The sequence below is a fragment of the Hibiscus syriacus genome, unplaced genomic scaffold (assembly GCF_006381635.1).
Source record: "Hibiscus syriacus cultivar Baekdansim isolate YM2019G1 unplaced genomic scaffold, ASM638163v2 tig00000477_pilon, whole genome shotgun sequence".
NCBI classification, from domain to species: Eukaryota; Viridiplantae; Streptophyta; class Magnoliopsida; order Malvales; family Malvaceae; genus Hibiscus; species Hibiscus syriacus.
Window position 1 is genome coordinate 4,828,334 of NW_024061790.1, and position 72,089 is coordinate 4,900,422.

A 72,089-nucleotide genomic window follows, 5' to 3' on the forward strand; every position below is an offset into this window, starting at 1 on the left:
AGAGTCCTAAGCAGAAGAGACTATCCTCATATTTCATTCTGCCTCATTAATTTTTTATTTGCAAAAGGTTTTTTAAAATCTTTAATGCATGATAGGATAAAAGGGGTTCAAGACATAAAATTTTGAATGATGTCTTGAAGCCAAAGGATGATTCGATTTGAAAACCTAAAAGGGTGACTTGAATATTAAATTGAGAAACTACGACATGAAAGGCAATATTAAAAATCTCTTGATAAAGCACCCCACATCCCAAATGTTCTCTTAAGAGTTTGGAACCAGTGAGTACCTCTAGAATATGAACATAACAACCACTTCCTTAAGTCAGTAGACACCAAAGAAACATATATGTTATAATAAAAATGCCAACCTAAGAGACCTTACCTTTCTAGAATCAACCTATTCCTCAAATTTTTCATTAATAATGACATTTGTCAAAGGGATATAATTCTTGGAGAATCAAAAGAGTAATTAATTTTTTTAATACTCAATGAACTCTTGTTTTATAACTTGTTTCAATTGTGAGCTCGTTGCATGGGGCGCCAATTTTCAAAAATCTTCATCAAACGTTTTCACATTTTGAAAAATTGAAAGATGAAGAAAAAAATTTTCAAACAGGATAATCTTTCAAAAATAAAGAAGGTCCTTGAAGATGATGAGACTTGTTCTGCCTCAAATAAAGAAATGAGAGAAAAGAATAAGAGGCAAAGAAAGAATAATAAACCCCATAGGAGAAATAAAAACATTCTTCATTTTCTTTCGAAGCAATGAAGTTTGAAAGATCAAAATACTCAAGAACAAAACTTATCATACTTTGTTGTGAAATTATCAACATCAGTAATAGATCATGAAGCAGACAATCACCTTAATAAGAATGGCATGTGTTTTTTCACAAATGATACAAGAGTGGGACCAGTCAAGGATGAAATTTTGGCACCCAAATAGAGATGGGTCGTGAAAGTACCCGCATTGGTGCATGACCAAAGACCCATATCATGTTGAGATAACAAGGTTCAGACCAAAAAATACATTGAGAATAAGCCTTGCAACTTGGAGTGTCAGGGTCAAAAATGAAAAAAAAATAGCTTACCTTAAAAACATACCATTCATGCTTTAGTTGGAAGACAGGCCATATACCGGATCATAACAAGAATTCGAGAGAGAAAGCATTTCCTCCGAAATGAAGATAGAAAATAAAGACCACAAGATGATCAGTCTAATCCTCAGAAAATTGCAAACCTGAGATGGCAAGTTGATACATCGATATTGAGGTAGGTTCCATGCAAAAATGATAAAGTGAAGGAAAATTGAGGTCACCACTTTGATGCGAGAAGAAGAATAATCAACATTTTTACATACAATAAAGTCATACATTACACTTATAGACATTTAAGTGCGTTCATATTTCAATACATATATACATAATTCTTAATAATTTTTCAATAAAATAAGAGAGAAAAAAGTCAGAATTCAAGCCTCGAATGGAGGTAATTACATTCAGAGTGGAAGAACCTCAAGAATTGAGAAACTCAATCCACAAAACAATCATTATTTTAAAGTAAGGCATTTTACCCAATCGATATGATATCTTTAAAGAAACTAAGTCTAATTTTCAAAGGTTTCTTGACATGATGTTTCAAATAAATTTTAAAGAAGCTAAGTCTGATTTTCAGAGGTTTCTTGATTATTACTCAACCAATATGGTGGTTTTAAAAGTTTTAAGACACTAAGTTTGATTTTCAAGGGTTTCTTGATTGGTAAGTCCTTTGGGCCATCGGTAAGTCTTTCGAGCATGATGATTAAATCTTTCGGGTTATCTATAAGCCTTTTGAGCAAGATGATAAGTTCTTTGGGCCATCCATAAGGCCTTCGGGTAGGATGTTTTCACATGATTTTCGAGAAATGAGAAAATGATTTCCAAAGTTTCTCATTTAAATCTTTTCTAAAAAATAATTGTTTGAAAAGTAAGAAAACGATTTTCAAAATTGGTAAGTCCTTCGGGCCATCAGTAAGTCTTTCAAGCATTATGATTAAATCATTCGGGTCCTCTGCCAGTCATTAGAACAAGATGATAAGTCCTTCGGGCCATCTATAAGACCTTTGGGCAATATGCTTTCATATGATAATTTGAAAGATGAGAAAATGATTTTCAAAGTTTCTCATTTAGTATTTTCAGAAAATTAAATTTTTTAAAAGTAAGAAAGCGATTTACAAAGTTTCTTACCTAGTAAACTATTTCCAAAATTGCTAAGTCGTTCGGGCCATCAGTAAGTCTTTCGAACATGATGATTAAATTGTTTAGGTCATATGTTAGTCTTTCTAGCAATATGATAAGTTCTTTGGGCCATCTATAAGACCTCTGGGCGAGATGCTTTCATATGATAATTTTAAAAATGAGAAAAAGACTTTCAAAGTTTCTTATTACAGGGAACCCAACAAAGCAGATTAGGCCCAATTACAAGGGGCCACCGACCCATAACCTAGCCCAACATAACCTAAACAAATTAGGGTTTGAAACCCTAAGGTCTTCACCAGCTCCCACTGCCGCATAAAACAAGCACTCATGCTGCCACTACCAATCGAAACTCCACTACCGGAAAGCCAAGCCAAGCCTTCAATCGCGCCGATTGAGTCATCCATGTTCAATCATCAGCAAAATAAATCAAAATAAAATAAAATGCAAAATCCCAACAAAATCCCAGAAAATCCGTGAGCCATACCCGAAAAATCTGGGATTTCACCAACCAAATATCATCATCTCTGCCAACCCTCACCAAACAAAGTATACAATAGATTAAAATAAGGGGGTTCGATTGGAAAAAAATGAGGAGTGTGGAGGAGTTTGAAAAAGAAAAAGAAAAAGAAAGCAACCACAAAAAATAGAGAGTAAGATTTCGAAAAAATATAGAATAAAAAAAAGAAGAAGGAAAATAAAGATAATCAGAAGGAAATGAGAAAGAATAGAAAGCTTACCTTGGTTCGTTGTTCACCGGGAAACCAAAAAGATGTTATTTTCATTGTTTTCGAAAGGTAAAATTCTAGATCTAGACTTCTAGAGTGTGTTTTAAGGAGAGGGGCCTCGGATTCGGGTTTACGGGGTTGGAGAGAAGCTTTTGGCTAGTTTCTAGGATTTCGGCCACCGGTGGTGGTTGTCGGAGCGACGGTTGATGATGGGGCTAGGTGCTCGTGGGGTGGACGGCTTAGGTTGGGGGAGAGAAAGTTGAGAGAGTTTTGGGGATAGATTTTTGGGCTATTTATATGGGTGACTTGGTTGTAATAAGCAAATAGTTAATCTTTTTCTACAGTCCTTGGATTTTTAATGCGTTGTTCATTTTAGTCACCACATGTCTAATGATTAAGATTTGGGAGAAAATTTTTCCCATGACCATCTGTTCACAAATTAATTCAATTTAGTCATCATTACGAGGCTTTTTTGGCATTTTGAAATTTGTCCTTTTATTTTACTCACCTTATTTTTTGGTCCCTTGTGTGTTGTTTTTCCGATTTTATATTTGTTGTATATATTGTGTCTAGTTTTACATGTTTATATTTTATTCCATGATGTTATGTTTGGTTTATTTACAATTAATCACCTCATTATTTATTGTCATTTATTTTTAGCTTTTTATTTTTTTAGTATTTTAATTATTGTAATGTTTTATTTTAGCCACTATTTCTAGTTCACCTATTTACTATTATATACATGTTTGAAGCATTTATTTATTTCTTTCTTTCATTAAGTTCCAATTTATTTAGTTTCTATTTTTACTTTGATTTCCCGTCTATTTGTATGTAATTGGTAAGCTAATTTATTTTTCATATATTTATTTGATTATATTTATTTGATTATATTTATATTTCATATTTGGTATGTATTATATATATATGTAAGCATTATATATTTTGTTTATATATGTAGGGGTGTGCAAATCCTAGTACCCGGATTTTCGGTTACCCAATTACCGGGTACCCGCAACATCCGGGTCGGTGATTCCCAAATTTTGCAGGTACCTGGTACTCAATTTTTTTCAATTTCAAATTATTAATTTAAAAAATATATACAAATTTAAATGTTCGAAACTTTGAATTACATACTCCAACATCCAAACATAACATTTAAAAGTTAGTCTAATAATTCATAATATAAATAATTCATTATATTATATTATATATATATATATAATAAAAAAATAAAAACTAACTGGGGTAACCGGGTAACCGGAAAAACTCAATTTTGTGACCCGATCCCGACTTGGGAAATGTCAGGCCGGGTACCCGACCCAGTCGGGTAAGTTTTTTAGAAAATTACCTAATTTTTTTATGTTCGGGTCGGCGGGTCGGGTATTTTTGCACACCCCTATATATATGGTCTAAACGTGTACTAAGATTAAAAAGTATATAATTTTGTTACTTATTATGTATTTAATGTTTGTAAGTTATATATGTTAATGTCACACTCCAATGTTAATTTTAAAATATAATTAATTTAATTAAAGGACCAAAATAGACAGTTTTAAAAAATGTTGGGTTAATTTCAAAAATCTTGAAAGTTCATAGACTTAGCCCCGAATTAACCCATTTTTCTGGTCAGTTGAAAAATTAAAAATGGGTTTTGGTGGTTGCGGGAGATTGAACCCAAGACCCTAGGGTCATGGGTGTCCATGCCTTAGCCACTATACTAAGTTATTATTTGGGATTTTAATTAATAAATATATGTTTTATTATATTTTGGCCCGAGTTATATACCCAAACTAACCCCCCCGGTGTGTTCATGATCCAACCCCTAAAACCCCCAAATTATTTACCCTAACTGTCGCAACCTCCGTTGAATCAACGCCTTCCAGTAACCGTTAGAGCGTGTTGTCACCCTCAGATGACTCATCGTCGACCGGTGACCATATCCCAAGCATTCCTATAGCTTGATTCGACATAAATTGGAGCGAATCGAAGCTTGAATCACCGCTGAAACCCCTACCCCACCACTTTGTTTTTCTACGATTTCGGTCGCCTCGACCATCATTGTGCCTCACCGTTGTTGCCACTATGTTCACCGGCCATTTTTCAATCAAAACCCAGCCCTTGGCTCACTCAGTCTTTGTCGTTTTCCCCATCATTGGTGTGGGTAAGCATTTCGACCTTATTTGTTTGTTTATGATGGAATTCGTTGGTATTAAACGTTGATGTTGCTTGCATTTGATGTTTGATTGATCATGGAGTAGTCGTTCAATCACCCTGACCTCCGTCACCGTCGCACACACTGCCACGCACTGGCAGTGCGCGTGGGGCTCTTTCATAAACCGGTCCAGTCCGTCTGGACCAGCCTGAACCAGTTTGAATCGATTTGAGTTGACTCAGATCAAACTGACTCAACCCGAATCGGTCTGACCCGTTGACTTTGATAAAAAAGTTAATATTTCTAAAAAGTCATATTTATGTTTTTCGATGTCTTGAGCCCAAATCCGAAGTTTGTTTTTCCAAATATGAGCCCAGTAAGCTATTATTCAGCGTTTTACCTTCCAATTCGATCCATTTTTCGGAATTAAGTTATGTTTATGATGTAATTCATTTTTTATGTATCCGATATACTATTGGATATTGGATTCAAGTTCAATAGCAATAGAATAGAGTATAAATGTTTCAATCGATGTAGCTCAAAAATTGAGGTAACACATTACTACCTTATGCATGCTTAAATGAACATGTTGGTATTGGTAAATGCATGGTTTACTTGCGTGTAGTTATAATTTCTAAACTCGATTCGAATGTGAAATAAAGTAAATTAAACTGAATAAAGCTCATATTACATGCATAGACACAAGAAAACTAATAAGAAATGATTTCAAGTTCGATAATTATCCGAAAAAGGAAATAACCTCAGAATCTCTAAATTTTATTTTTCCTTGTTAAAAGATTTAATATTGAAATTATCTAGTTATGAAATTATAAAATTTGCCCCTATGAGGTAAAAATGGCCTTGACTGACCCTGATAATGAAAGTACCCTAAGAATCCATAATTAATTCGATAAACTATTGATTTACCTGTTAAATTCATGTTCTACTCGGATAGTCACTGATAATCATATCCTAATATTCGACAAGGTACAAGACCTATAATTATTGATTTATCAGTAAGCACCTAAAGACTAAAGAAATCAAAAGTAATGTTCATGTTTGAATTATTCGAAAAAATTAAATTAAATGGAAAGACTGGATAGAAGGAAATGAATGGAATACCCTTAAATTGTAAAATAACCAAAATACCCCTAGAGTATAAATGACCTAGGTACCCCCAAGTCACGGAATGAATGAATAAAGGTTCATCTCTTCGAGGTTCATTCGATGATATTTGTGATAGTGCTCAACTCAACTCTATGCCACAATTAGTACTAAGAAGTGAATATTCGTGAGACTACTCTACACGCAAACTCGGTAAGTACTGCATTATTGGGATCTGATCAGTTCGACTGGATTTGGAAGTTGGATAAGACCCTTGAAATCTGAAATACAATAAAACACTGCTTGTCTTTATTAAATTGAATTACCAAAATTTCCCAGGAATTTAAATGATTATAACACCCTTACGTGTGTATGATTTACGGAATCACCACGAGAATATTTCAATCTTAAATAATTCTGATGTAGAAGTTTCTGACACACCCTAGGGTTATATCCGAATATTATACGATACTAATGTCACTTTTCTAAAGACTAATCAGTAATTCATGATCTCTTGATATTGTTCTACTGAATTGATACGTGTGAACTCTGATTTCTCTGCTACCATAATATACTATCTGAAAACTAATTTCTTCGGGGTACTCTGGAATCTAGTATGAAGTCTCTACAGGTTCAGATCTGATCAAGCTGGTAATTCCTTATATAGGTTCAACTCTGACCAACCTGGTAATTTCTTATACAAGTTCAGCATCGATTGGTTGGTAATTCCTTATATAGGTTCAGAACCAATCAACTAGTAATTTCTTATAGATCTAAGGAGATCCTTGGGTGGGCTCCTAGGCCCAATGGGCCCAGTGGTAAGACCTTATAGACCAGAGGGCACACCTCTCAGGTGGGAACTTACGCTTTGGATAGGGTAAGACCTTATGGACCCAAGGTGGTCCCTTAGATTGGCACTTATGCCCAATGGGCCTAGGGTAGGTCCTTATGGGTGCAGTTTTGGGGAACTGCATATTGGTATTTGGTTGAAGGGTTTTACTATGGTCTTAAAAATATATTTTAAATTGTTACTATTTTAAAAAGATATGTACTTTTTCATTGGTTTTGGTTGGAACACACTAGACTCCTCATCTCAATCTATTGAATCTATCTTTCTGAATATTTCCATCTAATTTTGATTTCCTGACTGTTACCTGAAATAATTAAGGAAATTGGAGCTCGTCACCAGAATTTGATGATGTTTGCATCGTTAAGAAAATTTATGCTTTACTTATACATAATGGCTTATTGCATTCATCTGGTAGTTATTTATTATTGTGTTTCACAAAGCTCATTCCTTACTCTCCATTTCATGTTAAAAGAAGTGATACGGTGCAACTATCAACTTCAGTTTTCGGAGTTCCATTCGGCTTTGCTTGCAGAGTACGATACAATGTGTAATTAAGGGGCATGTATGTCACATTTGACTTTTTTATACTGAGTTTGGAACTTGTATAATTTTAATTATGTTTGTAATATATGGATGGTTTTCTGAACTTATATTTATTTATAAATTGTTTTATGATTTTACACGTTTTAACAAAAAAATTAATTTTTCCCAAATTTTTATTATGGATCGCTCTGATGGCCCTCATGTGGCATCTCAAATCAAATAGGGTCACCCGCATCGGTCTGAGGGTTTTACAATTAAGTTCTTTAAATATATAGATTCTTGTATGTACAATCTCATAAATATATTGGTTCACAAACACAACAATTTTTTTTATAGATATTTAATTTTAATTTTCCTTTTCAAATTTTATGTATATTCATGAGATTTGGTAAGTATCTTTATTTGTAAATTCTTTCTCAAAATATGCATGTTATATTATTAATTCAAAAATACCTATTATTAATATTAAATATTTTATTTTGGAAATAGATTAGATTACTTAATTTTTCATCCATCTTTGAACTTAATCCTTTTTATAATATATTACCTTATATTTTGATTATATTTGTATATATATATATATATATATTATACGTAAACATATCATATAATTATGTTTATAATATATTTTTATATGTGCATATTAATTGGCATTTTAGATGTCGTGTACCGTATTAAGTGTTATGTTTTGCATGTAAAATACATATAGTACGTATTTTAAATGATACACATGTTTTATCTTTTAATATTTATAATTTAGTTAAATTAAGTTTAGTTACATAGTATCATTTTTGTAAAACGTAATAACGTTACTCGAATCAAAAATAATTTTACTAAGGGTAATATCCGTTCATTTTATAGTTGTTGTGAAGTGATTGTCTTAATGTATAAGAAAGTTATTTTCGATAATTTTAAAATGAAAGTGTATCTCATTAAGTGAAACCCTAAAAATTGATTACATTCAAAATTTGGGAATGAGAGAAAAATAAATGTTTGTCTGTTTAAATTCTTGGAGAAAAGATCGTTAGAACTTATAAAAGATCTGATCTCGACGTCTTTAAATGATCGAATATCTTTCTTCTTTCTAAAAGGTCTAGTAATTCGTATTTAATTATTTTTTATTTTTATCATCATTTATGCATTCGAATTAATAATGAATTTTAGAAGGAAATAGTAATATTTCTTTATTTCGATTGGAGTTAGAAATGTTTGCTCTAAGGTATGAGAGGTCTTTTCTTCTCGATAGGAAATAATTAAATATTGTCATTTTCCGTACTAAAATTCAAGGAATGTGTTTAAAAAGGAGCCTTAAATTTAATTTTTAATTTTATTTTATTTATGCATTTGAATTTGGAATTTATAATGAACTTTAGGATGAAATTGTAATATTTCTTTATTTCAATTGGAGTAGGAACTAACTGCTTTAAGGCATGAGAGATTGATTTATCTCGATAGGAAATAATTAAATATTATTTTGTTTCGTCCTAAAATTCAAAGAATATTATTTGAGGGGATCTTAAATTAAATTAAATTAAATTAAATTATAACTTGTAAGATTCATTGCAAAGAGAACTAATTAATCGATTATGTACCGATTTAGGGCACTATAGGGGTGTTAATCCTTCCCCACGAGTAACCGACTCCCGATCTCAAATTTTTGGTAGCGCATACCGTAAATTTATTGTTTTAATTCAAATTAATATTTTTATTAAAATGAAAAATATGTTTTTGGGTGCCCAGTTACACCCTAATCAAATATTGGTAGCGACTCCTCGAACCATATTTTATTTTAAAATGAAACACTTAAATTATCCGAAACGAGATTTGTTTCCTTAAAAAGTATTATTATTATTATTATTATTATTATTATTATTATTATTGTGAAAAATTCGTTTCGACAAAATATAAACTTTAACTATTTCTAGATAATTAATTATTACTTTAAACAAAAATTCTATAATTTTTTAAATAAAACGTGTATTTCATATATTATTAGATAAAATTTAAAATATATTAATTTGATTATGTTATAAAAACGAATATAATTTATTCCTCAATTTAATATATAAATTATATATTAAAAATTATTATCACTTGTAAATATAATTATTATTAAATGAAATATATATTAGAAATATATTTATAGTTTCGTATATTAACCGAGTTTTAGATGAGGTACAATTTTTTTTTTGAATTGAAAGAAGCCTAACTAAAACAGTAGGCTATGCGCGTAAACTCTCATCAGTTTGCTGCGGAACAGCAGCGTCTAAAGCTAGGAGGTTTGCTAGCTCATCCGGGGGGAGTCAAAGTGAACCAAGTTGTAATATTGTCGCAAAGCTAGCTTTGCCATCCTATCGGCAATCTTGTTTCAATTCCTGCTAATCCATTGGATTTTTGTCACCCAGCATCCTGACTGTAGAAGTTTTAAAATTGCGCGAAGTAACGAAATATGGTTGTCCATTGAACCACTTTCTCCTACCAATTTGACTGCTCTACTGCAGTCAAATTGGATCCAAAGCCTGTGAATGTCCAAGTTTCTTGCAATGAGAAGCCCTTCATAAATGCTCCAAAGTTCGGCGTGAAGTATCGATGTTGTGCCTATATTCTTTGTGAAACATATAATCCATTCTCCGTTAGAGTTACGGATAACACCACCAATTGAGCCTCGCCCATCAAATGTCGCCACTGCACTATCCATATTCAAGCACATCCATCCTCGGGGTGGTGGAGACCATGTTGGATTTGTCACATGCTGTATCGGATATATAACAGGGACTTTGGAGCTATTTGCATAGCATTTTGCCCAATTATAACTACTGTGAATTGTAGAATCTATTTTGTAAGTGGCACCCTTAAAAACATAGTCATTCTTTTGCTTCCAGATGTGCCAAATAAGAGCAGTAAAAAAGGAGGACCAAGGAGGATCGCCATCACTTACGGGTTGTTGCTTCTGAATATTTTGTGTGATCCATGATTGAAGATTAGTACCGAAGAAACTAGCAAATGCGGAATGTGGAACAACACGCAACCACAGGTTTTGGCTGGGTGGGCAATCACGCAATACATGAATTACTGATTCCATGGTTGCGCCACAAGTCGCACATGAGCAGTCATTTGTCAGCATTCGTCTTCCGCTTTCATAGTTTGTCATGATCTTTTCTTTATAAGCAAGCCATATGAACATGCGGACTCGTTAAGGAGCGGTGATCGACCAAATATTCTTCCAAACATTATTCTTTCCGGACCAACTATCCTCTATGAGAAATGTGTAAGTCGATTTGATCGTAAAGTGAAGTTCAGGATCCCATTTCCAGACCAGGGCATCGGATATATCGGTAGCCTCAGGAGGCCGAAAGTTAAGCACATGAGGGATGGAAACTGGAATAAGAACTTGGGATAGCGCCTCTATGTCCCAATGATTTTGTTCATCAATGAAATTGTGTAGCTTCTGAGTTGGGTGCACATGTGCGTTAGCTCGTGCATAACTGTATAATGGTCCCAAATGTGTCACCCACGCATCATTCCAAAAGTTTATGGTGTCTCTATTTTCCACCGACCAGACCAAGCATGAGGATAATTGGCTCCATGTTTTCGCTATCCCCCGCCATAATGGGGTGCATATGTGTCTTTCAATGGATAAAGGATAAGCATCCTGGATTTTATATTTTTGTCTGAGTAATTGGACCCAGTAAGAAGTTCTCTTTACCATAATAGAATAACCAAGCTTCATCAGGAAAGCTTTGTTCTGCTCAAGAGGAAGGATTAAACCCAACCCTCCTCTATCAATAGGAGTACAGACCGTAGGCCAATTAACTAAGGATATTTTCCTTCCGGAGGGTTCAGAGCCCCAAATAAAGTGCCTAGTCGCAGATTCTATCTCATCACAGACCTTCTTTAGGAAAGACATAACTTGCATAAAATAAGTTGGTATGGCTTAAAGGAACGATTTAGCCAGAGTAACACGCCCTTCCAATGAAAGAGTTTGAGCTGCCCAACCCTTTAATTTACCCCTGAATTTATCGAAGATGAAGTCAAAATCCACAGTTTTCATATGACTATGAAGGACCGACACGCTAAGATATTTGCCCATATGGTCAACTTCTTGGAACCCAAGACATGAAAGGATGACAGTTTTCGTTTCCGTGACAGTGTTAGGCGAGAAGTATATATGAGTCTTTCGTTTACTGACTTTGTGTCCTGAAAAGTGCCCAAAATGGTTGAGGATTTTCTCAATTTGCCTAGTATGAGGAAGATCTGCTTTTGCGTATAACATAAGGTCATCAGCAAAAAATAAATGGCTAATGGGAAGTCCTTGTCGGGCAAAAGAGAATCCCTTCCAATCTCCTTCTTCGACGCATTTACGAATGCTATGACCAAGTCTTTCCATTGCTAAAACAAATAGATATGGAGAAAGAGGGTCAACTTGTCGGATACCCCGTTGTGGTTTGAAATCTGGAGTGTATTCACCATTCAATTGGATTTGCATAGAGGCTAAAGTGATACAATGCATTATGACTCGGATGGTACTGACTGGGAAGCCAACGTCATGAGCGAATCTTGGATGAAATCCCATCGGAGACAGTCGAAAGCTTTTTCGAGATCCACTTTAATTGCCACTCAACCTTGTTTTTTCTTGAGTTACCGCGTAGAGTGGATTACCTCCTAATTTATAATAACATTTTATGTAATAGAGCGCCCAACGACAAAACTCGTTTGATTTGGCATGATTAAGATAGACATCAAGTGTTTAATGCGGCGAACGATGATTTTGGTGATGAGCTTATACATGACAGTGCATAGGCTGATGGGGCGGAAATCAGCAAAAGTTACTGGAGCTTCTATTTTTGGGATTAAAACAATCACAATTTTATTTATATCGGCTTCAATATCACCTCCTACAAAGATCTTTTTAACCATGTTGCAAACAGAATGAGACACCACGTGCCACTACTTCTGGAAAAATTCTGCATGTAGGCCATCATGGCCAGGAGCTTTTAGGGGGCCATATCTTTCAGAGCTTCAAAAATTTCCGTATCATTTGGAGTGATAGCCATGGAGCCCTGCAGATGTGCTGGAATTACCAGAAAGTATCCTGAAATAGGGAATTTTCTGACCACTTCTTCATCACAAGCATAAATATTCATGAAATAATTAACTGCTTCTTCCTTGAGTATATGTGTGTCATAGAACCAATCATTTGAAGGGAGTTTTAGTGACAGGATTTGATTCTTCTACTTTCGTTGTACGACACGTCTATGAAAGTATTTTGTATTGCGGTCACCTTGTGCAGTCCAATTGACTCTCGATCGTTGTTTCCAAAGTGTTTCCTCTTGATCTAAGAGTTTTTCTAACTCGATGAGGAGGTCGGCTTCAAGATTGATAAGGATATTCGAGTGGAATCTAGTAAGGCTTCTGTGCACTCCTCAAAATCTCAGCATAATAATCTTCTTTTTTGTGTCGATATAACCAAACACTGTTTTGTTCTATGTATCTGCTGCTTCAGTAAAATGGGAAATAGTGCCTGAAAGAGTCTCAGAGTTTACCCAATTATCCTCCACCTTTCGACTAAAGTCATCGTGAAGTAACCAGCCAGAGAAGTACCTAAATTGAGATGGGCGAATATTGGCCATAGGGCTGCCGACACAAAGGAGAAGTGGTATATGATCAGACCACATTCGGTGTAGGTGGTGTACGGATGTTTCGGGATAAGATTCATCCCATTTGCTATTACATAAAGCTCTATCAAGATGAGCATAAGATAATCCCCTGTTTCATGTAAATTCAGGAACTTGGAATCCCATGTCATGGATACCAAAATCATAAACAAAATCCTGAAAATATCTGCAAGGTTGAGTAGTAGTCGCACAATTCTTCCTGTCGAAAGCAATAAGTGTGGCATTAAAATCTCCCAAAATGACCCAAGGAGTGGTAATATACCCAGCTAGGTACCGAAGATGAGGCCAAAGCAACTTTATCTTTGTTGAGTTTGGACTAGTATATATAAATGATGCTAAAGTCGAGAAATTTCCTTGGGTGGTAGAGATACGTCAGTGGATGAATTGGAGATGATTGAGAAGTATATCCACTTGAATTTTATCATGCCAGCATAACCATATGCCACCTGAAAACCCTGTTGCTTCAATACGATGAGAGCGAGGGAACCTAGTAGCAGCGATAAAAACATCCGCTCTACCACCACTTATCCGAGGTTCGAAAATAGCTACTAAATCTAGTTTAAAGTCACGCAAATATTGTCGAAAGACTGTGAGAGAACGAGGTTGGCCACACCCCTGAACATTCCAACTTATTAGTTTAACAACCATAATGAGAGGTAAGTATAAAAAATCAGATCATTCCAGCATGGGAACCGGCTGGCTTTCAATGCAATTGTTCTGCATGACATTCGTGCATTGTGCAGGATCAGTGAGTTTACCATCTGTAGAAAGATGAGGTTAATCACTTACTTGAACGTGGTTTGTATCCGGTGGCTTACGTGGAATTAACTTGTGCTGGGAGTTCCCTTGTGTAGCGTGTGAGATGATATCATATGCAGTGTTTGGATTAGTGTTTTTCGATAGTATGATAGTCGAGTGTTTCGATCTGTCTAGTATTGAGACAAGTGGTTCCACAGTGTTTTGGCGGGGTTGATGACTTGGCTGCCCATAGTAACCTTTGGAGGGTCTAGCAGTTACCTTGGATATCGTTAAAGGTTTACAAACATGAGTTGTAGTCTTGCTCTTTGCAGCATGATGATCGCTGGAGCGTGCTTTACTCGACTGTGCTTGAGGTGCCGGAGAAGGAGAATGAGTAGTCTGGTTGGATTTTGAAGATTGGTTTGGCTGTTCAAAGGCAGTAGCATTTGCATCATCGGTGGATTCATATAGAGGATTGAATCTCGAGCTATTAGTCTCCATATTTCGCTCGCTATCCGTAGGAGGTTTTTAAAAGTTTTTCCTTTGCCTTCTTTCAACGACCATCCACGGTCCGAAGGGTTTGGATTTTTTGTTGGCATTCAGAAATTGTGCCTCAGTAACTTGTTCTTTTGGAGCAGCAGATTCTTGTTGATCTTCAACTGTGTTTTCAGGGCAAATGTCTTTAACATGTCTGTATCGGCCACAAGAGAAACAAATGGTAGGCAATGATTCATATTCAATGATTTGTACACGACCATTAATTAAGAGCTTCGAGGTTAGTGGTTTTCCCAGATCCACGCTCACCGCCATTTGCGCAAAGCGTCCTCGACGCCCCGTTTCTGTTTGGTAGTAGATTTTAACAACCTTCCCAATGCATTCGCCAATTTCAGTGATGAGACTACATTTATAAAGAGTTACCGGTAATCCCGGGAGCCGGATCCATGCCACAATTCGATGAGGAAATAGCTGTGAAGAGGAAAAGTCAGGTGACCACGGTTCAACAGTCAAATAATGTCTGAAGATTGTCCATGGACCATCGGAGAGGGCTGTCAAGAAATTTAATCGCGTTCGCAACGAAACAAGGAAGTAATCGTTCTCTATGTCCATGAGGCGAAAGGGTTGAGATGGTTTCCATATATCATAAAGTTTATTCTTAAGGGTTGTGTAGCCAATACGCCTCCCAAGTAGCTTCACCACCACAGTCTGATCGAAACTCTTATTGGCCATGGCTTGGACTCGGGTTGGAGAAATCAATGGATATTAAACCATCGACGACACCACGAACGACATCGTCTTCAAAGACTTCGACATCTTCCTCATCCATTATTTCTTCATCAATCGAAGGATCCATGGGATTATCTTTGAGTAGAGTATCACGATAGGATGTTGGGCCATGCGAAGTTTCTAGGGTGGCTTTGTTGATCGCCTCGATATCCATATGGTTGGGAGAAGTTTCATATTCAAGAAAATAATATTAAAATTTTATTTGATGAGTCTGTCACATTCGAAGAGCACTGCTAAGCACCACTAACGCTTAACGAGCACCAGTAACGCTCAACGAGCATCACTAACGATAAGCATTGTTTTAATTTTAAAATTTTAAATTTTCTAATAGAATCAACGTATAATTATAAATTAATTAAAAATTAGAAGGTAAATTATTTAAAATAAAATATTAATTACATTATTTTCCATAATTTTTGGTAGATTATACTATTGTCCAACTAACTATTGCCTCTTTTCATTTTGACCGCGACTTTTTAATTTTTGTTAATCAAGTCATCCAACTATTTAAATGCATTCAATCAAGCCACATGCCCTTAACATTTAACGAAAGTACTGATGTGACAGTTAATAAAATAATTCTAAATAGTTGGATGACATGATTGACAAAATTTCAAAGATTGTGATTAAAATGAAAAGGGACAATAATTAGGTGATGGTGTTCGCTGCTCAGTTATACTCGTCTAACGTTGTAGAATTTTCCAATTTTATATATCTAATTTTACATTTATGAATCCCACTAATTATATGCATAGATAAATACGGGGATACAAACACTTAAACTCCACTCCATATAATATTTTATTGTATCTTCCATATCAATTTTATAATGTATATCTTAATAACGTTAACTTCAAATTTGAATTCTCTTCTTAGAAATATAATGCATTTTAATTATTACACTCAATATTAGTTAATCAAATGCAATCGAATCTCATTATTTATTATTTATTATTTATTATTTATATTTTCCATTCCATAAGTATATATATATTTTTTGTTATGAAATATACCTTATAGGAGGAATCAAATTCCTATTACAAATGAGGTAAAAACTTCGAATGTCACTTAACTTTGGGGTTTATATTGATGTTATCATTGAAATTTAAAATATTTTAATTTCAACATTGAACCTTGGTTTTGGCTATAATATATGCATTGAGTTGTTAACCCATTAGCAGTTGAATGACATGGAAGTTTGGTGTTGACATGTGTTAATGTGAAAGTAAAAAAATATTATTTTTATTTCGTCTCATATTGTTCTTCATCAAAGTTAGAGTTTTTACACCCATTTTAGCCCTCGTCGAAAATTGTCATTCTTCGACATCTTTTATGATTACCTTAAATATTGATGAACTTGTATCATCGTCCTCTACCACTTTGTTAGTTTAGATTTTCTCAAAACCTTTTTAAAAAATATGAAATTAAACACAAAAATTTCATAATTTTGGGGGTTTGGGGACTTTCTTAGTTTTGAGGGGTTTGTAAAAAATATGAACGGTGAGAAGCATTCTTTCAAAAAGTCAAACAACATACATGTAAAGTCAATCCGAGAAATAGAAAGAGGAATAAAAGACGAATGTTTTAATACCAATATTATCACGAATAATAGCCAATGATAAGCGACAATTGACCGACAAAGACAAATCATAAGAGTTGACAATTGTTTACATTGACTAAAATTATTCGCAAACTCAAGTTTAATGCCTCTAAATGAAGTGTTTTAAAGTTTATCAAAAAAATCAGTACACAAACTAGGTTTACATGAAAGAAAGTAACCATGTCATATTGTCGTTAATGATATAAAGATCCAATGCTTATATTGAAGTAAAAACCAATGTTCTGTGCTAAAATTGAAACACTTTAAAGTTCAGTGATGAAATTGGTATAAATCATAAAGTTCAGTGATATTTGATGTAGTTTACCCTTAAACATATTGATATTTTTATTTTTAAATAAATATATATTTTTATCAAGTAATTAACTACTCTAGGGATATGGACACCCAAGCCGGCAGCAAAATCTTGGTTATGTCATTTATTTGGCGCTTGTAATGAAAATAACCATCCAGCCGTGTTCTTAATTAATTAGGTGGCATTAATTAAAAATGTCTGTGATAACTAAATATTTATAAATTATCTTAGAATAAAGTTAATTTACTCTATTATAAGTTGCTATATTATATTTAAAAGTTTATTTTAAAATTTTTACTATAAATTTATAATCCTTTTATTATAACTAAAGATTCATTTCCTCTATTATAAAAGAGATATTTTAGTCTTTGAATATTTGAAAAGTAAATATTTCGTATAAAATTTTAAAATTACAGTTAGTTTGAAATATTCTGGTTTAAACACCCTTTAAGACCCCACCAATTTAAAATTGAGCAATTTGACCCCTCTTGAAAAAATTAGAGTAAATTGTTCAATGTGCATTTTGAAAGTGAGTAAATAAGAACTGTTTATGATAGTATTTACCTTTTCTGTAAATACATGACATATTTCCAACTTTAATTGAATAATTTTTAAATAAAATAGAAACTAAAATATATATAAATTTATAATATTTTTTCAATTAGGCCCTTATTCTTGCTCTAAATCTATAATTTTTAAGAAAATTAAATGTGTTTTTTTTCAATCAAATATTTTTTATGTTTTAGCTTGTATTTGTAATATTATTGTAACCGAAGACAACATAGTTTCGGGTTAGAATATGAATTAATTTTGTATTTAGATAAGTGTTTAAAAACTTTATGTAAAAAATTATATAAAGAATATTTTGAGAAAAAATAATTTTTTGAGTTCAAAATTGAGAGGGACTTAAAGGAGTATTTAAACTAAAATATTTAAGTCCACTAACAATAACTTCAATATCTAAAATATTTAGATAAGTGTTTTTTAATTAATTTAAGGGGATTACAATATAATATATGTTCTAAAAAATTCTTAATCATTTGACAATGAAAGCTCAAAAGCCATTAAAATCTCTTATGCTTGAATATGAAATCTTTAGAGATAACAATCATCCATTTAGGTACTAATGTAGTTTGATTCATGTATTTAGATAAGGTTTTTTTATTATGATCCTAAACGTTTAATACCCTCTTTACACATCATTGATAGAGGATAGTGGTATTTGTTGGTGGTTTAAGAACTCGTTGAATTATTTTAGTGATGAAATAGAGTGTTGTTAAATTTAGAGGTTTCAAGTTCGAGGAACTCTACCTGCAGAGTGTATGTGCATTAATTATCAATTGACTAAGATTATTATGAACATATATTATCTTATAACCATCCAAACGTATAAAAAAGGTTTCAAATTAAAATAAGAAGAAAAAAAACGTTATTTCTATGATAGCTATAAACTCAGAATATGTATACTAAAACATATATATAAAGGATAGAAAAAAAAAAGAAACCATCATAAAGTGGACGGCATGCTTAATCTGTATTATATGATAAGAACATGCACGAATATCAAAATGTACATATAATGCAATCTTTAATGCTTCTCCCGTTTCACGAAATGCAAGCTAACGTCTACTCAGTACAGGACGAAGTCTTGAGAATCGGAATAATAACTAAACAAAATGAAAGCTAACATTGTCATGTAGGGTTAAAGAGAAAACGATTGATCTTTCCAACTGAAACTTTAAGAAGTAAGAATAAACCATTAAAGATTCGACGTTTTACGTTCCCTCTCACCGGCGGCGGAGCACTGCATTTCTTCTCCATCTTTACCGCTGACCTGCTTTGCACGCCTTTCACTAATATATCTATACACTAACAACACTTGATCTTAATGAGGTCTTCTTTCTTTGCTTATATATACACTATAATTAGTTGTAATTATATTTAAATAGAGAGTTTGATCAATGAATACTAGATGATTTCTTTATTGGAGGAACCTTCTTAGCTAAATGCCATCACATCCTTTTCAACCAAATAAATTATAGGGTAAAGTAGACAAATTGTCCTCCGACTATAGGATGTTGCTTTTTTGTGTTCCCCAACTATTAAAAGTTATAAAATGATCCATCGATTATAGGGCGTTATTTTGTTGAGTCTCCTGACTATTAAAAGTTATAAAATGGTCATCCGACTATTCATATATTCCAAACTCGTCCTTTTCTATTGAAAAATTGGTCTTCGTCTGAACTGGATGTTAATATGTTGACCTATATATGATAAAATTTGATCCTGGAATCATTTGAGTTGTATTTTGTGGATCGAGTCTTCATTTACATTATATCATTGAGTCAGTGCTTGAAACATTATCCCTTCGAGCTAGTGCTTGAAAGCAACGACGGTGCCAGGAAAAATTATTAAAATATGATTTTATCATATCCTAATCAACAAGTTAATGACCAGTTCAGACGATCGTCAATTTTTTTAACAGTAAATGATGAATTTGGAACATATGAATAATCAGGTGACCATTTGTGTACTTTATCCTAATTTATATCATTAAAAATTAGCTGGCTTAACGCGTATTAATTAAAAATGTTGTATGTATGTTAAAATATTTCACACCTAAGTTTATAAACTTATGTGAGAATAAAGTTAATTAATCCCTGTCAAGTAGAATATTAGTAACGGCAGACATCATAAGTCTGTGGATATTTGTTGCTCTCCACGGGCCACGGCGCTTTCGGACTAATAGGTTTTGTGTTAAGTCAATTTGAATTTGTGCGATCTATTCAATTGACACCTTATAATGCAATCGCATTCTCTGGTCCAATTGCTGTTTTTGTTTCTGTATTCTTGATTTATCCACTAGGTCAGTCTGGTTGATTCTTTGCGCCCAGTTTTGGTGGGTTACCATTATCTTGTTTGTAGTGACGAACCTTGTATGTGTTCTTAAGAAAAGAAAAGGAATTTGTCAAAATTTTAGGGTCTTAAAGGGTCGTGAAAACACATAAGAACTCTTGAATGGAACTAGAAAAGAGATGTAACTCCAGTTCCTTCGGAAATGGTAAGATCTTTGGCGCAAGAAGGGGTTGATCCGTATCATCTTGACTTGGTTCTGATTTCTCTATTTTTTTAAGCATGCCGCTTCTCCTACTCGTATCGAATAGAACATGCTGAGGCAAACCTTCTTCATATATTAAACTTTGAAAAGATTATGGTTTTTTTTTTCTTTTATCAATCTCAATCCCTATTATGATTCAAATACTTGGTTCAAGGCATGCAGATTCAAGTTATTCTTAAACGGATGAACATTTAAAGAGATTATAGTGGCACGAATCAAGTGATCTTAGTGACTAAATGTATGATTGTTATTTTTAAAGGTCCTGAGTTCGAACACTACCCTTTTAGGAGTATTCATTATCAAATGATTAAGAGTCTTTCGAATAAATATTACTTTGTAATCATCCCATAAGATGTGTAACAAGTAATAAGTAATTTAACTTTTTAATAGTATTGTACCATATTCTCCAAGTCATGCCCTTTAGGATATTTCAAAAGTTGAGCAAGTTCAATGAATTATGTCAAACTTCCTAAACTTAAGCTTCATATCTTTTGAATTTAAAAGTCATTTAGAACATTATCTTTACAATTTTGCCCTCACTAATTTGAACCGACCCGTGTTACATCTAATATAGGCGGATGAGTCTCCTAGCGAAGATTTTCTGCATACAAAAGGTCTCAAACTCAAAACCTGCTTAAATGATATCAAATTGCTTGCTACTTGAACAACTCGATTGTTACCACTACATTCTTTTTAATTGTATTTATGCTTATACTTTGTGATGCAGTCAATTTAACCTACTTTTCTTTCTCTTTGATTGAATCTACATATACAAAGATACATATTTTTAATCCAACCTTTTATATACGAGTAAAATTTATCATTATATAAATTGGAAAACAAACAATGAAGTACACTCATCTCATTTGTGTACGATTCCGTGTTGCACACAAGCTCAGATATGGAACTCTTTCAGCTAAAAGAAGCACCGTCAACTATTATGAAATATGTCTACGATATGAATGTATACCTTGTCCATTTACTGAACGGCAAATAAACCAGATCTTAAAAGCTTTCAATACCAGAGTAATAACACTTCAGTGTTGATTTACAAGGCAACAAAAAAAAAAAATAGCCATTAGTTAATGAATGAACAAATGGCCTCAGTTGCAAAAGAATTGTGCATGTTTCAGCAAATGCATCAATCACAGCAAAGAATCAGAAGAAAACAAAACCCTTCTTTCATGGAATGGATTGCTCTTGGCTTTTTGAGTCTTGAAATTCAACCCTTTTTTTTCTTTATTGTATGTTTATCCACTTGTCTTGTCTTTGGCTGGTTTCTGTTGCAGCTATACGGTTGCGAAGAAACAAGCCTGTCGACCGGTGAACAAATCAGAGAAGAAAGGAAAACAATGCATGAAAGATGGATTTTGGATTTCTTCCCCATTTTGCTGGTGAAGATGAGCTTTTCTTATCTGCAGTTAACATACCTTGAACGCGATCTCCCGGTTTTCCCTGATGAACAAAAGAAGCAGGACATTGGAAGGAGTAACAAATGTTGATTTAAACTCGAAACTTACTGAATTCCACCTCTTAAGGGTGACTGCATGAACAAAGTCATTCAAATCTGAAAACTGGCATTGGTAAATTTGAGAGACAGATAAACAGCTTTTGATCTTAGATAAATTATGAAGCCATTTAAATAAAGGTTTGATGTTTTACCTCTGCAGCATCCTTAAGAGATCCCCAACATTCCATTCGATTGTACTTGGGCAAACTAGAATGGAAGTAAACACAAACAAAAGCATCCATTAGCTCGGGGTGTTCGACGAAAAGGGCTGAATCTCCGTGAAGCACAGCTTTAAGTACCTGCAGCAAAAGATCCGCAAGCATAACCATATATCACTATTAGAATGGCAAGATGGAGTTAAGTCCATATTTAGATGGCGAATACACGACGTCAAAGTCAAAAACATCGAAGCTGAGTTCTGAAATCCGAATCATTTTAAGGAGGAAAACTTACCAAAGGTAACTCCTTGGAGAAAATGTGGTATCTAAACTCAGCAGCAAGGTCAAGAGAGATTTAGACCGCTAACGAAACAATGCACGTTCAGGAACATGGTTTCTTTCACTTTCTTCCACTCAGCAACCACATCATCATTGTTATACCATCCTTTCAACTGCCATTGAAAACATGCAATGTATGAAAGCATCATTAAATGGCAACTGCATACCGAGATAGAAACCTGATCGAATTCGAACCTGGTCGAGGTTGATGACATTCGAGATGGTCAATGTTAAGTTAGCAGTGAAGTCACAGTGGGAGAGGATGTAGGTTCTTGGGATTATTGCAGAACAATTTTTGAGCCCCTTTCCCATGAAGACGACATTGAGGTTCGAAGCTTCGAAAATTGCCGGAGGAACTAAAAGCCTTACAGCCTGGAAACTAAGAATGTCAACATTGCTATCCAGTTTGGAAACAAGGAACCTTTAATAGTAATTGCAGCAGAGTAAGCATAATCTATAAGTCACAAGGATGCCTATACCGAGTAACTGAGCAGAGATCAAAGGATATTGTTAACATCTAACCCATACTAAACAGTCCAAGCAAAGTCCCAGCAACCCAAAATGATAGAACAAATGTTACAAAAATCTATGCAAACTTTAAAACAACAAAAAAATGCCATTTTCACAAGGGTTTGCAGATGAAGAGAGGAAAAAAGAATACCTCAGAGACAAGGGAATTGTAGGAGGCTCTAGCAGTGTTGGTAATGGAAGAGAACTGAACTCGAAAAGGCTTCAACTTTATGGTCTTGGCACCAAAAGGCTTTCAATGGTACTGAAGGTGAGATTGAAGCATGGTAAGCAGAATGGATGGCCATGGAACAAGCATAACCTACACTTTCTCTTCTTCATCCTTCAAACCCCACCATTGTCTTCTCTGATAGCTTTTTTCTTTTTCTTGTTCAGAGTGAAAGGATTGATGGGGTGCATGTGGAGAATTGATGTTCAAGAGAATTTGGTGCTTTGGGTTCATGTGTATAAAACACCACTAGTCAAAAATCTTTGTCAATCGCCTTTTTTCATCCACATATTTGTTTTATTTTTTTTTCCAAATATATTGCTTGATGGGATTGTGATTGGCTATGGAGTCGGAATATTGCGCCATGTCATCAGTATGGCTTTGAAGTTTTGATAACTATTGGATAATGTCATGACGTGGCTTTGATTCAGTCCAATCATTCAATCCTCCATAGCCAACCAAATCTCGTGGATTTTTTTAAAATAAAGTGATATCAAAGTAGTATTGTTATATATATATATATATTCAATCATTTTATAATGAACGTTCAATTATCTTTGTTGTGATTATTAATGTTTGAATCTAAAACTTTTAAAAATAACAGTTATTTCTTTAATCACTGAAGTAATTTGATTATTATAAAAGCTAAATAATTTTTAGATTTAAGTTTGATTTATGGAAATCATGAAAATTTGTTTTAAAATAATAATATGAAGGTTAGTACGATTTTGTTATAAAATTATAGGGTTTTCAACAAAATTTTTTAATATTGATATTAAAATTTTACAAAACAATATTTTGTATAAAATAAAAATGTAAGATTTTTTAAGTAAGAGAAAGTAAAATTCAAACTAAATTTCATCTTTAAAATAGGTGTTTATAAACACATGTCTGCTAAATTTTACAATTAATTTATATTAATAAATTACATTTCACAACTTATTCATATTAATTAATCACACTTTACGGTTAATAAAAAAATCCACTTATTTTACAATTTAATTTACAAATGTCTTTTTTTTTTACTGATTTTATTAGTATAGATGTTAATACTTGCATTCAAAGATAAAATTTTGTAAACTCAGCATACCAAGCCATTACTAACATGGAGATGGAGGTTCAACAGGGGGAAAATCTTAAGTGGATTTGAAGTACTAAGACTAGCGAGAGAATCCGTTTTTTCACTTGGTTATCTTACTTTGACAAGCTGAATACTAATGAAGTTAGAGTCAAGAAGAACATGACTCAAGACATAAACTGCAAAGTTTGCAGAAGCGAAGTTGAGTCGATAAATCATATTCTTCGATCGTGTCCCATAGCAAGAATCGTTTGGGAAGATCTAAAAGCATGGGATCAGGATAGACAATTCGGCTTGATGGACTTCAAATGTTGGTTAAAAACGAATTGTCTCTCAAAGAAACCCGAAATAGAGGATTTAGAATGGGGTCCCTTATTCTTGGCTGCTATTTGGGGTATGTGGAAGAGCAGAAACGATAGAATTTTCAAAGACGCGAGAATAGATCCGTTTGAAGTAGTTAAGCATGCGAAACAGTTTGCTAGAGATATAGAGAAAGCCTTGACAACCTCCCAAAGAAAGATAATAAACGATCCGTATAGGGTTTATTGGAGAAAACCGCCTGAGGGAGGATGGATTTTAAATACTGATGGTGTTTATAAATTGAGTTCAGGTTTGGCTGCTGTAGGAGGACTGATCCGAGACAGCAATAGGGACTGGAAAGTTGGGTTCACACTACGACTAGGAAGAGTGAACAGCTTGATCGCTGAAATTTGGGGGGCTCGACAGGGTCTGATATTAGCAAAAAGTCTTGGCCTAAGGAATGTGATTTTAGAGATGGATGCTAAGTGGGTTCTGGACCTCTTCAAGGGCAAGAAGATGAATGTTTCCGCGGTTAAAGAAGGATGGGTGGTAGAAGTACGACATGTTTGGCGCGAAGGAAATAAATGTGCTGATGAATTGGCAAACCTGGCTTTATGACAAGATAATGAATTGTCTATATTGCAGACGCCTCCAACTAACTTGCAGGAACCGTTAAGAGCAGATAAGAATGGAGCGGGTGATCTAAGATATTAGTTTTCTGATTTTTTCATGTGTATAAAAAAAGATAAAATTTTGTAACTAGGCTCTTCTAATTTAATTTTATAGTATAAAAAACTCATCTTAAAAAAATGAAAAATGCTAAAAGTAAAGATGGAATTAAATTGAAATGGAAATAAAAATAAAAGCGAAAACTAAAAAAAATATGAAAAAGGAGAAAATTAAAATAAATATAAATATTGAGGGGCTTCATTGATATTATCCCATAGTATAGAGGTTTTCGGGTGGTTCGATTGTGAGATAGCTTAATTTAAAGTACATTTTAAACAATTATCAACCTAAGTTTTATATTATTTAATCTAAAAGTTATATTTTCTCTGTCTCGCTAAAATTGTATTTTATTGACTTTTTAAAAGTTAAAATTTTAAACATTGATCAATTTTATTTTTAAAAAATTAAACAATTAAAATTTATAAAAAACTAAGTTTAAAAACTACTCGATGGAAGGTCTTTAAAATATATTTTTTTCCATATTTTTATCAATAATAAAATTTAAATAATAGTTGATCAAAGTTAAAAAATTTGAATAAAAAAGTTAATAAGATACAAATTTAATGGATCGAGGGAGTATAATTTATAACATTTTTTGTTGTAACTGAAAAAAAATTATATTATGATGAATTTAGGGTTTATAATCTAAAAAATTATACAATTTGTAATAATTTCGGTTATGACTAAAATACTATTAAGAATGTAATATTTTCAATTTTAACCTAAAATATTACTATGTCCAACCTAAAAAATTACATTTTTAATAAAATTTTCAGTTACAACAGATTTATATCAAATTTTAAATTATATTAATAAATTATGTTTTAGATTTTCTCTCATTTTTTCCCTACCTAAGCAAAAAATTATTCACCTATCTTGGATTCTCTTGTCCAAATCCATAAAATGGAAACATTCAGGGATGGACGAGGAAACACACTCTCTAGAAATTTTAAATTTCCTTATATTTTATGTTTTTTATATATTTTTTATTGATTGTCTAATTTTGTGCCTCCTAAAAATTTATAACTTTGTACTTCTAAATTTTTTAATATAATTTATTAAGTTCGCACACCTTAATATAAATTCTTCCATTCGTTCCTAACAACGTTCTGTTGCGGCAGCTCTCATCTACCAAACTACAAATAATAATAATACTAATAATAATAATAATAATAATAATGATAATAATAATAAAATAAACAACAACAAAGGTCGTACCTTTCTTAACCGATTCCTATAACTTATAAACTACTATATTAACAGAACCTATTATATTAATTAAAATATATTAATTTTATAATAATATCGTAATTTATGTTATAAAATTAAAAGGTTAATGAAAGAAAAAGAGTTAAAAAAATATAATTGATCAAGTGAAAACATAAATTTATCCAAATTTTATTGACACATTAGTACAGGTTTTTATTTTAACTTAATAAAATTACTTTTTTTTTTATTTTACACATAAAAAGCATTGGAACCTAGAGGGGAAAAAAACTTTGGAGGATCACATTTAACTAAAAAAACAATGTGTGAATTAAAGCATAGCATAGGGATCATTTCATATATTAAGCCTTTTATTGTAAAACTTTTTTAGTGTTGGTAAAGAAGCATACAAAAGAGTCTAATTTATTTTATAAAAAACAAAATAATGAAAAAAAAAGGCACTCTCCTCATGTTTGCATGATTGAGAATTATAACGCTATGGTTTAGGTAGGGATCGTAAGATTAATATATAGTCTTAGAGGACTTTCTAGGCATATTCTTTTCGATTTCCTTTTCAACATAACGATGAAAATATATCTCTAATGTTTAATTAAATAGTTATTTTAATATTTATTTTTTAAAGTTTTTTTTACTTCTAATGTATCATTTTAAGATAAATAAATTCTTATGTAGATAAAAATTGTTAGTTGACAAATAGTCAACGCTTCAATATATAAGTTTTTTTGTCCTAAAATAAAATGTTAGAAGATAAAAATGTTTCACAAAAGAATAAGTGCTAAAGTGAATACGTAATTAAATATTAGGAGTATTTTTGTTCTAAAATAAAATTTTAAGATTAAAATGTTTGAAAAAAATAAAAAAAATAAAAAATAATATTCAATTATACTTTAGTGATATTCTTTTAGTATTTCGCCGTTCTTTTATGGGTCAAATTTATATGAAAATATGCATCCATGTGAGAAAATGATTTAATATTAACCATTTAAGAATTGTATTAAGATTATATAAAATAAGAACCGGACACAGTCCGACATAAACCTCTGGTATAAATTTTGGTCCTTATGTGCACGCATGGCAAAATGAAGGGCATCGTGCATGCTATAACATGTATGATATCAATTAAGGGTAAACTACACATTAGTATCCGAACTATCACTTTTGTTTTAATTTGGTTATCTAACTATTTAAAAAAATCATACCTAACATTATCTTTTAATTTTATTTTGGTAAAAAGTAATAGAACTACTGATATGACATTTTTTATTTTTTCAACGATGATATGATATTATCTTACGGTGACACGTCCGTATTACTGTTAATTTTTTAACGGCGTGTAATTAAAATTAAACCATTACTAAACGTTAGGATCCACTTACACGATGAAAAACTTTTTTAGTTTTTCGTACTATTAATCTCAATCATCTATTTTCACTCATTCAATAGTCCTAAATCTATGTAAAACTAAAAAAGTTTTGCATTGTGTAATAGGGTATTATCCCATATATATATATATTTGCTTAATTGTGCTTTAGTTTTGGTACTATTTTATTGCCAAAGTGGCTTCACCGATTACAGCACTAAGAGCAGCTCTGACAACAAAGATTTGTTACAAACATATATAAAAACAAATCAAAACCCCCAGCTAATTGTCTGGTCCCATATCAATATTATATAAAATCCCCTCATTCGGCACTCCAAGTTTCGACTTCCCATCAACACAGTGAGAGCAACAAACATGAGCTTGCTTAAAAGTTTTAGTATTATATAATTCCCCCATTGTCTGCCATTGACATGTTTTTTCTCTTACACACAAGTTGGCAGTTCCCTTAGATTACTCAACATGTCTGCTGCAACAAACCTTCTATAGCCATTAAGGGGAGCTCAAGCCATGCACTCTCCTCCTCATCATCATCAATAACAACAATCAAACATGTTAGTTTCTTGGAGGCACAAGTACTGCTTGCTCTTCACTCTTCTTGCTTTCATTGTTCTCTCGGAATCCTCAAGGTTGCCTAAACACTATTGGGAACAAATGCTTCCCAAGAAGCTCCCGACTCCGTCCTCGTCTCCCTCTAAAGGTACGAATTCCGTAAAAACATCGACTCCGAAAACGGTTAAAACCGATGTAACCATGCCTTCATCGGACGGAAAGGTTTAGCTAATTAAGTGTCTCCATTGAAGTGGTCTAGCTCTACTTTCTGTGCTAACAAGGTGGCGCCGATCCGAACCGAGCACACGGAGTTTTGTGAACTAATCTTCTGCAATTTAAATGTATCAGTCTGTTGTGGCTCATGGTCCGGATCATATACTCGGGTAGATTTGTTCAACTTGGTCCGAAAGATGGGATTGAAGAACGAGGGAGAATTCTCTGTAAAAGTAATTGATCCGCTGATTTAGATTTCATAACTTAGCTTTCATTTGATGCATAGCTCACGTTGATGAGGATGAATAACCTGTTACAGCTAAAAGTAAACTTTTTTTCCCCTCATGCAATATTTTCTGTACCATCTCCATGAAATAATTTACTTATACTTATCTCAAGAAAGGGATACTTTTATCTTCTATGCAAGTAGACCGAGAGAATAGGTGGGATAGTCGCCCTAGAACATTTAAAAGTATCATAAATTTTATAAATTTGACCGTTCCTAAAATTTTAAAAATAAGTTTTTAATAAATTATCACTATCATATAACATTATTTAGATATGTCTATTTATCAATTTTTAAGGAAAATTATATTTTTAAAAAAAATAAATAATATATTATTTTTGATAAAATTTTAATGTTATTATGTTTTAAAATAATTATGCAATTTTTCAGATTTTTTAAAAAATATATATTTTTTAATATTTTTAATAATATTTATATAATTTTTTGAATTTTTCAAAAGCAATATTATTTTAATTACTTTATTTATTATAAAATAATTTTTATGTTTTAAAATATTTAACATCTTTTAAAATATGTGACGCAGACCTAACATAATTTTTAATATTTTTAACAATCCGAAGGGTCCACAAAATTTTTTCTAGATAAGCCTATTTATTTTTTTAGATAAGCTTAAATTTAAATAGTATAAATAAGTATTTCAAAATTAATATTTGACTTGATATGTCTATCTTAGATAATTTATCATATAATGATATTTTTAACTTTATTTCCAATTGAAATCTAATTGAAATTGTTTTAAATTAAATATAGAATTTAAAATATTTTGTTTCCTATATAAATGATTTTTTTTATTAGGAAGGAGGCCAAAGACCAATTACAAGGAGGCTAGTTCCTTATATATTCGGGACCATTACAGTCTCTATGTAAGAGATCAAGTGTTGCGGGGGAAGCTGGAAGGTATTCAAAGAGCCCTCATTGTTAAGAGTCATTTTTGCTAAAGCGTCAGCGACAAAGTTTGCTGCACGACAGATTAAAACGAAGTCGACCATCCAAGATCTGGACACCATAGATGAAATCTCACAAACAAGGGCAATCGGGCATGCTTGTGGATCAGCACAGGTGATGAATTATGCGTGACAACTGTCGTTTTGATGTCAAAATAAATTTCTTCTTCTCAATTAATAAATAAGAAAGAAATATGTACTAAAGAGAAGTAAGTGTCGATCCATAGAGACTTAGAAAATTCCCAAATTTCGGTTTGAATTGCTTTGACCAGGCGATATGCATTAAATAAAATGGGGGTTTTGATAAAAAGGTTAAATAAGAAAATGTAATTTAAAGTGAAAATAAAGAAAATAGAAAATGTATAGTTGAAAATAAATATGGTAAAAAGCAGTCTCTAGCCTTGCTTTGACTCAATTCGTTTCTGATCATCGAAAATGGATTTTCACTTCGAGATTCACGTCGATTACAGTCTACAAGACTCATTCCCTTGTATCTTGCTTTTCACTTTAGTAACCGAATTTCCCAAAGCCAATCTTTGTAAATCCAGCTTTTATTTGAACCAACTACGACAATCTTCGTTAGCGCAAAAACAATTTTAGTTTAGGAAAAGCCCGACTCGGATTATATTGTCTCTCTGAGAATCAAACCCGATCTCAGTTTCCCTTAGCGGACCGTCACTAAGTGTGAACAGTGCTTGGTCCGATGGGTGCGAATGCTAAATGGTACAACACGAGTGGCAGGTTGCGGCGGGAGAGGCTCAAAATCGATGGACACTTCAAAAAAAGTGATGTAAGGTAATTCTACCTCTTCAATTGATTGTGGATCTAGGAAGGAAGCAAAACAATCTGCATAAATGAATGACTCAAAAACAGATGGTTAAGGGTGGTAAATGTAAAGGTGAATAGGTAGGCTATTTATGATTTGAGAGATGGTAGCGGAAGGATGTTGATTTGGCTATGGGTTTGGTTGATGAAACAATGGAATGGTTGTGAGGATAGTATCTTAAAGAAGACTCAAAGAAGAACCAATGCTATAGAGAGAAAAGACCCAGACTTTATATTGCTTCTTTAAGGGGTGGTATTAAGGGCTTGGACCTACTATCTATAAGAAGATAGGAACCACAAGTATCAAGGGGAAGGGGTTGACGCCACAAGTATTTAAAATACTTGATAAGTCGATAAAAGTCACCAGGACTTAAGTAAAGAGAAATTCTCACTTTAATTAATCAAAAAGGTCTGTTTACAAATGAATTATGATAGCCTATTTATAGGAAATGGAGAGGCATGGCCAAATAGATACATGGTGGTTCGGCCAGCCCTTGTTTCTCCCTATAAGGTCATAATTTAAATACAAAAAATAGATGATGGTTTGGTTTAAATGAAGGGTAATAACCCTTGGTCGAATAGCTCTTGTGTCCCTTCACGTTGGCGCCAAATGGGAGAGGAAATTATGCTTGGCCGAATGGTGAGATGGATTTTCATCTTGGCGCCTAAATGATACCACATGCAAGGCACATGGTGGCTGGTCATATGGCACGCACATGGGTGTTCTAGGGAACCTTGTGGTGCAGCCTTGTGCATGGGATGAAGGCTGGTCATATGCACCATCTTGGGCGTGCATGTGTCTTCCTCCAAGCTTGCTTGAGTGTGTAGCTAGCTAGCAAGCAAGGGGTTGGTTGTAAACGAGCTTCCTAGCCGAGACCTTGCAAGCTTCATAACAGCACATTCAGCTACATTCAGCTACATTCAGCTACCATTGATATCACTTTTGGCAACTCAGCTTCAAATAGTCCAACTAGCTGAGTTTAGCTAGCCTTGAGCTCATCCAGTTGAGTTGAGATTTCCTTAGTGTTCCATGAGCTACCATGTACTTTGTGAGTTGTTTGTGAGCTATTTATGATGTCCAAATAATCCACCAAGCTACCTCAATGTGTGTCATGATCCAATGTACCTACATGTGCAAGGAAACAAAGTAATTCCATGGCATTGAGTTGATATGAGCTAAATACCTTGTTGTCATGCATGATTATGGTATTGTGAGCTATGTTTTCATGTCATGAGCTAAATATATCATCTCATAATATGTGTGAGCTAATGTATAAAGTCTAGGAGCTAATATGAATGCATATGAGCTAATAAAATGAATTATAGGTATGCTGCCATGATGTATATGTGATAATCATGCTTAATACGATTGTAAGACTATTCTAACACGCTTAACATATTAAAATAACAATGTGCATCTATTGTGAAGATGTATTTATGCTAAGTTATTTATTAACTACATAACTTGTATTCTTAACATGAGATGTATTATTATAGCATATATTATTAAACTAGTATAAAGTAAATTCAATATAAAAATGTTCAAGAGTACTCCATTTGTAGATGAAAAAGTGCTTGCATAAAAAAGTCAGCGCGTTGAGGCGGTGACGCCCAACGAGGACCGTTGATGGTGGTGCAGAATCATTGTTTTGTTGGTTCCTTGTGCGTACCATTATGGACAGTAGTGACCAGGTAAAAGCATGTCAGTCTGTTTGAAGAGGGAAGTGATCGACGCATTGGAAAGTGGAGATAAGGCCACCGATGGTGAGGGATAGAAGGAGACGATGGTAGACGGTTTTCGGGGGGAAAGATGAGTGTTGGGGTTTTGTTTTTGGTTTAAAAAGAATAGTAAATGAGGTTTTAATGAGTGAAATTGGTTGGGTTTTAAAAATTAAAATAAGGGATAAGCGATAGGGTATGGTGTATGTGTTTTAATTAAAATAGGGTTTTAAAATTAAAAGAAAAAAAGATAAGGTTAAGAAGGTAGGGCCTGCTGTGGAAAGAAAGGAAGATAAGAAGAGGGTGAAATGTGCAACGTCAGATACTTGGGAAGCATGTATGGGTGGCAAAAGGTGATTTAGAGGTTTGGCTAAAATGCGCCAACCTATAAGAAGATGCTAATGTGTGTCGTCTTTAATGAAACGGTGTGCACGTCTTTGTAACAGATTTTTCCCATGCTTTGTGCGATTGCTATAGCTCATAGGGTCTGAATTTTACATTGTTCGAATGAAAATTTCAATTTTTTTAGTTTAAGCTTAATCGAAAATATTGGGTTCCTGAAAATAAAAAGGAAATAGAAAAAACTAGACGAAATAAATTACTATACAAAAATGATAAAAAAAAAAATTAAAGAATCAAAATTGAAAATGGGTTATCTCCCATAAAGCGCTTTTGTTTAACGTCGTTAGCTCGACGACCTAATTCAAACTACAGGTTCTAAGAGAAATATTTCATCCACTTCATACACTTTTCCAATTAAGAACATCATTATGACAAATTCTACGATCATATAATTCTTTTATTTTCTCCTTGTAGAATTTAGCATTCTCATATGTTTTCTTCGGATATTTTTTAGCTTTAAAGCTTGTCCAAAATAATAACCGGTGAAGTAGCATTTTCTCCTAAAAAAACATTCTTTAAGTGTTTCGGCATTTGTTTCAGTTCTATCTCAGGTGCCTGCAAAACAGAAGGCAAAACTTTAGACTTAGAAAGAATCAAAAGTAAATCAGAATAAACAAAAAATAAATTTTCCAACTCCTTGATTTCCTCATTGTATTCTTCTAACTCCCTTTACCAGTACATTTTCCAAGAGTCCTTATTGGTAGATGACAGATCTATAAACAATTTGAATTGATATTTTTGTATCCTTCAAAGGCATATTAGTAATTATATTATAAACATAGAGAGGCATCACATTAATAGAGGCGTCAAGATCATACATGGCTCGCTTTATCCCAACTTTACCAATTTTTCAGGGAATTGCGAACATACCTTGGTCTTTCAGTTTTGGTGGTAACTTTCGTTGGAAAATAGTTAAGACATGTTCTCCCATATTTACCTTCTCATTCTAGGTAAGTTTTCTCTTTGTTATGCAAAGGTCATTAAAAACCAATCATATCTTGGAACATTTCGGATAACCTTAAGGAGAGGTATACCAATTTCTACCTTCCAAAATACATCTAATATTTGCTTTTCCTCAGCTTGTTTATCCATTTTTACCAACCCTGATAGAAAATGTGGTGGCACAACATAGAGAGATGGTGTTGGATCCGTTTGTAATTCATCTTTATTCTTTTGGGATCTTGAGTCAACAACATTCTTTTCTTTTTGGATTGCTTCATCTTCTGGGATAGGTGGAGCGACAATTGTACCACTCCGAAGAGTGATAGTGCTGACATTCTCCCTTGGGTTTACCGCGGTTTGAGATGAAAGTTTACCTTGTGATTCCAAGCATCCCATGGTCTGAGCCAGTTAGCTTATCTGCTTGTTTATCTCTTGGAAGTGGGCTTCAGTACGAATATGGAATTTTTCCTAGTAAGGAGCCAACCTCTTAAAGATTGATTCTAATGATGACTTCTGTGGCTGCTGGGATGGTGGAGGTGGCCTTGATTTATAAGCTTGATTTGGCCTTGAGTTTTGAACGTAACTGATATTTGGATGATCCCTCTATCATGGATTGTAAGAATTGATGTAGGGATTATAAGCCCTTTGGGGAGGTCCTGGAAAGTTCCCTATTACATTAACTTGAGCAGATGTGTCATCTTGAATCAGTGGACAACCGTCTGTTGGATGATCAGGTAACGCACATATTCCATATAATATGTTGGTTCCAATCTTTCCTGCAAGAAGAGAGTTGACTACTTCAGTTAATATATCTATCTTATTTTCTAAGGAATATGAAATTATCTCATGAACCCTTCGAGGAGGTTCATTAGTTGGGCGGAACTATTGAGAATTTGCGGCCATCATGGAAATTAAATGCCTATCCTCAGTAGGAGTCATGTTCACTAAAGCTTCTCTGCTGACATCATCGATAATCTTCGTTTCCAATGGAGTTAATCCTTCATAAAAATATTGAATAGTGTTTTCTTAGTTAACCCATGTTGTGGGAAACTAGTACATAACTTTTTAAATCTATCCCAGTAGTCATAGAGTGACTCTCCCTCTAATTTCTTGATTCCAAGTATTCTTCTTCATAACTCACTTACCTTTGCTGTAGGAAAAAACTGTCAAGAAAAAGGCAAGTCGTTTGATCCCATGTGGTAATAGAATTTAGGGTAAATAAAATAATGACTCTTTATCTGAATCAGCTAAAGAAAAAAAGGAAAAGCTCTAAGTTTGATTTGGTCCTTAGATACTCCCTGTGGTTTCATGCTGGAGTAGACCATATAAAATTATGTGAGATGTTTATGTGGATTCTCGTTTGGTAATCTACGGAAGGTAGGGAGGAGATGAATAAGGTCAGTTTTTAACTGGTATGGAGTTTCGCCTTGGGGAAAATCAATGCAAAAAGGTTCTTGTTCAATATGAGCTGCGGCTAACTCTCTGATAGTGAGATCGACCATCGGATTTGGTTATGTATTAATGGATTCGCTTGAACTTGATTCTGGATCTAGTTGTTTTCTCCTTCTTTCTCGAAGCGTTTGTGCGTGAAGTCTTCGAGCTCTGCCTTCGATTTTCGGGTCGTAATCCACTAATTCACCCGGGTTTGTCCTGGTCATAAATCAAAAGCAAACAAAAATCAGTATCTTTGGCGAAGTCCCCGTCAACAGTGCGAATTTGACAACTGTCGTTTTGATGTCAAAATAAATTTCTTATTCTCAATTAATAAATAAGAAAGACATATGTAGTAAAAAGAAGTAAGGGTCGATCCACAGGGAGTTAGAAAATTCCCAAATTTGGTTTGAATTGCTTTGACCAGGCGATATGCAGTAAATAAAATGGGGCTTGATAAAAAAGGTTAAATAAGAAAAGACAATTTAAAGTGAAAATAAAGAAAATAGAAAATGAAAAGTTGAAAATAAATATGGTAAAAAGCAGCCTCAAGCCTTGCTTTGACTCAATTTTGTTTCTGATCATCGAAAATGGATTTTCACTTCAGGATTCATGCCAGTTACAGTCTACAAGGTCCACTCCCTTGTAACTTGCTTTTCACTTTAGTAACGATTTCCGCAAAGCCAATCTTTGGAAAACCAACTTTTAATTGAACCAACTTTAGTAACGATTAGCGCAAAAACAATTTTAGTTTAGGAAAAGACCGACTCGGATTATGTTGTATCTCTGAGAATCATACCCGATCTCAGTTTCCCTTAGCGGACCGCCACTAAGTGTGTTCACATGAAGTCGGATTTTCTATTCACTGATATTTCCTCTCAACTTTAAATTAGAATAACATCCAGACCAACGTCGACTTTTTAAAATGAAAATGTTTTGATTTTATAGGATAGGTCAATTACCTATCCAAGTTTCCAGAAACCTGAAAGTGACATCCTGAAGATGTTAAGAGCTTTTCAATTCTCACATATTGAATTGAGTCATCGCTTAGCCTTGCGACTTATGAGAAAAATTAGCTAAGCATGACCGAAGTCATACTTAGCCTATTTAAAATAAAAATAGAATAAAGATGAAAATAAAGAAAAACTTTTATAAAACCAAATAAGCGAAAGCTGCTAAATCAAATCTAAAACAAGTGTGTTCTGAGCCTTACCCCAAGGGGGTATTTATAACTTCTAAAGTCCTAAAGATAAACATAGAAATTAAAATAAAAATAATCCTAAAGATAATTCCAAATGTTTTTCAAATTCAAACTTTAAAATTCAAAAATAAATCTTTTAAGATATCTTTGCCCGTCCACCTTCCAGAAGGTGCTGACTAAATCTTTCTAGAAAATTGCTACTGACTGGACCTTCTAGAAACTGTCATGTTAGACAGTGTCATGCCAATAGTCGAGCCCATGTCTCCAGTCGTGACCCAATAATAGTAAAAAAATACAGAATGCGCCCTTTTTACTGCTAATTCTGAAAAATAAGATCATGTACGAAAATAAGTACAATACAACTAAATCAGTGGTAATAAATCCATAAGATCGAAGAATTAACGAGAAAATATTATCAATTTAGAACACTCATCAATGTGCCTTGGCACAATCAGTTTGACATTGGACTTTCTCGAAGCCAAGGTACCAAGCAACATGTAGACCTTTTAAGATGCCCAAGAGCTCAGTGTGGAGGGGTTGAGAAATTCCCAGGTATTTGTTGAAGCCGATAATTGACTCTCCAACAGAATTGCAGATGAGACCACCTAGTTTGCCATGGGAACTAAGAGGATGAATGGCTTCATCTGTATTGATTGTTATCAAATCTGAAGCAGCAAGCTTCCATCAAGCTACTTCCGAGTTATTGGAACGAGAGTGGCATGGAGGAGGCAATGAATAGGATTAGTAAGAGGCCCAAGTCTCATTAAGGCGGGTGGTAACACTATTGGGGAGAGTGATGTTGGAGAAGACCGATGATTTGCGCCGCTTCCAAACCTTCCAAAGAAGAGAAGAAAACATGATATTCCAAGGGATATATGTACCTGGAAAGAGAGTGTTAGAGTTGAGGTAACGGGTTATCCAGTCTTGAAGAGACAAGTTGAAGAAATCTAGGTCAGGCTGGCCATAGGAGAGGGAGCGCCAAAGGTCCTTGGTAGAATTATAGTCACGAAGGACGTGAATGGTAGACTTCTCCGCAGCACTACGAACGTAAAAAGAGGGATCATCAGTGAGACATCGATACTAATCTACTAAGATTCGTTAGCAATCTATCATTCATAGCGAGCCACAAAAAGTATTTAATATGCTCAGGGACCTGGGTGCTCCAAATGAGTCTCCACATTGGGTTACGAGTATTCCATGTAGGGGCAGAGAGGTTTTGGTAAACCGATTTGACAACGAAAATCCCTTTATTGCAAGGATTCCAATAACAACAATCTAACCCGCTTCAGGAGTAGGATGGTGGATGTTACAGAGGTGATGAATGGCTTCTGGAATAATGAGCTAAGAGAGGAGAGGGCAGTTTCAGGAACCATTCGAGTCCACCATACCACAAACCAGGGTATTGTCGTTAATTGGAGCAGAGTCAGTGCACCAGTTGGATAGAGGGCTAAGTTTGGGAATCCAATTATCTTTCCATAACCTAGCATGGATAGCATCCACAATGGACCAGGAGATGATTCCATGAAAGGAATGCCAAATATTAGCTAGGGCACGCCAAAGATGGGAACAGTTAGGGCGAGAAATAGAGTTCGGGCATGGTTCCGTCATCTTGTATTTTTGGTGGAGAAGAACAATCCAGTAGCCATCCGGTTTAGGAACCAAGGCATAGAAAAGCTTTGTGAGAAAGGCGGTGTTGTGGTTGTGAAGATTTCGGAGCCCAAGACCACCACTTATGCGAGGTTGTGTGATGGTGTTCCACCAAACAAGAGGAATGCCTTTGCTTTTTTCATTCGAACCCAAATAAAATTCCTGATCAGCTTCTCAATGTCTTCGCAGACACAAGTGGGAAAATGACAGGTTTGCATGAAATAAGTCGATATAGCTGAAAGGACAACATTGGAGAGAGTAATACGAATCGTAAGGGAAAGGTGTTTAGAAGCCCACCCCTCAAGTTTTTTTTACGAATTTTATCAAGGACGAGGTTGAAAAAATCACACATGATACGTCTGTGCATGACTGGGGTGCTAAGATAAGTTCCAAGATTCAAGACTTGATTGATTCCAAGACAGGACTCACCTCATGGGCATGACTAAGAGTAGTATTGGTAGAGAAAAAACTTGGATTTTTCTTTGTTGACATTATTACCAGAAAAATGACTAAACTCATCAAGAATATAGTTCAAGATTTTGGCCTGATCAATGGTAGCTTTGGCAAAGAGGATGAGGTCGTCGGCGAAAAAAAGGTGAGAGATGGGAAGGCCACCTGTAACGAGTTAAAAATGTATCCAAATCCCTTCTTTGACATCCTTCGAGATACAATGACAGAGCCTTTCTATGGTGAGGACAAAGAGATACAGGGAGAGAGGGTCAATGTGACGGATGCCTCTTTTAGGGTGGAAGGTATTACTAAGGGTACCATTGATTTGGATTGGATTTGCATAAAGGAGGAGGAAATGCAGTGCATGATTAGACAAGAGGTAGTAGGAGGGAAACCAGCCTCATTCAGAGTATCAGAAATAAATTCCAAGTGGAGTCAATCGAAAGCTTTTTCAAGATCAATCTTGACAAACTATCCAACCGACTTTCCCTTTTTTGGATTTCATTAAGTGGATGACCTCTTGGTTGATAATCACATTCTCAGCTATGCCTCTACTAGAGATAAAACTTTGGGGAAATGAGTTTAGGAAGGATAGGCTTCAGCCTACAGACTAAAAGTTTGGTGATGAGTTTGTAGAGAACAAAATAGAGGCTAATAGGCCGAAATTCCTTGAAGAAAGACGGTCTGTGAGTCTTGGGAATAAGAACAAGAATACTTCTGTTAAGGGCAGGGTCAATGTTTGAACCAGAGAAGACCGAATGAATCATAGAGCAAATGGAGGGGCTAACAATATCTCAAATGTTTATAGAAAAAGGGGTATGAAGACCATCAGCGCGAGGAGACTTGAGGGGGGACATGGAGAAAAGGGCATCCTTGATCTCAGAAGGGTCAGGAATGTTATCAAGGAATTGGATTTCATGAGGAGGGATGGACGAGAAGAAACCAGAAAGGGGGAAAGGACCAACAGAAACGTCATCAACGGAAAAGAGGTCACAGAAGAAGTTGATGGCTTCTTTTTGGATGAAAGCGTCATCAGAAAACCAATCATCGGAAGGAAGCTTGATGGAGGAGATACGGTTAAAGCGTTTGTTCATGGTGGCTTTTTTGTGGAAATAAGACGTGTTCCTATCTCCAAAGGTGATCTAGTCAGAACGAGACTTTTGTTTCCAAAGGAGTTCCTCGTGGTCCAAGATTTGTTCAAGATCAAATTGGAGTTGAGATTCAAGATGGCAGAGGTATGAATTCCTTTTTTGTCGAGGCTTTTTTGGATACCCCGAAGTCTGGCTAAGATATTATTTTTTCGGCGAGTGATCGAACTGAAAACGTTCTGATTCCAAGAATTGGCGGTGGCAGTGAAGTTGGAAATAGTCTCAAAGAGATAATTGTCCCAGTTCTAGGAGACAAGATTAAGGAAATCTTCATATTGGGCCCAGCCCGAAAAATAATGAAAGGGGCTTTTATAACGGTCGGAGGGGAGTGATTGATGGAAACAAGAAGGGGACGATGATCCGATTTCATTCGAAGGAGGTGGTGAACTAGGGTGTGAGGGTAAGAGTCAATCCAAGTATCATTAGAAAGACATCGGTCAATCCGAACGATACAATTGCCTTTGTACCAAGTGTAGTCAAAACCTAGGTAGCCAAGATCATGGAGACCAGTGTCAAAGATGGCAGAAATGAACTTCTGCTCAGGTTTGGAGGAGTTCATGCAACCCATATGATCATCAGGAGTGATGGTAGCATTGAAATCACTCGGAATGATCCACAGCTCAGAAATGTGGTTGGCAAGAGTTCGCAAGTAATCCCACAATATTTTTCTTTTGGTAGGTTGGGAACTAGTGTAATTAAAGGTAGCAAGGAAGGAACAGTTGTTATCGAAACTATGAACACGACAGTGGATAAATTGGAAGTGGCTAAAGAGAGCCTCAACATGAACATGGTCACACCAGCAGATCCAGAACCCACCCGAGAACCCTACGGCTTCGACACGGAAAGAGTTAGGGATATTAAGCGCGGCTATAGCTTTGTCGACATTGGACGAACTGATACGAGTTTCAAGGAGACAAAATATCAGGTTTATGATTCCAGAGGTATTGACGGGAAACTCTGTTAAAATTGCGATTGGCGCAACCCTGAGCATTCCAAATAAAAAGATTCATAATAATAAAAAAAATAAAGGGAGTAATAAAAGCAAACAGTGCTTTATTCGGCCATGGGATCAAAAACAGGAAGTGTCTGGCCTCTTGTAACAGCAGCTGAAGGAATTGGCAGGTTGTTATCCGGCTGGTGATGAACGATTTGGTGTTTGGACTTGTCGAGGGAAGGCCTATGGGGACCATCCTTCTGCGCTTGGTCCGATGACTCAGCATGCAACGTTTGGTCTCTACGTTAATTCTGCATGGCAAGAGCATTTAAGCTTGTATTAGGTTTAGATATTTTAGAATTTAAAATACCGTTTTTCCTGGAAGATAAAGAGATATTGGACGATTTTCTGGGGATTGTGGTCAACTTCCCTTTAGCTTTGGAAGCTGCCATCTGCTGGTGGGGTAAAGAAGCCACGTGGGAGATATCATTTGAATGAAGTTTGCATGGTAACTTGAACGGGGATAATTGCCGCAGATTGAGGATGGTGCTCGTCCGAAATTTCCTCCTGGATACTAGTCGATTGCCGTTGATCTTTGACAGCTTCAAAGGTGGGATTTGAAATCGGGTTAAAAGAGGAAACGCTCTTGGGGCCTTGATTCGCGAGATTAGATAACCGGGATTGCCGCTTCTTCCTCTCCACGATCATCCAGGGACCGAAAGGGTCCTCGGGGGTGGTTTCAGGTGGAGGCGGAGCTGGCGGGGCATCTGCTGCATATTATTCTGTTGCATAGCAGGAACAAAGGCTTGGCAATAATGGTCCTTAAGGTGGCCGTAGATACCGAGTGGAAACTGGAAACAAACGGTTGGCAATGACTCATATTCGACGATTTGGGTGGGACCGTTGATGATGATTTTGGAAACCAACGGTTTCCGGAGGTTTATGCTGATTGCTATTCAGGCAAAACATCCCCGGTGGCCATTATTGGTTTGATAATCCACTTTAATAACAGAGCCGATCTGGCTCCCTATGGTTTCAATGAAGCCACGGTTATGGAGGGTGGTCGGGAGCCTAGGGAGGCGGATCCACGCCATGAGACGACTCTGATAGGCTTGGGAAGCTTGGATGTCGATCGACAATGGCTCGACGGTGATGTAATGTCCGAAGATGGTCCAAGGCCCATCGGTTAAGACTTTAAGTAGTCTCCTTGATCACAAAACTTGACAAGGTAGAAGTCAAACTCGATGTCCATCAACTTAATAGGGAACGAGGGTTTCCAAATTCCGTAAATGCGATTTTCCAAGGTATTGTAGCTCACCTGACGACCAAGGATCTTGACAACAAGTGTTAATTCCATGCTCTTGATGGCCAGAGTTGGGACCCTTTCCGAGAAGTTAATGGTGGGGATGCCATCCATGTTGCCAATGGAGATATCATCTTCGCAGAGGTCTATATCGTCATTGACCAGATCATAATATCAAATTGCGGTTACGAATTTTGTTGCAGATGCGGTTGCGGTGTCACGATTGTTGCGAGCGTGATCTCTTCCTCAAAAATCACAATAAATCTAAAATATTATATTTATACATTTTACATTTATCTTTTAATATACTAATATTAATATATTCTTTTAATATTTTATTTTAAAAATAAAAATTTAATTTCATAGATAAAAATTTATTAAAAACAAATATAAATTATTGAAGTGCTATCATACTGGATAATGGGTAATAACAATTATCATGTTAATGAATAACATATAAACAATATCACTAAAATCATATCAAATTTTTTATATTATAACACAAAAATATTCATTTTACATAACTTAGAAAGAAAAAAAATATATAACTACAAATATAAAAATTATATATCTTACAATTCACCACCAAAATGAATAGAGTGACGGATCTACAGCATTTTCATCTTTGTCATTGTCTTGGTTTTGATTCCTTCCTATTTCATGTGAATAAGACATCACATTATGTGCATCATAAAATGCATCATTAGTATGAAACATGTTGTATGATAAAATTTTATAGTAAATAGATTAGATAAAATTTTATAGTTTCATAGTATATAGATAAAATACATATGCTATTATAATATTATAAAGTGAATTCCTCTCTAATACAAAATTTATATAATAATAAATAAACATATAATTATGATACTTAATGTTAATATAAAAATTTAATTTAAAATTATTCACGTTAATCTTAGATATGAGAAAAATTCAATTTAAATTTAAATAAATTTAATTAAATAACGTTAATAAATAATTTAATTAATTTAAATTTAAATAACTATTATGATATTATTAATGATATTTATTTATAATTCAGTTTTAAGAATTAAAGTATAACAATTCATCTATGTAATTTTATATTTAAGATAATTTAAAGTTTGTTGCGACATTACGGCGCAATTTATAGCGTGTTGCGGTGCTACGTAACGGTTTTTGACCGCAACAATTGTGATGCGGTTCCCTTATCGTATTGCGTTGATATTGCGTCGCGGTAACTTTCAAAAACGTTACGGTGCGGCCGTTACGTTGCGTTGCGGCCGCAATTTAATACTATGGTCTAAATAGCAGGTTCAGAGGGAAAAGAAGCATTACTTCCAATTAGGGGGTGTAAACGAGCCGAGTCTAGCTCGAGTATTGCTGAGCTCGACTCGACTTGAAAACTCTGAAATGGAGCTCGACTCGACTCGAAAACTCGTGAGCTTAAAATTTTCAAACTCGACTCGAACTCAAAATCCTGAACTGAAGCTCGTGAGCAGCTCGAAATAAAAAAAAATCTTAAACTTAACTCAATTGAAGCCTAAAACTCAAACTCGAACCTGAACCTTAAATACATGAAAATCTTATTGTATTTTTTTTAAAAAAAATCAATACATAAATATTAATATTATTAATAATTTATATATTTTAAATAAAATCTTAATATATTATAGTTTCGAGCACGAGCTTTTCGAGTCGAGTATCAAGCAGCTTGTTTCAGCTCGTTAAGAACTCGAGTCAAGCTCTAGTAGAGTCCATTCGATCCGAGTATTTATCGAGTCTTGATCGAGTTTATCTCGAATAACTCACGATCTATCTTGTCTCATTTACAACCTTACTTCTAGTGACCATGTCTTTGTAGGAGTACGATGATTGGGATTGGGCAGATTATCACCGGCTGGTGGATCATGGGGATTTTCGTTGCGGCGGCGATGCTTTTTGGGAAGCTGGGGATCAGATGGATTTTCAGAGCGTGTATCAGTCATAGCAGGCAGTTAAGTAGCATTTTTAGTTGTTTTAAGTTCTATATAAATGAATTTTAAATTTATGAATTTAAAAATCATTAATTTTAACTATAAAATTTTAAGATCGACCATATATAAGCAGTTGTCAAGCACAAACACAAAATTAATACATATATTTAATAATTAAATTATTCAAATAATCAAAATCAGGTAGAAAAAAATCACGAGAGTTATGCAATAATGTATAGTATTAGATTAATATTAATTATATTCCCTTCTAATAAACAATGATGTGACATGTATTATCTTGTCGTTAGTTTTTTTTTATAATGGTTATATGAAAAATATTTTAATTATGTATTTAGTTTATTGTTATAGTTGAAAATATTCAACATAAATTTGAATATATTTTATATAATGCTCAAAAAATAAATGAAGGGAAAGTTTATTCTTTAAGTTAATTTTAAGAATATTTGGATATTTAGACGTGTTTAGTAACATGAAATGTCTTTAGAATTTAATTTTTTTTTTTATCTTTCTATGCATATTATATTAGAATTAGGAAATTGAAACAATGCATTTAACAATAATACAAGAATATTATTTCCACGTCTGTTTAAGTTGTTTCAAATATTTAGATAGATAAAATTAATCATTTAATAAATAAAAATCATAAATTTTATCAGCTCAATAATTTAAACATTTAAAATTTAATTTTCAAGAGCTCCCATGATTTTCACATCTGAATTATTTTTTTAATTAAAAATATTTTGCTTTCCTTTTTCTATTCGTATCATATTTAAATAAAAAATATTATAATTACTCAAGATATTCTCTTAAATATTTCGATTATACATTACAATCTAGGGAGAATTGATCAAATCTAAGTGATTATATCTCCATCTTATCTCTTCCCTCTATATTTCCAACCACCCAAATCAATGACTTTAGAATAATTATATTTGAAAAATGTAATAAGAATTAAGAAGAGTGATAAAAGACTTATATCCTAATTTTTTTTTATCTTATATTCAAATATAAGAAAATTATTTTATTAACTTCATTTAAATATTTATAAAAACAACAAAGCTAAAGATACCTTACAATAATAATTATTAAATTTCAAAAAATTACTTAAACATTTTTTTATGTCTCTTTCTTTTTTTTGAATTACTTATTGGTATCCGATCTATTAACCGACTAATCTATATCGGGTACTGCAGAGCTGAAGGCGACCTTCCCAACCCAATTTACTACTCCATTCGCTAACTCCATGGTTCAATTGTCTATCCCTTTTATACTACGTTCAATCTATATTAGCTCGTCTTTTTTTTCTTTTTCTTAAATTTCATATTATAATAGATATTTTTACACAATAAATTTAAATAAACAATTGAAAATATATTATATCCTTTTTAAAGAAAAATGATAATGATGATATGTGTCACAAATGAATGTAAATATATTTTATATGTAAAAAATAATTAAATTATGATGAAACTTTTGATATCATATTGATAGCAACCCAGGTTCCCCTTGTCCCCATTTTGATGTGGTTTGTTTCTTTTAATTATAGGGTAACACATGTCACATTCTGATTAATGAAAAATAAATTAAAATAAATTTAATTCTTCAATCGATTAGTGACACGTGTTGTGACATTTGTCACTAGTGACACGTGGTACCGTCTGATTCGAGGGTTAGATTTATTTTAATTTATTAAAAACATGACTAAATTGATAGAATATGTAAGTAATATGGACTAAATATGTTATTATACCAAAATATTTAACTACCACATCACCTTATCCATTAAATGTTAACAACAAGTGACTTGATTGAAAACAATTAAATAATAAGACGATTCGATTATCAAAATTGAAATATCATTAGTTAAAGTGAAAATTGACGATAATGAAATATTCATCGATATAATTTACCTAGTACTTTTCGAACATCAATTGCTGATAGTTTACGTGCTAATCAAATTTGATTTCTTACATTTTTGCTTATTAATTATGATGACATTCTTTTTTATTAAATTGGAATAAATATAAAGCAGTATTTGTTTAAAAATAACTTTTAATTATTTGACATTAAACTCTCATATCACTAGTATTTATAATGTTCGAACTCGAGACCTCAAGAAATAACAATAATTCCTTAACCATCGAGGTCATTTAGTTCGTGCTAATTATCATGACATTCACTATATGCCCATAAGGACATTATTGTTTTGATTTCAACGTGCGCCTTCAAGTTCAAACGCGACTCGATTATTAATGCTATCGTACCCCAGTGAGCTGCCGGTTGCACCATCGCTGTAACTGTTGCCAAATACACCAAGCATATACTCAGTTTCTTCTTCCTGTAAATTACTTTTGTCCCAAGGGAGACTGATTGCTTGCAGTCCTGCCAATTCATGGGCTACTTCCTTCATACTTGGCCTTTCCTCTCCCTTCATTCTCAAACATCTCCGAGCTAACAAAGCTACTTCTTTTAGATGCCTAACGTTCCCGTAGTTAAGCACCTTCGGATCCAGAATTTCGAGCAACCGATCTTCTTTCATCAAAGAAACAAATTGCACAGGCAAAACTTTGGGTTCTTCTGATCTTTTAAAACAAACCGCCTTTTGTCCGGTAAGCAACTCGATGAGAACTACTCCGAAGCTATAAACATCGCTCTTTTCGGTCAATTGGCCTGTATGCATATATTCAGGATCCAGATAACCGAAAGTTCCTTGCACCATTGTAGTTATCTGCGCCTGGTCAGATGTGATCAATCTCGAAGCTCCGAAATCGGAAACTTTTGCAGTGAAGTTGTCATCCAACAATATGTTAGCCAACTTGATGTCTCGATGAATGATCGGAATCGAAGCGGAGGAATGCAAATAAGAAAGGGCTTCCGCCGTTTCAATGGCGATTCTCAAACGAGCTTCCCATGGAATAAACGACTCATCTGCAACATTGTGAAGGTGGTCGAAAAGGGTCCCATTAGTCACATATTCATAAACCAACAAAGGAACCGGCGTCTCCAAACAACATCCTAGGAGGTTGACGACATTCCTGTGGTTGATCTGGTAAAGCACAGTTATTTCATTAATGAAGGGTTCAACTTGACTATGATCTCCGATTCTCGATTTTTTATGGCCACCAATCGACCGTCGGGCAATGTTCCTTTGTAAACTGTTCCTTGTCCTCCTTGTCCTAAGATTCTACTGTCATGGTAACTGTTCGTCGCCTTCTCCAGTTCTTCAGCTGCAAAAACTTTGATCTTTTCACCGCACCCTTCACGTTGGGAAAGATGGTGTTGTAATAAATTGCCACCATTTTGCAGAAAGTACTTTTGCCTTAGTTTGACAATTTGTCTTTGCCTTAGCATCAAAAGCAACAATGCTATACCCAAGAGGATAGCAACGAAGCCAAATCCAATACCTGTAAATATCATTATTTGAGTTTAATATCAGTCGGAATTAATTAAGTCATTCTACCACGACATTATTCACACGTGGACTCTCGTATCAACATAATAGATACAAACCTAGGGCAACATTGAGGGGAGATGTGTCGTGGATAGGACGAGTGCAGCCAGTTCCATTTTTCCAGCCGTCACCTTCAAATCCCTCCGGACATGAACAATTATAACTCCCTGCCAAATTATAACATGTTCCGTTGCATGGCTGTAAAGTTTCACACTCGTTTATATCTGCATTATTATCAACAAGAAGTAATTAATTAATGGAAACTTTATTAATTAATTGGCAACTTATATCTCATAACTTATCTCTTAATTATCATCACTACAAATGATCGTAATTTTTTATAATTATAGAATAAAAATAAAAATTTACTCATCATTTATATAGCTATTGTTTTTACAATAACAAAATTAAGCAATACTGAACATCCCATAAGTTGGTGGAGAAGTGCTTTTGCACATCACTGCACAGTGCTGAAGGTAAAAGCCAAATTTTCTAGCTTTTGCTTTTGAGATTCACGTTTAGTGAGGAAATACCATTATTAACCCCATGATCTTCATCGATTTCATTAAAATATTGTTTTATATATTCAAATATGATTAAAAAAATAATTTATATTTATAAAAATAAAATATAAAACATCGTTGATAAAAATATAATATTAATACAAATAATTTATATTCAAATATTATTTTATTATAATATTAATAAACATAATTTAGATTCAATTATTATAAATTGTTTCATTTTTTCAGTAAAAATATTTTATGTATTTTTATTATAATTTAAATTGATATATTTTATATATTATAATTTTAAAATTTTAAAAATCATTTAAATATGTATTTTTTAACTTATAACATCATATCTAAAATTAATCGTTTACTTAAAAAAAAATACTTTTTAACAATAATACTAAACACTACAAAATAACCCAAAAATACTTCTTAAAATTACCTTTTCACATCACTTTTCCATTACACTTTCAAAAATAATGTTAAACTTACTCTTAATTTAAATTAATTAGATTCCTTTTTGTTCATAAATTAAAGGATATTATATAATTAAACTCATGTATTTCTCTATATCGTAATAATAACAATTTTAATTAAAAATTAAAACATAATTATTTATTGTGTTGACACCATAACCAATGAAAAACAAAGAATTTTCTAGATGAAAAGTGATTTTTAATTTTTCAATCTGAAGGACAAAAGTTTAAAAAAGATAGTGATTTTAGTTTTTGAATATGAAATAATCAAAACATCATTCTTATTTTTGGTTTAATGAAAAAACAAATGTTTAAATTATACTCTTTATTAGTTTTAGATGTCTAAAGATTTTTTTGTTCAAAGTAAGCGTCTAACGTTTCCAACGTTTCCGACGTTACTTTTTTAGGTGTCTACGTCGTAACAACTGTTAAAAAGAATTTTCCGTCTCTCCGTCTGCTATGTTTGAATGTTTTATTTTCTTTGATTTAGGTATTTGGATTTAGGGATTTGAGTTTTGAAATTTAAGGATTTAGGAGATGGGGAGGGTGGCCGGGGATAGAATTGATGCTTTGAGATTAAGAATTTCGGGACTTTTTTTTTAGATTTTAGAAAAATTTAGAGAAGTTTTTTTTAAAAAAATAATAATAAATTTTTTGAAATTTTATAAAAGAAACACGTGCCCATTAACAGTTTTTAAACTGCCATTACTTTCTAAGCTAAAGTCGAAACGTTAGACACTTACTTTAAGCCTAAAATTCTTTAGACACTTAAAATGAGTAAAAAGTATAATTTAAGCATTTATTTTTCAATAAGCCTTATTTTTCCTATAAATTTCTCACGTGACCAAATACGTATTTTAATTTCTCACATAGTAACATGTAGAAAGAACTGATAGATTTACCTTGGCATCCGTTAGAGAGGTAAGGATTCCCTTGGTAACCATCCAAGCAGTTGCAGAGATACCCATAAGTATCTTCCGAATCAACACAAATGCTATTTTCCTTGCATGCAAAGCTATTCATATCCTCCTTCGCTTCACTGCAATTTGTATACCCGATTGTCCAATCCAGAACAACTGCAAATTCCTTATCTTGTAAATCGTATCCACCAAGATCCGAATTCGAGAAGTTATAGACTCCATCCTCAGCAACAAACGCGTAACTACAAGGATTATCAAGCAAAACCCGGCTATAATTAGTATAGCTTCCAAGAGTTATATTATAACCCCTCACTCCTTTTGGGATCGCCGTCTGGCAGCAACCGATGCCTGAGCAAGAACCGTTAATTGCATCGGTGATGCTACTACAAAACGATAGACAACCCGTTGCGTACTCATCGTTGTTGCCTCGGACGAAGGCGTACGTGTCACAACCGATTGCTGTTAACTTGTTCCGGATGCTATCTATGGGGAATTTCAAGAGGTCGACCTGGAATGTGGAGGAAGTACCACTGACATAACAGTCGTAGATTGCTGAACCAAGGATTTTAAGATGACCATCTAAAGATATGTTCATCACTTGTATGTTACCAGTGGTTAAGAATGCTTGGTTGGGTATGACACTAGTGTTACATGTGATGAAAAAGTCTTCACTGATATTGCAATCGCCGCCGGTACCGAAAGGGTACGGGATGATAACATCGCCGCAGTGACTTTGGCACCCTGGTTTCGCTTGTGCCGCCGCTTTCTTTACCGTAGCTGCCATCATTATCGCAAGGATTAGCATAAGCACCATCATCGCCACAGGATTGCAACTCATGTTGCACAGGTTTAAAGGTATGTGTCGGGTACAAGTCTGGTATATGTTTTTTATATATTTGAAAGTAAATAAGACATGTTTATATACAAGTTTTTGAGTTTTCGAAACAAGTTGGAACCTTTAGAATAGTTCAAGTCAACATGTTCAGATTTCTTCTTTAATTTACAACAAAGGGATAGTTAGCGGGGATTTTCTTTATTTGCCAAAGTGTAAGACTTGTTTTAGTTATTACATAAATCAGTATCATCATCGATCATCGATTAAGACTCTACTTAGATTAATTTACCTTCATTCTGCTCTTTAATTTAAGGCTTAATTATAAAATAAGTACCTAAATTATACTGATTTTCACGAATAGGTGCCTATAGTATTTTTTTGAATGATTTCGGTGCCTAACGTTACAAACGTTACCACTTTAGGTGCCCAGGCTGTAATTGTCGTTAGTTTTCTCCGTTAAGTGACACGTGTCACACTTTGATAATTTTAATTTTTTAAATTAAAATTCATAAAAATACTAAATCCTAACCCTAACCTACCATCGCCACCCTTTTCGGCCACGACCACTACCGCCGACCTAGTTCCTATCATCCTCCTAATCATACACCTTCGTAATTACCGTCGATTGGCTGTCGGAATCGCGTGGGATCCCGATTTTCATCCTAAGGTTCGTGGGGTACAAAACGTCAATTGACCGTCGATCGGTTGCGGTTTCATAGGGGTATTGATTCCTGGGGTAGGTGAGGTCAGGTGGAACTTCGTCGACGGAGAAGGGCGGCGGTCAGAGTGGGTTTAGAGGTTGAAATGAAGGTTTTTAAAGTTTTGGGGTTATTTCGAAATTTTTGTATGTGTTATTTTAAACATATATAGTTTTTTTTTTAATTTTAAATAAAATTATTAAAATTACCATAATTAATTTATAGTCCCAACACCTAAAGTGATAACGTTTGTAACGTTAGGCACTTGGATCATTCAAAAGACACTGTAGGCAATTATTTGCAAAAAGCGCTATAATTTGGGTAGTTATTTTAGAATTAAACCCTAATTTAATACTTTTAGTATTAAGTGACAAGTCCATGACTACAATAGTTTACAAACCAAAATGTAGGCAAGAAGAATTTGTACATAAAAGCAATTTGGTTAGTAAGCTATTGGAATTATTTTTAAATAGAGTGTATGTATCGGATAAAGTAATAGTTTAATATGATTAAATAACAATTTTTGTAAAAGTCAATTTAGTTTTCACTTTCACATTAAAGTATCAAATGTTGAAATAAAATGGTGAACTATAATGATGGTGATGTTGGATTATCAAATGCATGTTCGAATGCATATATCTCATAAGTTTTAGGAAACTTGTGAAGTTCCCAACGAGTGAGATTAAATTTAAAGGAGATACGAATATGTTCGGAAATCTTTCAAGTTGATAAAATTGTTTGAATAAAATGTTCTAATCGTAAGATTTCGATATCTTAAGAAAGAGTATTAATACTTTATCAAATGTTCAAGTTCATAAAATTATAATACAATATTTAGATTTTATACCTACATAAGATATCGATACCCATATGTAAATATATCAATACTTGGTGAAAAAAATATACTTAAGAAATCATTTGTAATACTTGTAATAAATCTTAGTCTGAACTGTAGAATGATGTCACATTAACCGATTAAAACCAAATTAATAACCTTATTAACCCAATTGGATTATCGGTACAAAATCGACATACTAGACAAAATGACAATTTAAACCTGCTTAATCTCCTTTTTAAACTTCACCTAAAACCTATGCAACGTATCCTGTAATCAATGACAACTCAAACTTGTAAACACCGACTATACCGTAAATTCGTCAGAGTACATAAGAGTGATAAGACATAAAAAGTATGCTCATTATACAATATGTACAGAAAATAAATTCCGGAAAATGAATAACATTTTTAAGAAAATAAATTTCGGAAATCATTTTACGGTGTTTGGATGATGCATGTAAAATATTTTTCACCAGTTGGTAAATTGTTTTATAAATTATTTATTATAAATATCAAGTATAATAAATAATGTTATTTATTAGAAAATAATTAATATTATCATTATTTATAAAATATTAGAATAATTTATTTAATATTATTTATGTTAATACTATTATTAAAATATCATTTCTAAAATTTTATAAATAAAAATATTAAGACTATTTTTTTTATTTATAATTTAATGTATTTAATTATATTATAAAAATAAAATATATAATATTAATTATATTAATTACTTATTAAATTAGAATATTATTATATTATAATATTAATTAGATTAATTACTTATTAAATTAGAATATTATTATAATATTTAAAATAAGAATCTAAAAATAATTTTCAAATATATTTTAAATATTTAATAACATTATTTTTTGAAATTAATTTAGCTGACCCTATTCCCATATGTACTGGGGTAAGGGGGAGGTAGAGTAGTAGGCTGCCGTCAACGTCAGGTTGAGAGCAGCTTTCGTGGAAGATCTCCATATATTATTAAAATAAAAAAATATAATATCATATATTATTATAGTATAATTTTAATATATTATTATAACACTAAAAAATAAAATATTATATTATTAAAATTATTGATAATATATTTTAATAATTAATATCTTTATTAAAATGGTATTAAAATAGTATATTGTTATTTTAATTAAGCTAAGATGATTACAAAGTAGTATATGTTTTAAATATTTTCAACCATTTGACAATGAATGTTCAATCACCCTTGCAGTCGATGATATTTTAAATATTATTTTGAGTATTTATACATTGAAGTGAAAATTTTGGAAAACAACATATGGAAAATCAATATGTAAGTCATTTTTCAAAAAATGAAAAAGAAATTCTGTTGACCAGGAAAATAAATTTTATTGACTATATATTTTTCACCAACCTAACACTGAAAAATAACGAAAACATTTTCTATAAAACCAATTACTGTCGGAACGTCCCTTAAACTTTTTAGGGTTTATGACAGGGTCAAAAAATGAAAGAAATTCTGTTGACCAGAAAATAATTATATTGACTATATATTTTTCACCAACCTAACACTGAAAAATAACGAAAACATTTTCTATAAAACCAATTACTGTCGGAACGTCCCTTAAACTTTTTAGGGTTATGACAGGGAGCGATCCAACTTGATTTAAAAAAGTATTGGGTTAATAAAATAAATAAATTTAGAGTCGTCATCGACCTTTGGATTAGGTAGGTAGAATACCTAAAAATATCCTTTAAAATTATTTTGAGAAAAATAATTTTAAAAGATAAAAAGGGATTTGCGTTTAACCATAAACTCATTTTGAAAAGGGTTCGAGAGTCGATTACGCATGGGGAAGGATGAGCACCCCCACAGCGTCCAAAATCGATACCTAAGAGATTATACGCCATCTTAATATTGAAAATTTGCAAATTTGAATATACATTTAAATTATGATCCTATTAGAATTTTTTTCGAAAATGACATTATTTCGTACATACAATCATGAAAAACACACTCCTTGTTAGTTAAGACACATTTTTATGGATTCTCCATACAAAAGATCATTACCATGCTTTTCTTAAATTATGTATTTAATATAAACAAAGTAAATAAAATAAAGAAATTACTTGAGTATAAAAATGATACTATTTCGCACGAATAATTCTTGAAAACTCACTCCTTGTCAGTCAAGGCGCGTTTACATAAACTCTCCTCTCAAAATAATATCTTTAAGATATTTATGATCGAATCTAACAAAATATACTTAACACTAAGTATATGTATAACACAAACAAAAATTATGAACAATAAATAGTAAAAGATAAGTAATAACAAGTGATATGCATACATAATATTTTAAATAAAAGCAAAATACGTAGATATAAAGAATCTAAATTAGCAGACATATATGGGTATTTAACCTAAAGCTAACAGTAATCATCAAAGCGACTAAAATGTAAGCTTTATAAATGGCATATTCAAAATCAAACATCAACAAAATATGCTATTAATCAACATGATGACTACATACAAACGCAATATAAATAAATGCTCGAAATAAAAGGATGAAAAATTCCATTTAGTGACTAAATTGAAAGGTTACTAAGATAGAAGGACCCAAAATGGTGACGTTTGACGCGGGATATAAATCCCTACAACTTAGGCAAAAAATGGTCATAACTTTTATTTGTCTCTTCTCTCTGTTTTTTCCAAAGAGAAACTTTTTCTCTCAACTCTCTCATCTCATTCATCTCTCCAGGGGAGGCCGATAGCCTCCGGCCACCGCTCATCGATAGTCTCTGTCATCACACACGACGACCGAAGTTCAAGAAAACCAGTCAAAAACAACCCTCTCTCTTCTATAAACCCAAATCCAAGGCTCCCTAAACCTAGTAACCAATGGCTAGCCATATATCTAATCATGTACCTTCGAGATCCGAGACTTTCCGACGACGTTTGGAAGCTTCGGTGCACAACCAAGTTTAGTGCTTCTCTCCGATATCTTCTATCTTTCTATTTTTTTGGGTTGTCGCTATGCTCTCTCTCTTTTGGTGGTTTTTTTTGGTTTCTTAAAAAACCCTCCCATTTTTCGATTCCCTTTCGTTTTTATGTTTGCATGTTACAAAGAGAGAAGTTTTTCCTTTATCCTCATTTTTGGCATTCTATCTGAAAAAGAGTGGCAAACCAGCGGGGACATCTCCTGAGTTCGACGGCCTTGAAGTACGAAAAGGACAGAGAAATGTCCTTTTTACCCCGAGGCATCACATGTCTTTTTTTATGGTCGATGAAGAATCCGGTTGGGGTAAAAATAAAAGATACGCTTGGGGAATCGAGAGCGCGTGACGGTTGTGTTCATGGGAGCATATGAACCATTGGATCACATTCGATCCAACAGATATGACGGTAACGATGATGGATGATACATTAGGGTTTGAGAAACCCTAAATGTTATCTTAATTTGAATCATTAGAAGGGGGTCCAGTTCTGATGGTCTATGGTGAACGACGCCTTACATTATACTAGGGTTATGAGGAAACCCTAATTTTGTTTTTATTTGGACCATTAGAAGGGGTCTAGATCTGACGGTCTACGGTGAGTGGCACCGGCATCATACTAGGGTTACGAGAAAACACTAATATTGCTTTACTCTGGACCATTAGATCTGTCTAGATCTGACGGCTAAAAAGTGTGGCGGCTGGAAGCTGTAGTTAGAAACCCTAGCTGCTACACACGTGGGCTTCACCTTTTGGTCACTTGCAAAATATGCTTTGTATTGGGTTTAATTTGTGGGTCTGTAAAAATTAAATAAAATAAAATTTAGTTCATTATATATATATATTCAATTTAATTAATTATTATTATATATATTCATACGTATATAATAATAACCACATACACCCTAATATCCTATATAAATAACTAATTATATATATATATGTAACCCGAACGAAAATTAAACGAAACCCCCGGACAAAATGAACATGTACAGCTGCCCCTCTTTTCTCATTGTTGTGCAACGAGAATAGAGAAAAGATCAAAGGGTGGTCATATTTTTCCAGTTATGAGGAAATTGAAATGTTAATCCACTCCTTTAGAACTTCAGGGTAGGTTGGACTTGATCTTCTCTATTTTTGGGGGTAATCAGATCCTGAAAAAATTTGATTCACTTCGCTGCTCTTCAAGGAAGATTAAATCGAACTTGATTTGCTTCACTACTCTTCAGGAAGACGAAATATGAAAGAATGAGGAGCTTCTCCACTATATTTTAGGGAAAACCATACCCTTTAAAGAAATTTGATTCACACACCACTCTTTGGGGAAGAACTGAACAAGGATTGATTTGCTTTTTTTGACTTTGATAAGATCGAATTTCTAAAAATTAAACATTATCAACTGTTAGTGGATGTTTGAGAATTTGAAAACATCATACCTAAATATTTAGAAATTAGGAGAATCTTTGAAAATCAATTTCTCATGTGGAAACTTGTCTTACAGAAACAAGATATGGGAATCTTCCTTGACTCGAGTGTCATTTGAACCTCTCCCTTCTTGGGACTTTGAATTGGTTACTTCTATCTTGAGGTTTCAACATTACCCACTTGTGGCTTCCTCTTGAAAGACATATAGGTACTTAATTACATATGTTTCTCATGCACTTATGAATGTCATGATCCTGTTTATGCCTAAAATGCATGCAATAATGCAATTAGTGTATTTTCTTTTTCGAAGGAGAATTTTTCTTTCGTTGGCTGTTTTGTGACTCAATCCAATCTTAGGCAAAGAAATTACAACCGGTTCACCTCAGTTGACAATCTTGATCAGATACTCTTTGGTTGGACATGACCTTGGTTTTTTTCCTTCTTGAAACCAGACAATATTCATGACCAACTACTTGATCAGTGACAGACGTCTTGTATTATCCTCAACCAGCTGAAACTTTCAATGCACTCCAAGGTTTCCGTTTCCTGTAGCCCATCATCATGCAAGCCTCATGCTAAAACCATTGTCAGCTTCAGAACACCTGCACTTTTCCAAAACGTTTTTTGTACAATAATACACGATGATCTCATGTTTTTCGAGTTAAACTACATGTTTAATTTCAAAGTATGATTCTTGCAAAAGGGTGTTAACAAGAAAAAATCTCTTTTTATTTATATAAACGTAAAGAATTTTTTGGGTAAATACATGGCAAACTTTCAACTAGAAAAATAAAAGAAAATGAAGTATGCGTCCCCAGATATCAATAATAAGGATGCTTTTGAACTGGCACGCCGTAGAGTGACTCAAGTGTAGCTTATGTTAAGGGGATCTCGAGAATTGTGATAATGTTTAAGGTTGTGAAGTCCCCTTTAGACTACCAAATATACAAATACTATATACCATAAATCAACATTGAATCTCATCTGTATTCAATTTACTTTATGGTTGTTTGAATCAGGACCATTTCAATCTCAAGTCCTAACTCCGATTACAATTTGATGTTACTACTCAAACTATAAGCCTTTTTAACTTTAGTATTAATTCAGGATCTCCATTACACATGAATCCTAACCTTCAACAAAACCCAAGCCGCCCTTTGCAGATTTTAACTTGAGACCCCCTTTGGTTTCAAGACGCCCTTTGGTTTCAAGACTCCCTTTACAGATTTTCATCTTGAACCCCCTTTTATTTATTCTTTATTTTTTTTTCATTTTCATTTTCTTTTTCATTTCTTTTTATTTATTCAGAAAAAGTATTTCTTGATAGCTTTAGAATTCATAGGGTTAGGCAACTCCAGTCCATCCATATAGGTGAGGATCAAGGCTCATCTAGAAAAGAATTTTTTCACAACATAAGGTCCTTCCCAATTTGGCATCCATTTTCCTTAGAAATCCTTTTGAATAAGAAGGATCCTTCTAAGCATCAGATCTCCATTGTGAAACTCTCGGGGGTGAACTTTCTTTTCATGTGCTCGTATCATGCACCTCTGGTACTTCTAACCATGACAAATAGCTTTCAATCTTTTTTATTCGATCAAATTAAATTGGTTGTATCTGGTTTGTACCCATTATGCCTCATTTAGCTTCACCTCTGACAAAACTCGAAGTGAGGGAATTTTAATTTCAATGGGTAACACGACTTCCATTCGATAGGCTAAAGAAAATGGAGTTGCCCTATTTGACATTCGTACTGAAGTTTGATAAGCAAACATAATAAATGGTAATTTATTATGCCAATCTTTATAAGTCTCAATCATCTTTTCTATAAGCCTCTTGATATTCTTATTAGCCGATTCTACTGCCCCATTCATATTTGGGTGATAAGTGGTGGAATTATGATGTTTTATCTTGAAATGTTTACAGATTGATTCCATCTTCTTATTGTTTAATTTCAAGTCATTGTCGGAGATGATTCTTTCTGGTAAACCATAACGATAGATGATCTCTTTCTTTAAGAACTTGCAGAATATTGATTAAGTGACATTTTATAGGAAGCCGCTTCTACCCATTTAGTGAAGTAGTCTATTGCCACCAAGATGAAAGGATGACCATTTGAAGCCTTAGGAAAAATTTGTCCAATGACGTCCATGCCCCACATAGAGAATGGTCACAGAGCTGTCATTATATGCAATGGATGAGGAGGGGTATGGATTTTTCTCCATAAATTTGGAACTTGTGACATTTTCTGGCATAACGGGTGCAATTAGTTTCCATTGTTGACCAATAATACCCAAATCTCATTATTTGTCTTATTATTGCATGTCCATTGGCATGGGTAGCACACACTCCCTCATGTACTTCCTCGATGATTGTTTTAGTCTCTTTGGCATCCACACATCTTAATAGAACCTGATATGGACTTTTCTTATACAAGATCTTGCCATCAAGCACATACCCTACAACTATCCTTCTAATAGTCCTTTTATCGTTCTTAGTTGCATGCTTAGGATAATTTTGATATCTGATATATTGTAAGATATCATAGCACCATAGATTTCCATCTTCCTCTTCTTCGATGTTATAGAAATGGGCCGGATAATCATAAGCTTGCATCTTAATATGCATTATGTTTGAGTGTTAATTTACTTTAAATACTGTTGCCAAGTAGCCAAGGCATATTCCATTTGATTCTCTTCTCTGAGGTGGTAATTAAATGTCACTTATTCAAATTCTTCAATGAGTTTTATGACCAATTTATGATATTCCATCAGCTTGGGATCTTTTGTCTCCCACTCTCCCCTGAGTTAATAAATTACTAGGGCTAAATCCCCATATACTTTGAGTAGTTTTACTTTACGTACAATGGTAGCTCTGAGACCCAAGACACAAGCTTAATACTTGGCCATATTATTTGTGCAACCAAAATTCAACCGATTATTGAAAGGATAATGTTTGCCAGTTGGTGAGATCAAGATTGGCCCAATCCCATGGCCCAAGACATTTGAAGCACCATCAAAGTTCAACTTCCAATGTTCACTAGTTGACGTAATTGTTTCCTTTTCTAAAACAACCATCAAATGTTTATCTGGGAAATCAAAACTCAGTGGCTCATATTCCTCAAAAGCCCTACTTGCGATAAAATCCACTATGGCGCTCCCTTTAACTGCATTTTGACTTATGTATTGAATGTCAAACTATATCAATAGGATCTTCCATCAAGCTAATATTCCAACTAGGGTTGGTACACCTATCAGGTATTTCAAAGGGTCAAGCCTGAATATCAACCAAGTGGTGTGATATAACATATACTGCCTAAGCCTTCGAGTAGCCCAAACCAAAGCACATCACAACTTCTCAATCAGTGAGTATCTTGCTTCGTAATCAGTAAACTTTTGGCTAAGATAGCAAATTTCCCTTTCTTTCCTGTTAGTTTGATCGTGCTTTCCTAATACACACCCTATTGAGTTTTTAAAGACTGGCAAGTAAAGGATTAGGGGTTTGATCGAGTTAGGTGGCACTAAGACTGGGGTATTTGACAAATATTGTTTGAATGCTTCAAAATGTTATTGGAAATTATCACTCCATACCTCTAGGTTACTTTTGCAGATAAGACGAAAAATAAGGTCACATTTCTCAGTCAATTATGAGATAAACTGAGCAATTTAATCTCCTTTGAAATCCTTGAACTTCTTTTTATGTTTGTGGGGGTGGCAAGTTTTGAATGGCTTTGACTTTGTCTGGATCTATTTCAATTCCCTTTATGCTCACTACAAAACCCAAGAGCTTTTCTGATATTACCCTGAAGGTACACTTACTTGGATTGAGTTTCAGTTGGCATTTCCTCAATCTATGGAAGAGTTTTCTCAAATTCTCAACATGTTCTTCCTCTGTTTTATCCTTTACAATCATATCATCGACATAAACTTATATTTCTTTATGTTGCATGTCGTGAAACAACATCACCATGGCTCTTTAGTATATTGCCCCTGCATTCTTTAAACCAAATGGAATAACCTTGTAACAAAATGTACCCTACATGGTGACAAACATAGTTTTTCTATATCTTCAGGGTGCATCTTTATTTGATTGTAGCCAGAGAACCCATCCATGAATGAAAACAAGAATTTCCTACAGTATTGTCCACTAAGGTGTCTATGTGTGGCAAAGGAAAGTTATCTTTCGTTCTTTCTCTATAGAAATCTTTGTAGTAAATGTACATCTAAACCTTCCCATCGTTCTTTGGTACTGGGACGATATTTTCCACCCTTTCGGGATACTTAGCCACTTTAAGAATCCAACATTGAATTATATATTTACTTCTTTAATTTTTAGCAACATCTCGGGTCTCATCATTCTAAGCTTTCGTTGCATAGGTTTAGATTCTGGTTTTATCGGTAATTTGTGTACCACTAATTCTGTATGCAAACTTGACATGTCTTCATATGACCAAGCAAACACATCCTTCAAATTTTTTCGTCCCTCGACAGATAGGGTGGTACTAATCTTTACTTATTTCCTATCTTCATTTGATCCCAGATTCAAAGTTTCAGTGGGTTCTTCATGAGGCAGAATTTGCTTATCCCAGATTCAAAGTTTCAGTCACATTTCTCATCATTATAACAACCCTCGATTTCTCCCTGAATATAGGCAGCTCGAAATTAGTCTCCAGGTCAGTGTCATCGGTATTCATACTATTGATATTTGAGGTCCTAAAATAATAAATAACGAGAGGATATATACATATATAGATACAGGAGAATATATCCCATATCAAGATAAATATAAGGAAATAATAATAAATAAATAATAAAGAATGAAGAAATGAATGGGAGAATGTTTGCCACTTTGTGAATTAATAGAAATACATCTTTCATTGAAAATTAAAATAAGGTAGATTAACCCTTTACATAAGATCAACTATTGCCCTAGGTTTAGACACCAGGGAAAGTTTCGTGTATTACTATGAAAAAGACTTGTAAAACATAGACAATTCTTTAGCAGTCCAATTATCCAATACAAATCCTGGTAGAGTAGGATAGATGCCTACAATTTTTCCCTCTTTAGCTTCATCACCCAGTACGACATTAATACCTAGATCTTCTTGTGCGTCCTCGAAAATGGGTTTCTTAACTTGCTGGCTTCCTTGAAACATATAACCCCCCAGACATGAAGGTATCACACAACGGTGGAAAAGTCATTGGTTCCCAATTGAAATCATCTCTAGCTAACCTCGCACTTTTCATCTCTTGGCTCTTTTTGATGCCCTTCAATTTCTCTCTTAAAATTGGCTGATATCCCAAACCGAAGTGGTCTTTATTGGTAGTGGGGAAATTAGGGTTAACAGATCCCTATAAATATCTTCCCCCACCCTTTTCCAATCTTAGCTCCCCTTCCCAAAGTCAACATGAGTTCCATTCGGGTGCAGTTGGACAACCTAGGTTTAGATAATTTATTTTCTTCAGCCAAGAATATGGCATTGACAAACTCCAGAGACCTGAAGGAACATTCAACGACGTCCTCGTCTATTTCCACATAAGGAGTAGTAGTGGAAACAAAAGAAATAATGTATTTTTCAGTGTTGATACATATCAACCTTCCTTCAATCACAAACTTAAGCTTTTGATGTAGTGTGGATGGAATTGCCCCCACCTGCTGGATACACGACCTTCCTAATAGGAAATTGTAGGTAGGCATGATGTCTATGACAAGGAACTTGACCTTATAAGTAGATGGGCCAATAGTAGAAGAATATCAATCTTCCCTAATAATTCTCTCTTTGTTCCATCAAATGCTCGAACAAAGCTCTGGCAAGTCTTCATATGTGTACCATCGACATGGATTCTTTAGCGTTACCAATGGCATTAGATTTAGTGAAGAGCCATTGTCAACTATCACTCGGGATAAAATACGTCCATTGCATCTGACAGTGATATGTAGAGCTTTGTCGTTACTGTTGCGTGTTGTGAGTACTATAAAAATATATGTAAATAATGTGCAAGTATACACAATTGCTCAAGTAATATAATGATGAGTGAGTACCGTCTTAATAGGGATTGGTGGAAATTTATGAGTTTAGCCAAAGCAAATAACTACTAAATCTAAGTATAGTTAGTGTGATGATATGTACCAATGTAGAATGTCAAGGAAATATGTATTAGTATGGATAGAATGATAGTATTATGTGGTAGAAGTGGAGATGTCATGGCAAAATATATTGTGTGTAACAAAATCAAATGAAAATGTAAAGATAAAACAAAAGATAAAAAATGGATAGAATGAAATGACTTGATAATCCTCACACAACAAGGTACTACGAGAACGAATGATAGGAGTCACTAGGAAACTTAAGTTTAACCTCTCAAGATGATCACATTTTTATGTTTTACTTGCCCAAAAAAGTTTACTAAAAGTGCCCTATGCTATCTCTAGTCAAGGGACTCGAAAGGTTGAGAATGCATGGTAATACCTATTGGTATTAACAAGTGCAGGGACCAATCAGTCTAACAGAATATGTCACGTTAATACCATTTAGTATTCACACTAACATTTACCCTATCGACCGAGCACCATTTTTTATAGTCAATTGAAATTCTAGCCTTGTTTGAAGGTGTATTAGGCTTAGTTAATATCTAAAACCATTGTTTATGTCGATTATTCTTAGTTTCTCTCTAACACTAAAGATGAGCTACTTAGTTTCTCTCAAACACTAAAGTATTTTCCTAAGGAATGGCTACTCTCATAGCTCCAACAACCTTAAGACATTAAGAACTATAAAAAAAATCATACAAAAAGAATAATCATCCATTGAAATAAAAACTTAAACATTCATCTTGAACTCCCACCAAATAAAGCTTGTTCATGGTGGGGTTCGAATCATCCATGAAGTAATTCATAAAAATCATTTGTTCCTTTTAACCAAAATCAAATGAAATATAATAGCAATGGGGAAGGAGGTTTTGACGCACACTTCCGTAGCTCTCCTTGACCACCACAAACCACTTTAGCTTGCTCGCTCCTCGAAGATGCCTAGATCGTCACTTTTTCAAGCTCGTTAATGGATGAACACTACTAGAAAAATGAAGGGAAAATAAGGGTGAAGAAGATGAAGGAAATGGAGAATTTTCAACTGAAGTGTGTAACCTCTCCCTCTCTTATGAGATGTCATTTAATAGTAAAAATATCTAAGGGGATTCATGGAATTTTGCACTCAAAATACCCATCATATCCCTAGAGTCACTCCTTAGTCATTATGTCTATCCTCACGGGTGGCAGTGGTCCCTAGTAGGCAGTTATAACCATCAAACATGTGCCTTGCCAGATTTCCTTACCAATTATTATTTTGTTAAAAATATCATTTTGTTCTTTTCTGCGCCGTCAAAAATGCCAAGGCATTTCTATCTGCTTTAGCAACGTGTAATGCCACGACATTCCTTCCTAACTCACCCTTTTACTTGTTATTTCCTGTACATCAATAAAGACCATACCTTCCACCTCATACAACACCATAACAAAATAAAATAGCACAACCACCACAATTGCAACAATATGCATCTACATGTATCTAAAATGACCTAAATGAACCTTTAAACAAACAATAACTTAAGTGAAAAAGGCTTAAAAATAGCCTTTTTTACGGAGTTATCACACCCCCAAACTTAAGCTATTGCTTGTCCTCAAGCAATGAACATCAATTAACACAAACAAAATGTCATGGCAATTTTCAACAACAAGAAAGTCAAGAAAAAAATTTAATTTCAACCTTCAGAAAAAGTGGTTTCAACATGCCATACATATTAAGAAATCAAGTACTTTTCCCTAGGTCAAGATCTTTTTGGTTGTGTGTGTGCTTGATTGTATCTAATATATACTTAACAAATTTAAGCAATTTCTAATTAAGCACCCTAGTTTTTTCCTGACATTTACTTATTCATTAAGAACATTTATACTCCCTTTTTTTATACTGTTACAAGGAGAGTCGACCCATCATACCTACCATCCCACACTATACATGAAAGAGAGCATACATTCCGCCCCAAGCTAGTCAAGTAGAGTCATCCCGTGACTACTTTCATTCACTCATACGCAAATGGCTGCCATTTATTAAAGAAAGTTCATGGCACTACCACTAAAAAGAGGATAGTTCCTCTACAGCTATGTCAAAATATTTATTCACATTTTAGACATAAGGGATTTCTCATTGATTTACCATTTCTGCATAAGTCCAAATTTCAATGCCAAGGCTAACTAGAGTTATTTCCTAAAAAATTCTTAAATTCCTTAAGTATAAAGGACATAAAATCATATAAGAATAATTCACAAAGCATCAAACCCTAAAGTCAATTCTCTCAACAGTCATTTACATTCAATTTCTAGCCTAAAAAGTTTATCATCTTTTGGTATCACCAAAACATTTTGTCTAACTATCCTACCATTTACCCATGCCATGACATAATATTATTCTAACATTATCATACAAATGTTATACAAAGAACACTACCTCCCACAAACTTAAGGGAAACATTATCCTAAATGCTTAAGATAACTAATTACCTAATTAAACTAAATGCAATATTATGAAATGCAAAATGAATGCAAATGGAGGTGCCTCAATTTTTTAATGGTGGTGGCGGTGTTGTAGTGGAAGTGTTAGCAACTCCTTATCTTGTTCTCTTAGTGCGACAACTGGTTCGACATACGGACAGAGGTGTAGGTGTAATAACTGGACTGGGGGTTGGTTCAACTGGTTCAACTGGTGCCTCGATATTAAATGGCGATAGAATTTCATCTGGGAAACCCAAGAATTTTCGTGTGATGTGGGGAATCATCTCTTGAAACATAGATTCCATCACAATATCCCTTTGCTTAACATAACTAAAGAATTTTCTTATATCACCATGTAGAGCATTCAAATGAGTCTGTGCCTACTGATAGCTTCTTCGAGAGCAAGCAGTCTTGCCTCGTCATTGGATGGTTTGTCATCCTCAAATTCTTAATAGCATTTATCTTATACTTAGGGTTATCCAAACCCAACAACAATGGCGACCAGGCTCTTATTATTCCCTAGACACCAAACAAAACTTCATCAAAACTACTCTCACTAACCTTTTTCTTGCAATATAATGTTGTAATAAGATTTGGAAATACCAACACACTTGCTTTATTACTTAAGCAAACATGCACTTGTTCAATAATTATCTTACCCACATCAATAGAACCCGTACCAATAATAGAGTGTAAAAGCATTAACCGTGGGAGGGTTACCGTTCTATTATGGGTGGTCGACATGAGCTTATACTTCATGAAATGGTTCCATAATTTTGCTCGTGGTTGAAGACGTTCCCTATTAACAGAGTAATGACCGGTTTGTCGGTCATTCCAAGAGGTATTCGAAAAACACAATTTCTCCAATACTCTGTCGTAAGTTGCACTGTCGACATCTCTCTCAAAGTTTGCATATTGATCTTCAACACCCTGTAAATGAAAATACCGATTAATGACAGATGGTATGAAATGAATATATTTACAGCGGAAAAAAATAACATGTTGATTTGTTTTGGAAATATTAACATAAAACTCATTCACTAGAGAAGCATTAACGGGACCGGGGTATCTTGCAAACATGTGCTATTTTAATGGCTCAACAATGTCCATCACATCTAGCCCAAAACCACCATCTTGCTCATCAGTGAAAATGAACCCCAACTCAAAGAAAATCTTACAGTTTTTGAAATTTTGAAATCGTTCATTTGTTTCATTGTCTACAAAATGTTGAGAAATATGAGCTTCAACCTCTGAGGGTTTTGTATGCACCATTGTTGTACCGATTTGAGAATGAAAGAAGAAAAATCTGAGAACTTTGCTTGCTTTAATAGAGTCAGTTATGTAGGAAAATGAGAGGAGAAAAGTTAAAAGAAATAATGGGAGAGATGGAGTGAGTAGAAGGTTAAAAAATGAGTGGATGAAATAAATGGGTAGGTGGGAAAAAATAAACTGTAAAAATTAATGTGATGTGAAAGGACAATGGAGAGAGAGAAATAAAAATAAGGAAATAAAATTAAAGAAATGAATAAAATAAAATATAATATTTTCCCTAAAAGTTTTATCTGTTCCTCCCTTGATAATCGTTCATTCGTACGGCCTCAGTACTAGTGGGTCCCTGCAGTACAAAACAAATTGTAATTATTCGGGAAAAAGATAAAAAAAAGATAAAAATAAAAATAAATTCATTATTTATGCACAATCGATGGAATTCAATGATGTACAATTAAATTTTGGTTTATTGGGCAAATACACTCAAGCGTCATGCAAATAAAGCACTAACTTGTCACACGATATTGGAGCTCCATTGCAAGTCTTCAGGAGTTGACCACTAACTTTAAAGATCATCCCATCGTCTACATTTTTTATATCAACTACTCCATGGGATAGATGTGATGCACTTCAAATGGTCTTGACCATCTAGATTTGAGTTTTCCAAGGAAAAGCTAAAGTTTGGAATTGTAAAGTAACACTTGTTGGCTAACATAAAAATGTCGTGGCATCAGCTTTTGGTCGTGCCACTTTTTAGTCTTTTCCTTGTATATCCTGGTATTCTCATATACTTGTTCCCTAAATTCTTTCATCTCATTGAGTTCCAGCAATCTTTCCTCCTCAGCTATCTGAGCATCAAAATTTAACCTCTTAATGGCCCAATGTGCTTTGTGTTCTAGCTCGAAAAGGAGGTGACATGCCCAGAGGAGTCTTGAAAGTTGTTCTATATGCCCAGAGTGCGTCATCTAACTTCGGTGACAAATCCTTCCACCTTGGGTTCACTACTTTCTCTAAGATTTTCTTTATCTCGCGGTTAGATATTTTAGCTTGGTCATTCATCTCTGGATGATATGCCGTGGTAATCTTGTGAAGGACTTCATATCTTCTCAATGCATTGGCAGTTAACTTGTTATAAAAGTGGGTTCCCTCATCACTAATGATGGCTCGAGGTACTCCAAAACGAGTAAAGATATGTTTATGCAAAAACTTAAGCAATGTTTTGGAATCATTCTTTGATGTCACAATTTCCTCCACCCACTTGGACACGTAATCCACAACGAGTAAAATCTATAGATCACTACCAGCAGATAGGAATGGTCCAATGAAATCAATGCTCCAAACATCAAACAACTCAATTTAAAAAAAAACCTTGCAGTGGCATTTCATGTCGCACGGATATGTTTCCAGTGCGTTGGAATCGATCACATGCTTGTAAAATGCCTGAGCATATTTGAATAGAGTTGGATAATAAAAGCTTGATTGCAGAACCTTGGCAGTAGTCCTTGCTCCTCTAAAATAGCATCCACTTGGGGTCATATGACAATGCTATAAAATGTCACATTGCTCCTCTTCAGGTACACATCGTCTAATAAGCTGGTCAGCACAATACTTGAATAAATATGACTCATCTCAAAAGTATAACCTGGCATCATGCTTGAATTTCTTCTTGCCCTGACTGTTCAAATCAACAGGCAATTTTCCACTAACGAGAAAGTTAACAAGGTCAGTGTACCACGAGATTGCTGTGGCATATAAGATTTTCTCATCAGGGAATTCCTCTTGAATATCTAAAATGTCATGACATTCATAATTGTTCTTTATCCTAGATAAATGATCAGTAACTTGGTTCTCAATACCTTTTCTATCTACAACCTTTAAGTCAAATTATTACAAAAGTAAGATCCACATAAGAAGTCTAGGCTTGGCATCCTTTTTGTTCACTAAATATTTTATAGCCGAGTGATCAGTGTGAACAATAACTTTAGTGCCTATTAGGTATGGTCTAAATTTATCAAAAGAAAATACCACGACAAGTAATTTTTTTCGGTGCTTGTGTAATTCATTTGTGCATCGTTCAAGGTACGACTAACATAATATATGATATAAAATTTTTACCTTGGCGTTAACCCAAAACAGCTTCTACGACACAGTCGATTGCATCACACATCAGCTCAAATGGTGATTTCCAGTTGAGAGGAACTACAATGGGCACTGAGATCAATTGTTTCTTCAGCTCAGTGAATGCATCTAGGCATAATTCATCGAACACAAAGGGTTGGTTGTGTTGAAACAAGGTGCTTAAGATCTTAAAGATTTTGGAGAAGTCCTTGATAAATCTTCTATAAAGGTCAGCGTGTCCAAGAAAACTTCTTATGCCCTTAACAGAAATATGCAGTGGCAGTTTTCAATTACTTCAAATTTTTCTTTATCCAGCTCAATGCCCTTATGAGATATCTTGTGCCCCAAATACAATATATTCAGTCACCATGAAGTGAAATTTCTCCCAGTTTAAAACCAGATAAACCTCCTCACATCTCTTGAGAAATTTTGCCAAATTGCTAAGGCATCGCTCGAAGTCGTCTCCAGAAACGGAGAAATCATCCATGAATATCTCAAGGAAGTCCTCAACCATATCAAAAAAGCTGGCTTGTATACAACACTAAAAAGTTGTTGGGGTATTACAGAGTCCAAAAGACATCATTCGAAAGGCAAAATTTCCATAAGGACAAGTGAATGTAGTCTTCTCTTGCTCCTCTGGTGCGATGACAATTTGATTATACCCATAATACCCATCTAAGAAATAGTAGAATGCTCTGCCTGCCAATCAATCCAACATTTGATCGATGAATGGTAGAGGAAAATGGTCCTTATTTGTAGCTTTGTTGAGCTTACGATAATCCATACATATCCTCAATCCAGTGACAGTATGCGTGGGTAATAGTTCATCATCCTTATTGATAACTACGGTCGTGCCACCTTTCTTTGGCACACATTAGACAGGGCTTACCCATGAGCTATTAGATATAGGGTAAATCACTCCAGCATTAAGCCATTTAAATATCTCCTTTATTACCACTTTCTTCGTAATGGGGTTGAGTCTTCATTGTGGTTTTATTGAGCTGCCATGACAATATTCTAGCAGGATCTTGTGCATGCAAATCATGGGACTAATCCCCTTTAAATTAGCCATACTCCAACCAAGTGTTTTCTTATGATGCGACAAAACACATAACAAGCTTTGCTCTTGGTTAGTAGTAAGGTTTGAGGAAATAATCACATGTAAAGTATTATCACTACCCAAATAAACATATTTAAGATGTCTGGAAAAGGTTTAAGCTCTAGAGTAGGTGCATGAAATAACGATGGCTTAGGAGTAATAAATTCATCAAAATCAAGGGGTTCAAAGTTCTTACATGATCTATCTCGTAGTAAGTTAGATTGTTCCACCCCAGTTGGCATTTTTTCATGCTCCTCCATGGTTTCATCATCAAATGAATATTCATTATCTGCTAGTTGAATAAAATTTTTCTGGAAAAGTTGTTCGGTTTCTTCTTCAAGCAATGATTTCACTTCAAAAATGCCTTGGCATTCTTCAGGGTCAACAACATACTTGAGAGTACGAAAAACATTGACAGTCACACATTTGTCGGCCACTCTTATGGTAAGTTCACCTTTTTCACAATCTATCAAAATACGACCATTGGCTAGGAAAGGCCTCCCCATAATGATGGGTGCCTTGGCATCAACTTCACAATCAAGGATAAGGAAGTCAATTGGAAACACAAATGTATCCACCTTCACTATGACATCCTCGACTCTCCCTTGAGGTCTAACATGGGATCGGTCGACAAGTTGTAAAATCATAGAGGTGGGTATCGTATATCCTATACCAATCTTCTAGAATATAGATTTCTTCATTAAGTTCACACTTGAACCAAGATCACATAATGCATTTCCAACGAAATTATCTCCTATAGAACAGGAATAATGATGCTACCTGGATCATTTTCCTTTAGTGGCAACATTCTCAATAAGGAGCATTATTATTTTTTCATGGCAACTGTCTCATACTTCCCAACTTTCCTTTTCTTGGAGCAAATTTCCTTAAGAAATTTGGCATAAGTCGACATCTGTTCAATAACTTTCAAGAAAGGTTCATTAATATGAAGTTGATCAAGAATGCCCACATATTATGCTTTTTCATTCTTTGCGGGAAAGGTGGTGGGGGTCTAGCTTCCTTAACTACGGGAGTCAGAATTATTTTTGCCTTGACATCAGAATGTTGAGCTTCGGTAGGCTCACTAATAGAACCTTCCTCCTTATACTTCTCGATAATGATTTCATCGTGTAATTCAGATTCAACTTGTTCAGCAGTAGGGATAGAATCATCATATTGTGTCCCCCCAACTTTGACTTGTTGATTAATTTTTGTTCTACTCCAAAGAGTCAATACGTTACATTGCTCTTTTCTAAGAGATTTAGTGATTTTAGTGTCACTTGGCAATCATCCTTGCTGACGCTCTTGCAAAGCCACATCAATATGACCAACTTGTTCTTCCAAATCTCTCAAAGACGAGCTATGACTTTGAAGTAAGGTTCCTTAACTATGAAGCAAAGCTACTTGATTTTTAATTGAAGTAGAATAGTCTTGCAGCATTGTCTTCGTGGTAGATAGGAAATCTTGAATCGTGGCTTCCAAAGAACTAATGCTTGCTGAAGATGAGGCTCCCTTGTTAGCATTTTTCCATGACATAGTATTTTGGTAGCCTTGAGATTCAGTATAACTTTGCTGGCGAGCAGGTTGACTAGCATTATGGGTTCCTTGATTACCCCATGAGAAGTTAGGGAGTTGACGCCATCCTTCATTATAAGTGTTAGAATAAGGATTGTTATTATTTCTATTGAAATTACCTACAAAGTTGATGTACTCATGATTGGTTGGGCATTCGCTCTCGTGATGATTCCCTTGGTATAACAGACATGTCGAGCTAGCAACTTTAACTTCTTTTACCTCAGTTGAGTGTTGTAAAATTTTCAACATATTAGTGATAGCTGAGAGTTGAGCAAACACCGAGTCCTTGGTATCTAACTCGAATTCCCCAGATGTCTTTCTCCCAAATCCAAGCCTTGAGGAAGGGAATTGATAGTGATTGTTGGCAATTTTATCCAAAATAGCAAACGCCTTAGTAGGTAATTTATCCAGTAATGTTCCTGTCATCACCCATTTTATCCGGGTGGTGACACACACGCACGTGGCGTTTTATTTTATAGTATATAGTATAAAAAATAATGTGGGCATAATGCATGTAGTATATTTTTTTTGTATTAAATGCATTATATCATATAGTTTTATAGTGGCATATATTAGGTATTATAGTATGTAAATAATTGCATAGCATATCATTAGTATTAGTTGCATTGCATACATGTGTTAGATATTAAATAACAAGTTTGCATGGCATTAATTCATGATGCATTGCATATTAATTCATGTTGCATATTCATGTTATAAATAATAATTGCATACTAAATAGTTAAATAATTTGTGTGTTACATTGCATATAATATAGTTTGCATATACTGTATAGTTTTTAAATAGTTTTTGCATGTTAGGTTAGTCCATGTCATATTAGTAGCCCATTTAGTTTGTTAAATAAATAATAAACCCCCAAAAAAATTAAGTCCATTTGCATTTTAAATAGTTCATTACATTTTTTACATAGGCCCAAGTTAGCCCACATTTGTTTACAATATAAACATAAATAAATATAAAAAACCCTAAATTTCCTATGATTTATCTTCTTGTTTTTGATTCTTGAACTTGAAATTAATTCATTTTACCATTGGTTTATATAATAGTTTTTGATTTTTTAACTCCACCATAAATGTTCCCTTGCTTCCTTGACACCTTTTCCTCTGTTTTATGTTACCCTTTTTTCTCTTATCCTCTTTGTTGTTGCCCATCATTTATAACTTTAAACAAAACTGCCATACAGAAACGTGGTTCACCACCATTATTTTGCTTGAAAACCACACCTTTAGCCCCTTTTTTTCTCTTCAGATTTTGAAGATAAACAAAACCCAAATTTCAGTTCCATTTTAACGATCCAAATGCGCAAAGTTCCGGTTCAACAAGACCATGAAGCCATGCCAAGTTTCGATCTTTGCTCGAGGTTCAAGCGTTTCAAACTCCTCGAATCATCTGTGGGTGTCCTTGGCTTCTTCCTCGTTGCTGTCTGTGTGATTTGTTACTTCTACTTGGATTATAGAGCTGTGGCTAAAGGGTATATGATTCCTAATATGGGTGAAAGATTCATGTGGCTTAATCTAGAGGAGTCTTCTTCTTCGTCGATAAGTGA

At 34.0% G+C, this 72,089-nt stretch overlaps 1 protein-coding gene and 3 pseudogenes across 1 annotated transcript; 1 reads left to right on the plus strand and 3 right to left on the minus strand.

Moving 5' to 3' along the window:
* Window positions 1-14,548: 14,548 nt before the first annotated feature.
* LOC120206244 lies at window positions 14,549-15,247 on the minus strand. Its single transcript, XM_039205957.1, has one exon. It carries the CDS (start codon window positions 15,245-15,247, stop codon window positions 14,549-14,551), a length of 699 nt encoding a protein of 232 aa, XP_039061888.1.
* A 6,115-nt stretch (window positions 15,248-21,362) lies between these two features.
* LOC120207132 lies at window positions 21,363-23,363 on the minus strand (annotated as a pseudogene).
* A 22,630-nt stretch (window positions 23,364-45,993) lies between these two features.
* Window positions 45,994-49,960, minus strand: LOC120206526 (annotated as a pseudogene).
* A 21,621-nt stretch (window positions 49,961-71,581) lies between these two features.
* The window catches only part of LOC120206536, a 1,325-nt pseudogene continuing 817 nt past the window's right edge, over window positions 71,582-72,089 (plus strand).

What these genes read in the sequence shown, in the direction of transcription:
- LOC120206244 (XM_039205957.1), bottom strand. Translation starts at nt 15,247, where the DNA reads ATGGCCAATAAGAGTTTCGATCAGACTGTGGTGGTGAAGCTACTTGGG.